Source organism: Quercus suber, unplaced genomic scaffold, assembly GCF_002906115.3.
Source record: "Quercus suber isolate HL8 unplaced genomic scaffold, Cork oak 2.0 scaffold_11, whole genome shotgun sequence".
Classification (NCBI taxonomy): Eukaryota; Viridiplantae; Streptophyta; class Magnoliopsida; order Fagales; family Fagaceae; genus Quercus; species Quercus suber.
In genome coordinates this window covers 2461522-2533134 of record NW_027069477.1, presented here as the reverse complement: position 1 = coordinate 2533134, position 71613 = coordinate 2461522, and the positions used below count along the sequence as shown (strand labels likewise).

Sequence of the window (71613 nt, the reverse complement as noted above, 5' to 3'; positions counted from 1 at the left end):
TCTTGCTTCTTTTTTGCTCAGTAAATTCTCTCTCCCTCAATAACGTAAACCTCTTCAATGAGTAGTTTCTATATAGATGACATGGTATGAAGATTGGCAAAAATACATAAAGAATGGAAGAAATTTGATATCTAAATTCCAGTCAAAATGAGATAAATTTGACGACACTAAGTTTCGAAATAAATGAGACTAAAGAAACGCAAGGAACTTTGAGGGAGGGGGGGGGGGGGGGTGAACCCATATTTTTCCACACAAAATAGGGGAGAAAAATTAAGACATATGTCTTCTTCTGTACGGGTTGTAAGTATGTAAAACTGACCAAAAGGCCTTGAGAAGTTTAAATTGTAACTGCACTCACAGCTTCAGCTCCTTGCTTCAGCAGAATGAGAGAGCTTTCTTTTACATCTGTCTTAATCTCCATAATAAAAACACCACAGCACCAAAATTCTGCACCAACAACTATCAGTTAGAAGAGGGGCAAAAAACCATAAAATAAAATCAGTTGCTTCTTTTGGTCTTTTTTAACATAATAAATAGAACATAACAAATCATAGGAAGCACTCAAAACACAATGAAACAATAAAATCCACTTGTGCCTCAATTGAGCGACCAAAGTAGTTCTAGTCATGTACAAAAGACATGGTATGGAAACTGAAAACAAAGTTATTTAAGTAATTTACAGAAGAAATGGTATGAAAATTGACAAAAATACGTAAAGCATGGAAGAAAAAGTTTGATATCTAACTTCCAGTCAAAATGAGACCAATTTGACAACACAAAGTTAATAGATGAGACCGAGGTAAACTCACTGCATATAAACACCATAAGGTTTCAAACACCAACTAAAAATGAATGAGAATATAATGAACAATTTAAGTGTCCAGATACAAACCAATTACAATTTCTTGCATTCCAAACAAGATGCACAAAAGTCAAAGCCAACATAAAAAACACATAAAGAAACTGAATATTTAGCATTCAAATGAGGAAAGTCAAAGACTTGAAATGAATGAGAGCCAGAACTTCCTTTGTTACACTGAAATGGGAGCAACCTAAACACATGGGATGTATACTAAAAGTAAAGCGCACAAAATTAACATCTTTTTTATTTTTGATAACATAGGGAACCTTTTTAAAGAAAAGCCCTATGAACTAGCCTCTTGCTAGTAAACCCAATGGGCAACCAACCCCACCGCCACAAAATTAACATCTAAAATGTAAAGAATCTAAAAATTCCAAAAAAATTACAAATAGGCAAGGAACAAACAGCTTCAATCTTCCTATGAATAACTCTCTTCCATTATAAGTAGTCCCTTTCTCTCTAGATATATCACATTAAACATAATGGATTCACCTTCCACACTTTGATACCATCTCATTTTACCAAATCATCTCTTCCAACACACCAATTAGTCAACCACCCCACTCGTCCTCAAACAAGCAAAACCACACAATTCCAATTCCAAACTACAAATAACACAGTGTAATAATAAACAATCCATCCAACTCCTCCCCCCGAGTATGCACATACACTACAAATCCTTTATCATCAAACCCCAATAACAATTACAACAAAGACTTAGTACCAAAATTTTCGCAATTCTATCCTATCCAAAATCATCCTCTCACTGTATCACAAGTGCTCATATGGGATTAACTCATTTTGGGTGATTTATTTGGATAAAAAAAAAAATTAAACTGGGTAAAAATACATCAGAAAAAGTAAAGCTTTAAAAACTTGTACATAAACTGAATAAGCAGGAAAAAAAAAATTAAAAATATCTAAACCCCACTTTCTCAAATATATATGCTAAAAACGATTATTTGCAATGGTGCTCTGACTGGAACAGTTAAAGCTCTCAACTTTCTTCACCGGTTTCAAAGCTAAAACGGTAACTCGGCGCAGATTGTGTTTTTTTATTTTGTTTTTTTTTTTGTTTTTCATGTAATTCAAAGACTATCAAATTTATTTCACAATCCAAAATGGGAAAAAAGCACAAATCAAACCTCTTGGCCACGACCACAGGAAAACGGCGGCTCCGGCGTCCTTTTCCTGACTCCGGCGGCTTCTCTTCTTGGCGAGTTGGAGAAGACACGGCGGTTTTTCAGTCGGGGTTTTTAATTTTAAGGTTTTTTTTAATTTTCTGAAAGATTGTAGAGGTATTAACGAGGAATTTGTCAAATGCTGACGTGGATTAAAATACATTTTTAGCCTTTAAATTTTGGTTGTTTTTATTTTGGCCAGTTATGTTTTACAATTTTCATTTTAATCCTTTATACTTTGTGTTTTCATAATTTTCCTAACTATTCGAGCAATTGCAACAATTCGGTCAATTTTTTTCGTCTATTTTACACTAAAAAACTATTTTTTTTATTTTACATAGCCATTTTTCCAAAGTACTCACATCAGTTCATCTATTTTACAATTCCCTCTATTTAAAAAATAATATTTTTTAATTTTTAATTTTTATTTTATATTTTTATTTTGTCCCTATCTTTTTATCTTTTCTTTTGTACTTATCTTTTTTCTCTTTGTCCTTATCTCTTCTCTCATAATAGTCTTTTGTCCCTCTTCTACTTATTCTTCTTCCTTCTACGGTAACTTCCTTCTTCCTTTCAAGGTCACAGTCAAATACCTCCCTCTACAAGCATCTTTTTCTTCTTTTTCCACTTATGGTCAAGTCACTTATCAACCACAAGCACCAATATCCACCACAAGAACCACAAGAATCAAAACCCACAAGAACCAAAAGAATCAAAATCCTCAAGCATGGACTCCATTGATCCACAAGCATCGATCTCACCTGCTAGCACCAATCCACAAGCATCAAAACTCATTCCCATCGACTCACAAGCACCGATCTTTGCCGCCAACACCAATCCACAAGCATCCAGACCCATTTCCGTTGATCCATGAACTCTAATCTAGCACCACCAGCACCGACCCACCGATCCACAAGCAACCAACACAAACACCGATTTGTCTCTTTATTGGTTTGTCCATGTGAGTGCGTTTGTGTATCTTTGTGTTGATTTGTCTGTAGATGTATTTGTATGTGGGTGTGTTTGTGTGTGTTTGAGGAAAAAGGAGATGAGAGGAGGAGAAATCTGAGACTGAGTTCATTTTGCACGGAGAAAAGAGTGAAAAAAAAGATGTGAAATGTGAAATTAATAAAATAATAATATACACAACTATAGTAACCGTATATATGTGCATAGTTACTATAGTAAATATGTGAATATGCACAATTTTAGAAGGACTGGCGTGAAAGATTTTTGAGGCAAAATGTGTAAAATTTGTTGCTTTTTTGTATTTTGCAAAGTTTTACATCCACTGATGCGAATGCTCTTGGGTGCATTTAATATCTATATATTAAGAATATTTAAAAAGTTAGTTATGAATTCAGAAAATGTCAAAAATACTCCTAATCTAATTAGATAATCATTTTTTAAAAATAAAAAAAAAAAAAGTAAAAAAATGGGGTTAATAACCGTATATATGTGCATAGTTACTATAGTAAATATGTGAATATGCACAATTTTAGAAGGACTGGCGTGAAAGATTTTTGAGGCAAAATGTGTAAAATTTGTTGCTTTTTTGTATTTTGCAAAGTTTTACATCCACTGATGCGAATGCTCTTGGGTGCATTTAATATCTATATATTAAGAATATTTAAAAAGTTAGTTATGAATTCAGAAAATGTCAAAAATACTCCTAATCTAATTAGATAATCATTTTATTTTTTAAAAATAAAAAAAAAAAAAGTAAAAAAATGGAATTAAAATCAAAATTCAAGAAAAAAAAAAAAACATATTAGAGAAACTTTTTTCCTAAAAATAATCACACTCTCTATTTAAATATATCTCACGCATGTTTAATGCATTTTCCCCCCCCTAAAAACTAGCATACACTAAACCTTACTCAATTACAAATCCTAAATTTTAATTTCTTAAAAATTCCTTCCCGTGTAACCTCAATAACAATAGTATATTTTATAAAAAATTTATTTGTTGTAAGTAGATACAGATAAGTTATATTATTGACAAAATGGACAATAGGACAAATATGAGTCCTTGTCATCCATTTTTGTAAGTCATATGACCTTTGTCAAGTGAAAAATTAATGTCCTTGAATGAAATATGGGAGGCCAAGCCGAAACTCAACATTGGGCTTTAAGATGATACTCAAAGGCTTTTCGGTGTAGTAATAAGCCTATCCAAGTAATAAATAAAGGCTGCACCTTAGCAAGAACAACACTAAGGCACAATAAAACACTTCATAATAGTTAATTAATAGATTAGAAGTCATGTTACAACAATGCAAGAAAATAAAATTCTCCAGCAGTAAGATAAATTAAATTGATGTTCCAACAGTCAATTATTGAACAAATTTAAGAAGGTGTCACTTCAAAAAGTTCTTGTGTGTCTTGGTCAAAAGGATCTAGGGTACTTTTTGCTACTACTACATTAATTTGAGGGAAAAATTCCATTATTACAAACACATTATATCCTTTCATGGAAAAACAAAAGGTAAAGACCAATGGCTCCATTGTGAGAAGAAAGGGGTTATTTGGCATGGTGTGAAGGGTTCCAGCTTAGTGCAACAGATATTGAACCAAGATTCTTGTGGAATATATATGTGGGGTATCAGTAGGGTAGTAAAGGCTATATTGAGTGAGTGTGTGTGTAAGCTTGTAATGAGACGGTGAAAATAATGCTAAAACTAAGCCGGTGAAAAGGGTTGTTCATGGCTAATTAGGGAGCATTTATGAACTTTGGATATGCAGAAAAGGAGAAAGGAATGCTTGAGGCTAGCTAGGTGTTGATTTGTATCGACTGAAATGGTTCATTTGCGGGTTGTTGGAGCTAAATTGCAAGTTAAAATATGGCAAAATAACAAGAATGGCAAAATTTTTCAGAGGGTTTTGGGGTGTTTTTTGTGGGTTGGTGTGATTACCCTTTTATAGTAGAGTTAAAGGGGGTGATTAGCAAGAATTAAAAAAATGCAGGGCTAATTAGCAAGAAGAGGGGCAGATTGCTAACCATAGCATTTGGTTATAAATGGTAGATTTTCTTTTGGGTTGCCTTACTTCTTTGGGCATCAAACATGGGTGAATATTTGGGTAATCTTGCATTAAATGTTGAGATTTCTGAGGTTGTGTTCAGCCAATGGAATTAAGGCAGGTATTAAGGTAGAATCTTGGTGCTACAATTGAGATTTTGACCTTAGGGAGTAGGATTCAGCACCTTAAGCCAAGTGTCAAATTTTGGGCCTACTTCAGAGGGTTCTGCTAGAAATCCCTTTATGCCCTCCAAATTACATTTTCCCAAATTTTCCCCTTTAGGATTCATGGGCTTGACATATGAACCAACTCTTGAACATTTTTGGCATTTATAGAATTGATTTGTTGAGATTTGAGCAACTTGATTATGGCTTCCTTTCGCTAGAGATAGGGCTTTGAGGAAGACGATGAAGTCCCATTACCCATTAGACTTTAGCTGCTAGTACAACATCTAGGCACTGTTCACATTAGGGAGATAGTGGCAGAAAGTTGATGGGATAACTCGTAGTTCATTCTTAGAGATTGGTTGTCCCTTAAGGAAATCTCCAGCTGAACCTTGGTCAAGAATGAACAAGAAGGAAACTGGCTGACTAGTTCAGTCCTCTGCCTTAGCTAGAACTTTGGATTGGGCTTGTTCACATGGGTTGGACCCTTTGGCTAGGCTATGCTTATGCCCCTTTTTCACTTGGGCTTGTTCTTCTTTTATCGCACATTTGGACCCACAAAATGGACATCAATACCACACATTGTCATGGGTTTTCATCCCTCATGGACTCTTATTGTTAGTGAATGGTCAATGTAGTTTGGATTTTGATAGATATCTGTAATGGATCTTTGGGTAATGAATGTAATATAATAGCATAAGCTTAGTTATTTCAAAATGCCTTGTAAATAATATTTACTATTTCAAAATGATGAATTTCATATCATAAGTAATGTTTATGGTTCCCAATAATCATGTCATAATTTAAATGACAAGCTTTGTAGGATGAATAATTTGAATAGTGATCATAAAATCAAATAATCATAATTTCCCATGAATTTGAAAACATATGAGCATTCAAACTTTTTAAAAACAATTGTGGTTTTGGGCATAGGTAATTTAATCATATGGTATTTCCCAAGTATTAACAATATTAGATTTTTCACTAAATAGTACCAATATGAATTGGGCTTTTTGATATTGTTAGTGAGAACTGAGCTTTTAATGTTACCAACGAGAATTGAGCTCTTTGATATTGTCAATGAGAATTGAGTTTTCTGATATTGCTAGTGAGAACTGGGCTTTTAATGTTGCCTGTGAGAATTAAGCTTTTTTAAATATTGTCAAGTATAAATATTCTAGGGCTTTATAAAGAATGAGATTTGAACTCGTTCAATAAAGTAATTTGGGGATGAGTCTAAATTATAGGCTTCACAAAAATATTGGGCCTTCTAATGTTTTATATTTGTAGCACAATTTTGTGGTGGCAAGAAGAATAGTTTTGGGCTAGCATAATAATAAGGCAAAAATATTTGGAGAAGCCCAATAATTTGTTAGTGATGTTTGAAAATAAATGGGTGGTATTTAATTAAAAATAGGTGAAAAAAATTGTACCCTAACAACCTTTAATTATATATTTAACAATTTTATGAAAAATACTAACTCTAAAATGCCTTAAGTATAAGAGTTTCATTATTGTAAGCTCTAATTAGCTTAACTCGTAAAGTCTCTAATGATTGAATAAGAAATCTGGAGTTCAATTTTTATTTATACAAAAAAGTGATTGGTGTTTTAATTTGATGATAAAAGAGTTATCATTAGAAACTGATACCATAAGTTGAAACTTAAAAAAAAAAAAAAAAAAAAAAAAAAAAAAAAAACTAACTAATGCAAATAGATAGTCAATCCACCAATGGACGAGAGATATGGACGGTCATATTACTAATTTCATTAACGATTTTTTGCCCAAGTCTATTGAAGTTTGATTTCTTCAAGAATGTGCATTAATTTTGTGAGACCATTTCTATCAATAATAATTTCCCAATAAATAATAAGAGAATGATGAATGTGGCTTTTAATCCTAGGACAAAATTGGCACATGCTCTTTTCGGGCAAAATAAGTAGTATTTTGCCTCATTTTCTAAACTAATTAGAGAAATATCCATTTTTTTGAAACTCGATTTTCTCAAAATCGAGTTTAAAAAAAATTCTGGAGCCCTATAGTGGCATTTTAAGGAGCCTATAATGACGTTTTAAGGACCTATAATGGTATTTTGGAACTCGAGCTCCATGAACTCGAGTTATAGGTAATTTTTTTTTTTTTTTTTTACTATAACTCGAGTTCATGGAGCTAGAGTTCCAAAACGCCACTATAGTATAGGTCCTTAAAACATCATTATAGGCTTCTTAAAACGTCATTGTAGGGCTTAACTCGATTTTGAGAAAATCGAGTTTCAAACCTATAATGGCGTTTTGGAACTCGAGCTCCATGAACTCGAGTTATAGGTAATTTTTTTTTACCTATAACTCGAGTTCATGGAGCTAGAGTTCCAAAATGCCACTATATGTCCAAAAACACCATTGGCTCCTTAAAAAGCCACTGTAGGGCTTAACTCGATTTTGAGAAAATCGAGTTTAAAAAAAGAGGCATTTTCCTAATTAGTTTGAGAAATGGGACAAAATGCTGCTTATTTTGCCCAAAAAGGGCTTTGCCAATTTTGTCCTTCAATCTTATAATAAAAAACATTTGATAGAATATAAATCTTTTAGCAATGTGCAGTCCTTTGAAAGTAGCCAATTGTCACACTATCCTCCCAACTATGTATATACAAATTTTGATGTGCTTGTGGGTTTTTTTTTTTTTTTTTTTGGGTTCAATATGAAGAAAAGGAGGAGCAAGATGCTTAAGTTTCGCATAATTGAATAAGGTTTTGTGTTAAGAATTTGTATTGTAAGGAACAATACATACCTTTGAATTGATTGTCGTGCATTGAATTGAAAGTTTATGGTGGATTTGCGATTGTTGAAAGATTGTTTAAGTTATGGAGACATCTTCTATTCAATACGAAAGAGAAAGCATAAGAAGAAGCAGCGAAAAGAAGATGTAGAGCCAAAACTAAATTTGATTTTTTTTTTTTTTTCATTTGAAGTAAGAAAATAGATAGAGGAGGTGAGACATATATTATTAGATTGTGAACAGATGTATAAAATTTTAGGGTTCTAATTTTTTTTTTTTTATTCCAATTAGTTGAAAAACTTTTAAGTGGGTAGGATTTTCTTAGGTATTTTAGGACATCCAAAAGTTTGATCCATGTCATAATATCCTCTTCTTATAATAGTATAAATTATTCTAAAAAAAATCATATAAGATAATTCAAAGAGAATCTATAGAATCTAGACAAATTTTATATGCAACCCAATTTGGAGGAATTCTCGTTATATGGCGCATTATAAAGTTGACATGTGCTTTGAAATAGCCAAATTAACTTAAACCACTTAACCACAATTAGAGACGTAACCTAAGTAAACAAAAGACCAACCTCTCTTTCTCTGCCCGTCTCTACTCTGCCTCACCCAACCCAAGACAACCACATCGATGGTGTTTGTGTGCTATCAAAACCCATTTTAGTCTTGTAAATCCCACATCACAAATCTTTTAAGCACACCAAATTTTCACCTTATTTATCTTATAACATCAATAGTACACGAAAGGCTACGAATCAAAACCTCACAAAGTCAATTACATATAAATAGGAAGTGAGATTAAAAAATAATAACAATAATAATAATAAACAAAAAAATTCACTTAGCACAATATCAAAGATTTGAACAATTAGAACAAGGCCCACTTAGGAATTTGGCTTTTATTATTATTATTTTAAATCCCAAGTTTTAATCTTAATCATCCAAATTACTATTTTAGTACATAAATAAAATTGCGTATCAACATTGTAAGGACCTGATTTGAACTCCTAACCCAAAAAGTGTGTGGATTTAGTCCCAAAAAACCCAAAACCATAAATTTGTAGAGAATGGGTTGGAAAACTGGACTTTAATAAATTGAGCAACAAATAAACAGTTCTTGATGACAAAGAAAGGAATATAACAAACTTTCACTAAGGAAAAACGTCATCAGCAGAGTCCGAGGAGATTGATTCTTATGTGATTTGCTTTTGAAACTTGATTACAAGTCTGGTTCTAGATTGCTACAATGTTTCTCTCTTGATTTTCCCTCTCTCTTCCTTCAAGGGTCTCTTACATTATATATCTCTCTCCTAATGATCTTGGCCTTTCATTTGTTGATCATCTAAGCCATTACTTGAGTGTTTATCCCATTAGGCACTCTCTTTGGCTTTCTGTAAGTTGTGGTAGCCAAGACAGCACTATTTAAGGGTCTTTTCCACATAAATGTAGCCAACAAGTTAGCTGCAGGGCATTCAATGCGATGGCAGCAGTTTTTCCCTAGGTATCTCCTAGCTTTTACTTTCTGGTACACTTGAGGACGTCCCTGCCATTGGAGCTTCTTAGAAGGTTGCCTTGATCATTAAAATCTACATCATATTTGTTTCTAGTCTATCTAAGAAGGTATTCCTCCTCGGACCGCCTTCCCATTAATATCATGCTTATGAAGCTATGAGCTTAAACCACTTGCTACTATTTAATTATCCTCGGATCACCCTTATTCTTAGCCAAGGCCCAAGACCCAACATATCATTTAGGCCCTTATCCCTACAAATAGGGGTGTCCATTAGAACCCGGAAATCGACCCATTCGCCCAAACTGCCTGGGCCGACCCAAAAACCGGTTGACTCGACGCTAGTGACGGTCAGAGACTGGTCTCCGTCACCAAAAACCGATTTAGGTAGGTCAAATGGCGGGTTTTCTTCTTCAAAACCCGATATACCCGATCCGACCGACGAAACAGAAGAAAGAACGCCGGTTTTACCCAAATCCGTTCAGATTCATCGATATTCCGGTGAGAAGTTTGGTAGTTTTTGGTTTGATTTTGCTCAAATCTTGGTTTTCTCTTTAGATCCGGTGAAGATCTTGGTTTCTTGCTTAGATCCAGTGATGAGTTGAAGATTTTGCTCGATTTTTACTTAGATCCGACTTGAAGCGGTGCTTTTGCTTTGATTTTGCTCAACTCTAGGCTTGATTTTTGCTTCGATTCTTGGTTGATGTGGTGCTTTTGCTCAAATCTGGGCTTGATATAATGCTTTTTGCTTTAATTTTTGCTTAGATCTTGTGATTTTCTCTGAAATCTAGGCTTGTGTGGTGGTTTTAAGCTTCAATCCGGCGGAGATTTGATGGTTTACCTCAGTGCCAAGGTTGACCGACCTAACCGTCGTTCACCGGAGACCGATTTGACTCAACCCGAGGATGTCAGCGGTGGGCGGCCGGTCGTCCAATTGTCCACCCGATGTAAGCGGGTCGGTTGCAGGTTGGGCATAAACTTGACCCGGACCGACTCGTGGACACCCCTACCTACAAACACCATAATTGAACATACTTTTTTATATATTTTTTTTTTCTTTTAGAAACATAACATACTTTGTATTGGTGGTTCAATTCAGGGTTATGGTGGTCCTGGGTTGGGTGAGGGAGATAGATTGACAAGGAGAAAGAGAGGAGGGGTAAGGGTTTTGTTTACTTGGGTTAAGTGATTAATTGTGGTTAAATGAGTTAATTTTTTTTTTTTTTTGGAGAAAAAAATGAGTTATATTTAATTGGTCAATCAAGACACATGTCAATTTCATAATATGTAATTTAATAAGAGTTAAATGATTAAATTGAAGTGTTAACAACATATTCTATACTATTATTTAAGGGGCTTTGCCGTTTGGATTCCTTTTTTTTTTAAATGCCCTTACATCTTTATGTTTAAGTAAAGACAAAATTAAAGGATAATCTGGTAAAAATACAACTTCAACTCTCACTAAAATATTGCCTAAATAATAAGGTTATTCTCTTGCAGATTTTTAAAATTTTTTATTCACTTATAAATTAAATTCTTAAAATAAAAATTATATATATAAAATAAAAACATATTTTTTTCTACAAAATAGGGTCATTAAAAAAAAAAAAAAAAAAAAAAAAAGCCTGTGGTGTAATGAGACTAGTTGAATTTAAGAAAAGTCAGAATATATTTTATAAGCCAGCATTTCAACAAAACAATACAAATCTTATCAAGAAAAAACAGTCCACATTGATTTGGACAACAATGAATTTTCATTTATGGATTTGGATTGTGAGACGTAACAATCTTAACCTTGTAGTATTTTATTACCAATCTTGACCTTTACACGTGAACCACCTAAACATGTCACATGTTAATTGCACGTTGCAACATCTCGAATCTTCTTTCAAAAAAAATCATATATAATAATAGAGAGATGCTGTGTTTATAATAATTTTAAAAATAATTTTAAAATATTTTTACAACAAATCACATGTGATTAGTTATTATTGATTAAATTTAAAACTATTACTAAAATTACTTTTTAACACTAATAATAACAACTAATAACAACATATTATTTAAAAAATATTGTAAAAATATCACTTGTCGTAATAATTTCCCAAACGAGGGAATATTCAAATGCTGACTCCTCCACAATTTCCGTTGGCATATTCTTGGCGCGTAATCTCACGCCCACTTAAAACCTCAAAAAAAAGAAAAACCCACTGACTGTGTTCCTCGTAAAATAGTGCCACTACACTACTTCTTAAAAAAGCAAAAAAAAAAAAAAAAAAAAAAAAATCGAAAGGGGATAAGACAGAGACAGCCCTCCGCGTCACCACCAAATCAAACCACACACGTGTCCTCCTACCCACAAGTGTCCACGATTCAGTGACTCACCTACAATGACCAAACCCCCCCAAAATCCCACCAATCACAGCCTCGTAATTAGATCTTCCTAATTCCTAACCTTAGGAACCGACATCCTCCACCCCATTTCCCAAACTACCCCTGATAAAGTCCAAAAATAAACCAACATTCCCACAGTCACAAAAAATCCATATCGGGGACAAAATCGTCATGTAAAACAAAAAGTGCCCAATCTAACAATTTTATGTGACTGAATTAGCAAAAACAAAAATTTTCATCTTCCTCTACTACGGTACTGCTCATTCATTTTTCTGAAGCTTTCTATTTTTCGCTCGTCCTTCATTTTCATCAATACCATTCAAAATCTCTGTGTTGGTGAGTTTTTACCATTTTGCCCCTGCTCCACAACCTACCCTCTTCACCACCAGATCCATCAGATACCAATTTAGGGTTTTGATTTTTTATATATATTTACCAAACTCCTTCTTGACCAAAAAATTTGCCTTTTTTTTCTCTCTCTGATCAAATTTTTTCACCAACCTCTCCTTTTCGCAAAACCCTAGATCCTCGATCGATCCCAGTTACTATCGAGTTCAATTTTCACAATTTTTGAGTACCGTTGACTCAATTTTCAAGGAGTTGGAGGAGGAGACAGATTTAAAAAGGAGTGGGTTTGTTTTTGGTTTGACTATCTCTGTCTGACGTGGCGGTTTCTGATTGGCTGTTGGACATGTTGGGTACCGGGTTGCAGTTCGGGCGGGCCCGCGGGGAGGACCGGTTTTACAATCCGGCGAAAGCGCGTAGGGCCCACCAGAACCTGAACCGGCAGAGCGAGCAGCTACGTAGAGCCCAGAGTGACGTCACGGCCAGCCATTCCCATTCCGTTCGCGAAAAGTCGTTGGCGAGCCGCGAACCGGAGAACCGGACCGGGTCTAACGAACCGTCCGAGCAGCCGCCGAGCAATCTGGAACGGTTCTTGAAGTCGATCACGCCCTCCGTTCCAGCTCAGTATCCCTCCAAGGTTCGTTGAATTTGATTGGACTCAGCTTTTTAATTTCAAATGCTGATTTTGCTGTTTGGTCCCTGAGAATTTTTTTTTTTGTTTTTTTGAAAAGCGTAGTAATTAACTCAATTAATCAGTGATTAGTTATATTTGGCTTAGTGGGAAATGAAAATAAATAGATAAAGAATTGTGTAAAGTCTGCAATTTTTGTTTTTGAATTTTGAAATGTGGATTTGGTGGCAGAATACGACAATGAGGAGAGGCTTTAGGAGTTGTGATGATGAAGAGTGTCAGCCGTATTTCGAGCTGGGTGATTTATGGGAGTCATTTAAGGAGTGGAGTGCATATGGCGTCGGAGTGCCGCTAATATTGAATGATAGTGACTTCGTTGTTCAATATTATGTCCCGTATTTGTCCGGTATACAGATATATGGGGAGCCCACGAAATCATCTACAAAGTTGAGGTATTGATATTACTGTGTTTTTTTAAAATTATTTTGTTTAATATTGTCAAATGTGGTGATAAATGTACTTAATTGGTGCATTTTGTGTATGATTATTAGTTTTTATTGTGATATCAATGCAATGTCGGTTCCTTTCAGTTGAAGTATGCTTTGATATCAATGCAATCTTTTGTTCATTGGAGAGCAATTCCATTCTTGAAGGAAAATTTGTTATTTGGAAACATTAGATGATAACTTCAGGGAAAAATAGTGATTTTAAAATTATGAAGAGAATTAACTGTTACTCACTAGGTTTATGCTATGATAATTATCGGACTGAGGACCGTATCTCCACTCTTGATATTTATACAGTCACAGGATAGGAGCTTCCACTGCCTCCAATTGTGAAATTAATGGACTGGAATTTTTCTGTACCAACATGGCAAGTTTTGGAGCAGATTGTTAGGGCCATAGGGACTGGGGATTAGCGGTTGTTTCCTTGGTTCTATATATATATGTACACAGACACAGACACACACACCCACCTGTTCATGGGCCATTTTCTATGAGATTTGTGGCCCTAGATCTATTTGTCACCTAGCAGTTCCTGATGCTTTGCAATGTCTTAAAAAGATTGATCGTCCTTATGGTGCTGCTCCCATTAGTGTATCTTGGAGGTTAGTAGTTAGTTGTTATTGAACATGTGAGGTGTTGTCTTTTATCGGGTGATAATGTGATATAGCTAAATGATTCCATAATATTGCCAAAAGTCATATTTAGGTGCTTGTAAAGTTTCAGTTGGGCTTTCTCACTGACATTAATTAAGAGGGCAGTACTATTTCTTTACATGAGAATGTTTTCTGTTGAAGTTGTCCACTGATTGCAAGATGCAGCTCTTTTTTGGTTCATATTGTTTGTCTTAAAAAAAAAAAAAAAAGATTGATGTTCTAATGCATTAGTGGTGATTGAGTCTCACTTAAATAATAAATGGAATAATATCTACTATTTTTTTAGTGCAAAATTGATGGATCCATTGTGCCATGTGGTAGGCGACGAGGTGAGGATAGTGATAACGAGTACAGGGATTCAAGTAGTGATGGTAGCAGTGACGGTGAACTTGAAAGAGGATTGAAATACACTAGGGAGCAACGGAATCATCATCATCTATCAAGTGAGATTCCTCTTAGGATTGATAGACTATCTTTCAGAGACCAGCATGTTGCACTTAATGAAGACTTTTCTAGTGATGAGGGTGAATCTGTGAATTCTCAAGGTCGCTTGCTTTTTGAGTATCTCGAGCGGGACTTGCCTTATAGCCGTGAACCCTTGGCTGACAAGGTTAGTTGCCCACCCCTTTCTTCCCCCTTGTCTTCTCTAAACTAAAATACAAATTATGAAGTAAGAAATCGACTCATCCATGTCTGTGTGCTCCCCATTTTTAAAGCCTTTTGATAATTTCCCATTGCAACAGATAGCAGATCTTGCCTGCCGATTCCCTGAGTTGAAGACTCTTAGAAGTTGTGACCTTCTATCTTCCAGCTGGATTTCTGTGGCATGGTATTGTCTTTTAATCATTGCTTTTGCTTCTGTAATTATATCATGCAGTTATTGTAGATATGACTAATTGGTCCTTATGATGTATCTGTGTAGGTATCCAATTTACAGAATACCCACAGGACCAACATTAAAGGATCTCGATGCTTGCTTTCTAACTTATCATTTTCTTTATACACCTGTGGGAGGTAAGAAACAATTTCAATCCTCAAATTTGTAATTGAGGGGTTTTTCTTTTTGGCCTACAAAATATGCTACTTATAAGCTGAAACAACTGCACACATGGCTATACCTAGAGGGCCAAGACATGAAATTATTTGCAAATTCCAGGTGTATCTCACCTTTATTACAGACACACCCACAAACACATTTGATAATGCTCTCTCTGATGCTTTATGGGGCTGAATAGAAGCAAGAGGCTGAATGTGTTCATATTGTTTGGCTGAGGGATGTGTACAGTGTATTGGTTATGTAATTATTGTGCCCATGAGCATTTTGATACAGCATTCCAAATCAAGCCAAGCTTTAGTTTAGTCACATTAATGTGACTCCTGATATGATTTCTTTCAGGTTCAAAAGGTGCACAGGCTCCAATGGTGAGATGTACCAGCGAGATAGATGGTGTCACTAAGATGTCGTTACCAGTTTTTGGTTTGGCCTCATACAAGTTCAAAGGGTCCCTGTGGACGCCTAATGGGGGATTTGAGCGCCAATTGGCAAATTCCCTTCTCCAGGAAGCTGACAACTGGTTAAGACGGGTTCAGGTCAATCATCCAGATTTCCTGTTTTTTAGCCGGCGGTAGTAGTAAGTCATGACTATAACTGTTACCCTCCCACTGTTCTAGAAGAAGACTAATATATTCTCAGTACATGCATGGGCCATCTCCCCTTTTTGTGGAAATCTAGATTGCAAGTTCAGTTAGTTATGCTTTGGTCTGGTTTCCTTTCATTTACTAAAAAAAAAAAAAAAGAGGCAAAAATATTATAGAGCATAAAATTAGTGACACTGCCAAATGTGAGGAGCACCTGTAATAATGCTCAACCAGAAGCTATGAAGTAAATATGGAGTTAGAGAAGTTGCAGAAGGGCTAGCTTAAATCAATTGATGATCGGTTTGCTATGAGTGTGAACAAGTCCCATCTTGCTTGTTCAGTTGTTCTTTTTTATGTTATTCCAGCTAAGGGTAAATTATGAGATTTCAGGCTTTTTTTTTCGTCCTGATGATTAGTACTAGGATTTAGATTTATTTATAAGGGAATTTTGATAGGTTGTGTAAGTGTCAAGCTCAAGCTGCCCCAGATGTGTACCAGTGTATGTGAATACTAACCACGATCAACTTTAACTGCATCTACTGAAGAACTGTGTTATAGCTTTGATATTAATGAACTGAATATGTTTGCAGAATTGCTGTTTCTGATTGTTAAATTTGGGAAACTTGAGTTGCTTTTGCCTAAGTGTCTACCTTTTGTTTTTAAGGAATGGAATGGAATGGATAAAATAGAAAGGAATGGAATGCAAATGAAGAAAATATTTTTATCTATGTTTGAAAGGATAAGAACGAAAGGGAGAGGAATGTAAATTTATTTATATATATATACACATATAATACCACCACTATTACACCAATATAAAAGTAGAGGTTAAAGGAGTCTAAATCTTCTGTACCACTTTTTGTATATCACTTTATGTTTCATCAATTACTATTTGTCATGTTTTCATTTTACTTTCCTTATAGAATAATTAACGTTTAAAATAGAAAGTAATCATACATATGGTAATTAGTAATTAGTGGAACATAGACTGGTACATAAAAAGTGGTACAAAAGATTTGCATCTCATGTGAAGGGGGCAAAAAAAGTATTGTGGTAATTTTATATAAAAAATTCTATAAAATATGTTTCATTCCCTTTTATTTTTCTCAATTTTATACTTATTAAAAAATGTGCCTTAACAGTGTTCTAATTTTTTCCTTAATAACCAAAAATATTTCTTTTAAAAATCATATTCTTTCTATTCCATTATACCATACCAAAGTACTATAGTTTCCACCTGTTCCGGAACAAGGGATCCCTTCTCCCTAACAAGGAGCTCTATTTTTGGGCGTTGCGTCGTTTGTTCCAGATAAAGTGTACAGTTTTGGGTGCGGGTGTTTGGGTATGTATAAGTACGTCTTTTTATGGTCTCTTTCTTTGGCTTCCAAATTTGTGTTTTCAATATGGGTCACTAACATAGATTTGTAGGGTAATTATTAATAAATTATAATAGAAAAATTTTGATATAATTTTCATGAAAAATATGAAAAGCTGTCAATAACATTTATTATTTTATCATTTTTTCAATAAAATGTTTCTAAAAATAGCTCTTAAACCAATGTCCGCCCTAAGAGTATTGGTTAAAATTTCCCTTTCAATATTTGGCAAATGCTTAGTTCAATTGGTTGGTTCATGTGTTTACAATGATGATATTAAGGTTTAAATCAAAATCCTAACAAAAAATTGACTTTATTGACATAAAGTTGTTTCTTAATGGGCACTTTGTATGTATATCTTGAATCCTATGAATTTACCTAGTCTCCTCAGCAGCCCAGCTCCACATAAAGTCAGTAAGGCTGTTTTTAGATTGGTTTGAATTAAGTGGAATTTAGTCCTCTATTTGTGTGAAACAGATTTCAATTCTATGTTGATGATACATTTGCTTTAATACTATTTAACATTCTTAACTTGTAATTTGTAAAGCATATTCCTCCGAATTGAGTACCTTCAATAACCGTGGTAATGGCTAACGAAACATCACCCCCCAAATTTTTTTATGATAAAATTAAACCTTAAAATAAATTTATTTAGCAGATGGATCATTTTACAAGCATATCCTTATTAAACCAAATCAAATTGAAGTTCAGTTATCTTCTTTCATTAGGTCTTGAAGCTTTTTCTCTAACTCCTCTGAACATTTTTGACCCATCATTTGGTACAATGACATTAAGTCAGATAACTGTTCTATTGACATCTTCTCCATTATGATCCTTGCTACTCTTTCCCTTTCTTCATTTTTCATCAGTCTCTCAAGGTACATCGATGAACTCCTCACTGTTGCACCCATCTGCTTTAGCCTATTCTCTTGCTGCAAACTCAATGCCATGTTCGCCTGTACACAAACAACATACGTAACTATTACAAATATATCAACTTATTAAGAATTGAAGCCAACATATCTAGTTAGTGAAATGTTATACAGATGGTAGTGTGGTTTTCTGGAATAGTTTACTAGATATAGTTCCTCTTGAAATCAAATATGGCATCAATGCTTGCTTTCTAACTTATCATTTTCTTTATACACCTGTGGGAGGTAAGAAACAATTTCAATCCTCAAATTTGTAATTGAGGGGTTTTTCTTTTTGGCCTACAAAATATGCTACTTATAAGCTGAAACAACTGCACACATGGCTATACCTAGAGGGCCAAGACATGAAATTATTTGCAAATTCCAGGTGTATCTCACCTTTATTACAGACACACCCACAAACACATTTGATAATGCTCTCTCTGATGCTTTATGGGGCTGAATAGAAGCAAGAGGCTGAATGTGTTCATATTGTTTGGCTGAGGGATGTGTACAGTGTATTGGTTATGTAATTATTGTGCCCATGAGCATTTTGATACAGCATTCCAAATCAAGCCAAGCTTTAGTTTAGTCACATTAATGTGACTCCTGATATGATTTCTTTCAGGTTCAAAAGGTGCACAGGCTCCAATGGTGAGATGTACCAGCGAGATAGATGGTGTCACTAAGATGTCGTTACCAGTTTTTGGTTTGGCCTCATACAAGTTCAAAGGGTCCCTGTGGACGCCTAATGGGGGATTTGAGCGCCAATTGGCAAATTCCCTTCTGCAGGAAGCTGACAACTGGTTAAGACGGGTTCAGGTCAATCATCCAGATTTCCTGTTTTTTAGCCAGCGGTAGTAGTAAGTCATGACTATAACTGTTACCCTCCCACTGTTCTAGAAGAAGACTAATATATTCTCAGTACATGCATGGGCCATCTCCCCTTTTTGTGGAAATCTAGATTGCAAGTTCAGTTAGTTATGCTTTGGTTTGGTTTCCTTTCATTTACTAAAAAAAAAAAAGAGGCAAAAATATTATAGAGAGCATAAAATCAGTGACACTGCCAAATGTGAGGAGCACCTGTAATAATGCTCAACCAGAAGCTATGAAGTAAATATGGAGTTAGAGAAGTTGCAGAAGGGCTAGCTTAAATCAATTGATGATCGGTTTGCTATGAGTGTGAACAAGTCCCATCTTGCTTGTTCAGTTGTTCTTTTTTATGTTATTCCAGCTAAGGGTAAATTATGAGATTTCAGGCTTTTTTTTTCGTCCTGATGATTAGTACTAGGATTTAGATTTATTTATAAGGGAATTTTGATAGGTTGTGTAAGTGTCAAGCTCAAGCTGCCCCAGATGTGTACCAGTGTATGTGAATACTAACCACGATCAACTTTAACTGCATCTACTGAAGAACTGTGTTATAGCTTTGATATTAATGAACTGAATATGTTTGCAGAATTGCTGTTTCTGATTGTTAAATTTGGGAAACTTGAGTTGCTTTTGCCTAAGTGTCTACCTTTTGTTTTTAAGGAATGGAATGGAATGGATAAAATAGAAAGGAATGGAATGCAAATGAAGAAAATATTTTTATCTATGTTTGAAAGGATAAGAACGAAAGGGAGAGGAATGTAAATTTATTTATATATATATATATATACATATAATACCACCACTATTACACCAGTATAAAAGTAGAGGTTCGGGCATGTAAAGGAGTTTAAATCTTCTGTACCACTTTTTGTATATCACTTTATGTTTCATCAATTACTATTTGTCATGTTTTCATTTTACTTTCCTTATAGAATAATTAACGTTTAAAATAAAAAGTAATCATACATATGGTAATTAGTAATTAGTGGAACATAGAGTGGTATATAAAAAGTGGTACAGAAGATTTGCATCTCCTGTGAAGGGGGCAAAAAAAGTATTATGGTAATTTTATATAAAAAATTCTATAAAATATGTTTCATTCCCTTTTATTTTTCTCAATTTTATACTTATTAAAAAATGTGCCTTAACAGTGTTCTAATTTTTTCCTTAATAACCAAAAATATTTCTTTTAAAAATCATATTCTTTCTATTCCATTATACCATACCAAAGTACTATAGTTTCCACTGGTTCCGGAACAAGGGATCCCTTCTCCCTAACAAGGAGCTCTATTTTTGGGCGTTGCGTCGTTTGTTCCAGATAAAGTGTATAGTTTTGGGTGCGAGTGTTTGGGTATGCATAAGTAGGTCTTTTTATGGTCTCTTTCTTTGGCTTCCAAATTTGTGTTTTCAATATGGGTCACTAACATAGATTTGTAGGGTAATTATTAATAAATTATAATAGAAAAATTTTGATATAATTTTTATGAAAAATATGAAAAGTTGTCAATAACATTTATTATTTTATCATTTTTTCAATAAAATGTTTCTAAAAATAGCTCTTAAACCAATGTCCGCCCTAAGGGTATTGGTTAAAATTTCCCTTTCAATATTTGGCAAATGCTTAGTTCAATTGGTTGGTACATGTGTTTACAATGATGATATTAAGGTTTAAATCAAAATTCTAACCAAAAATTGACTTTATTGACATAAAGTTGTTTCTTAATGGACACTTTGTATATATATCTTGAGTCCTATGAATTTACCTAGTCTCCTCAGCAGCCCAGCTCCACATAAAGTCGGTAAGGCTGTTTTTAGATTGGTTTGAATTAAGTGGAATTTAGTCCTCTATTTGTGTGAAACAGATTTCAATTCTATGTTGATGATACATTTGCTTTAATACTATTTAACATTCGGGTCCGTTTGATTTGTGTTTTTAAACAACATTTTTTAGTTTTTAAACAGCATTTCACGCATTTCAACACACTTTTTCACCCACACGTATTTCAAAAAACTACAAACAACAATTTCAAATTACTTTACCAAACACCCCCTTAACTTGTAATTTGTAAAGCATATTCCTCCGAATTGAGTACCTTCAACAACCGTGGTAATGGCTAAGGAAACATCACCCCCCAAATTTTTTTATGATAAAATTAAACCTTAAAATAAATTTATTTAGCAGATGGATCATTTTACAAGCATATCCTTATTAAACCAAATCAAATTGAAGTTCAGTTATCTTCTTTCATTAGGTCTTGAAGCTTTTTCTCTAACTCCTCTGAACATTTTTGACCCATCATTTGGTACAATGACATTAAGTCAGATAACTGTTCTATTGACATCTTCTCCATTATGATCCTTGCTACTCTTTCCCTTTCTTCATTCTTCATCAGTCTCTCAAGGTACATCGATGAACTCCTCACTGTTGCACCCATCTGCTTTAGCCTATTCTCTTGCTGCAAACTCAATGCCATGTTCGCCTGTACACAAACAACATACGTAACTATTACAAATATATCAACTTATTAAGAATTGAAGCCAACATATCTAGTTAGTGAAATGTTATACAGATGGTAGTGTGGTTTTCTGGAATAGTTTACTAGATATAGTTCCTCTTGAAATCAAATATGGCATCAAAAACATCTTTGGCTAACCTCGAGAAACTCAGCTCCAGCTATCAATTCGGATCCCTGGCTTGAAATCATTCCTTTCCCAGAAATGTACAGGTTTTTTGCAATTGAAAAACTTCTTAGAATTGTCTTTCTCTTCATCTCCAATTCCTGATTAAGCTTTGGAGCCTTTGGCACATATGCTGAGCAATTAAGCTTCTTCTCATGAGCAATTACTGCTTTCACAAATTCCTACATGACAAGCAGTGTTATAAATTCCTTTCTGATGTTTGATAGAAGGCAATAGAAACCATTGCAATACATAAAAGTAGTAAAATACAATGTAACATAAGAGTGACTGCATACCTGATATGCAGATGAGCATCCTGGATAATCAAAATTATCAGAATCTGGATGTCGCATTCGCTCTGGATGAAATTGAAGACCCATGATGAACTTGCCCTCTTTGGGATTATAAGCATCAGGGTCATAAAATCCTTCAACCAAGCCGTCTGGAGCAAAAGCCATGGGAACAAATCGCTGAGCTAATCTCTTAACACCTTGATGGTGATAACTATTCACCATGATTTCCATTTTTTCATCTTCTAAAGAATCCTCAAACCAGTGATGCAAAGGGGTATCCTCCACAACCCTCACCGCGTGGCGATGCCCATCATAATTTTCATAGTTCAAATGATTCACTCTTTCACTCCCATCAGTACATTTCTTTGATAGCTCTTTCTCTACATCTTGATAAAGGGTACCCCCGCATGCCACATTGAGGACTTGTGACCCCCTGCATATTCCCAAGTATGGTATATTTCTCTCGAGGCACAGCTTTGCGAGTCTTAGTTCAATGGAGTCTTTCTCTCTATCAATGGCGGTATCACTTGCGTGTAGTTTCCTAATTTCTTCAAGTTCTTCAGGGGAAAAACCAGTCAATTCTGCATCATAAAGGGATGGATCAATATCTTCTCCTTCACAGAGAAGAACTCCATGTATAGGTTCAAAGCTTTCAAGTAGCATGTGGACTCCACTGACTCTTGGGACAATCACAGGCACTGCACCATATCTTACAATGAGATCTAGATGGTATTCACCTGTTCATATATTGCAGAACAGTTATATATGTCAACAGGAAAAAAAGCATATGGAAGATTTAAAAAAAAAAAGTCACAAGTGGACTATTGAGTGATCCTAAGACATGGTACATTGTATGTAACAAACATGTGGAAGATTAAAAAAAAAAAAAAAAAAATATATATATATATATATATATATAAGATAGAAATTTTATTCTAGTTTAATTTAAATGTATATATGTGTGAAGCTCCCTCTTAGAGACTTGAATCCTGACCTTTACTCTCCACACTTAACAAACATATATATTTGTAGAGTGATTACCATAATAAGGGTGTGCGTTAGTAATGACCTTTTCTTTGGGAGAACATTTGTTTGTTAGTTTTAGATCTGTCAGCCAATAAGGCCAAAAACAAGAAGAAAGAAAGAAACAAATGGTGTGTTTAGTGAGAGAGAGAACGAACCCACAAAATCAACAAACTTTTTCTTGCGAACAGTTCGTCGAGACACAATGAGAACCCTTGGTAGAATCATCGATATGTCTGAAGTAGCCATAGATTATTGAAGTTGAATGAGAGCTGTCTGAAACTTTTAAAAGCTTCCAAAGAGAGGTGAAGACGATGAGAGTGATTACAATCTTCCAAAGATAATCCTTAAGTAATGCCAATTTCTCTCTCTATATATAGAAATAGAGCAATTCATGAGGATTACATATATATTAGTTTGTCTCACATTCATGGCATGGATTTTGTTTCCTTGTTAGAGTGATAATAGAGTGACAGTTTGTTCTTATAAAAAAAGAGTCTAGTCTAAAAGTTGTGTTAAAAAACACTAGGCGCCGCATATATTTTTCACACCAATTTGTTCGGAAACAGTATCTCTTCCCTTAAATTAGTTAACTCCCCTTGTTAGCGTCGCGTCACCTTCCCAAAAAAAGACAATGTTGGCGTTATCTTTAGGATTACGCCAATTGAAAGTCAGACTTTGTAGTTTGCAGCTTATGTGTACGTAACATGCATATTGAAGACCAAAGCTTAGGAACACAATTTTTGTGCCGCGAGTTTTGTCAAATCCTAAGGTGGTCTGCTTTGAATATTTATATGTACAGAAATTTGAGATAATTTAAAGACACAATTCTTATTAAAACTTATTCAAGTGGTTTATTGTGAGAAATGGATCTATGTGAAAGTAATTGCTCATCACTTACAGTCAATCATTTCAGTAAGTTATGGCAAAAGTTGTGTCTCTAGAAGAATTGTTGAAATTTTTACAATTTTTATTGTGGTCTGTTGTAACTGATGCATAATAAAACCGTTAATAGTAGATTCATGTAAAAATTATGAAAAAAGTTGTCCCTAAAATTGTTTAAAAGAGAGAAAATACATGGACACAACTTTTGGACTCTTGCCACAACTCTAATGTGATCGACTATGAGCGGCAAAGGAAAAGTGATATGTCTATTGGAATGTAAATTTCTTCAATTCACATGTCAGCCACATTAGAGTTGTGCCACAAAAGTTGTGATCATAGAAGAATTATTTTTTGTTAAAAAAAAAAATGGCCATCGTCTTATACGATACAACACATGTTTGTTTTTGTTGATTTTTCTTTTCATGACAAGGCTTAAGAATTAAATTCTTGAAGTTGTATAAACTAGAAATCTCATTCTAATAAAAGGTTGAAGGATTGATGACAAATGATTATTTTAATTGAATTGTAAAAAAAAATTGGACAAAATTACAAATTGTACCTTTACAGAGACTATATTGTTTAACACATCCTATGTGAGAGGGAAATTCGAACATTTAATGTCTTTGTTGTAAATGGAAGATTATGCAATACTTTGAGAGTACAATAATGTTGTACGCTCTTCTCCCACATAAAAATGAGCTCTATCATGAATTTAATTAGTGACACTAATTATTATGTAAGAGTAAAAAATACAATATTTTTATACTTGTTTTGAAATGTTTTATAATTACTTAGTTCCAAATTCTTGAAAGTGTCAATCGTGAAGGTTATTGGCCAAAAGGACATAGTTTTAGCTTTGCAATTTTTGTAACTTTCAAATAAAACAAATGAAAAACCCTAAGAAACTAACATATTTCATTCAATCCAAAATTTCATTTTCTCACAAGAAATCAAAATCCTTAGAATAAATCCCAACATCCTTTCTTTACAACCACTCCTTGCAACTCTTGGGCTCGAAAACTAGATAGAATAAAGCGACATTCCTGGCCGTGTTCAGGTGATCCATGCAATGGTCATGAGGGCCACGAGTAGAGATATCACTTAAGCCTGAGCTAGTTGATTGATTTGAATTTTGTTGGGGTGCCGGGGAGGGATTTATGGAGTTGATTTGGGAACAAAGTTTCTCTCCAAACTAGTTTGAAGAGAAACCCTACAAACTCATCATATATATATATATATATTTATATTGAGTGTGAATTTTGAAAATCTAACCGTTAGATTGCATGTTCTTATTACATCCTTAATGCTTACAAAATTTCAAAAAAATCAAAAATCAATTGCTATGTCACCAAATAAATGTTATATTTCAAGTTTTTGTAATCTAAAGTTGTATATAAAAAATAAGTTAATTGATCAAATAGTAAATAATATCCGATTTGAAGGAAATTTGATATGCATGTTAAGAGCATAAGGAACATGAAATTAAATGGTTAAATTTTTAAAATTTACACTCAAAAAAGAAATATATGAGAAGTTTGAAGAGTTTCTCTTCAAACTAGTTTGGTGAGAATCTTTATTTTTGATTTGAGATTTGGTTTAGGATATTGGTGTGGGGTACCAGTGTGTGTGTGTGTGTAGTAAGAGTGTTTTATTTTGTAGGCATTTTAAATGGAGTTGAGATATATTTTAATCGAGTTATCCCTAAGTTTTGTTCCGGTTAAACATAGGGTCTAGGAGTATTTCTAAACCACATAAAAATACAGTACGTAAGTTACTGTATCTAAGTTTTGCTCATATATATATATATATATATTTTTAATGAAAATCATGAGAGGAAAGAGGGAGATTTTCAAAGCCATGGGAGTTGTGGCCCCTTCCCTCTGCCAGTGCACATTGGTTTCTTTGGCCGGTTTTTAAGGAATTTGGGTTGAAGAAAGATATACAGCCGATGAAAAATGGGTTTTTCTTTGGGGCTTCTTTTTTGGGTTTGCATGTGGAGTGGTGCTAGTTTTTTGGGTTTGGTGTACTTACGTCTTGTTGGCTGATTCTATTTTTGTCTAGGAATTCAATGTATAACAAGGATAGTTATAATGCATCTAACATGAGGATGGGGCTACAGAAGCTTAAAAATCAAATTCCTTTGCTCCCCCTAATTAGAAACCTATAAATCCGCAAAACTATGTTCAATGTTCTCTAAAAGATCACCTCTCATGAAACGGCTCGATATCTCCTTTTTTTTATTACATATTGCTCCACTATTTATAGTGCTGTCAAATAAAACAAATTTACTCTCTTTATAGAGATGCTATTAACTCCAACTTTCATCTAGAGCTTTGTAACTAAACTAGCATTTCTCTTATTTCTTAAAAAAAAAAAAAAAAAAGCATTTCTCAGTATTTTTAACAAAAATATTTATGGTTCAAATCTTCTCTCCCTTAACTATCAAATTCTCACACAAAAAGTCAACACTTAATTGTGGAGTCTTCTAAAAATATTGGGTGCATTGAACCTCTTATATGTTTCACGTGAGTCATGAAGCACAACAAACATGCCTTATGTAAGTTGTTACAAATTAAGATCTTGCGGTGTATTTCCATATTCCATTGCCAAAGTAGCCACCCTCCTAATCCATATAGCCTGTTATGAGAATAAATTGAAGCTTAAATCTAGAACTCACACATCCTTCAATGTTGTTGTTCAACCAACACTAGTTTTGATTCACACATCATCAATTTCCATAATATTTGAAGAATTGAAATTACCCATTTCCTACTTTGTATGTAGTAAACGACTCTATTTTAGGAATAATACACTGGGAAGCATCCGAATCAACAACCCACGTAACATTACTATTAGTTATATGCTTAACACTTTTTTCTCTTCAACAGAGAGCTACAAGACTTTGCTCATCAGTCACAATAACTATATACTATTCTTTTGATTATCGTTTCTTTGATTTTTGCCTTCAATTTGTTCTCTGCTTTAATACCAACAATTCATTTTTTATATATCATTTTTTCCACAATGAAAGCATTTTATATGAATTTAACACTAGGATAAATTACAAAATTGGTCTCTGTCCTTTATATTATATCTCAATTTAGTCCTTAACTTCTCAATTGTGTCAATTTGGTCATTGACCTTTTTATCACTTTGTTAATTTAGTCATTGCCGCTAACTTTTGGATGGAAAAAGTTGATGTGTCAAACAGAACAATAAAAACTTATTTTCCATACCACATAATTCGCAGCCTATACTGCCACCTCAGTTTAAAAAGAAAAAAGAAAAAAAAGAAAGGTAGTCAATTCTCAATTACTAGAAGCATATGTTTGAAATCACGGCAGATTAATTCCAAATTGGTTATCAAAAAAAAAAAAAAAATCCAAATTATCTTCTTCAACAAGATTTAGGAAGGAATTAAGTAAATTGTTTCTTGCCTTAGAAACCTCTAATGAAGCTTTTAGTACTTGTTCATTGATGATACCGTCAAAAATCTTGATCAATTTACCAGAATAAATTGTCATCCTTCGTTGTGCACCTTGTGGGTCAATTAAACAAAGTACTAGGATTTTTTTTTTTTTTTTTTGAGAAAACATACTGGGAAATAGCTTTCAATATTAGGCTTCCCAGCTAATTCCATGATAACACGTACAAGCTCGTGGAAACCTTGAGCCGATAAATCTAAACTATAGGTGCCAAGTCAAAGGAAAATTTTGATTTTGATATGACACTAATTAAGTACTGTAATAAAGGAAGCTCAACCAATATCAACCACTTTCCCACTTTTGCTGCAACAATGGAGAGAGAGAGGAGTTAGGGACTTTAGGGATCTTGGTGGTCATGTGTTTCAGTTTTAATTTGGGTTTTTTTTAGCTGATGTGGCAGTATAGTTAGTAAATGACTTGACAAGAAAAATAATTTTTTATTATTCTATTTGATACATCAGCTTTTTCAAAATAATGACAGGGATTAAATTAACACGACACTAAAAAATTTAAAGGTCAAATTAACACAATTAGAATGTTAAGAACCAAATTAAAATTTTGTGTAAAGGATAGGAACTAATTTTATAATTTACTCTTAACACTGTCATTTTGCCCCTTACTTTACTTTACACGATCCACCGTGACTAGTTAGAGCATTAATGCATGATCTTGTGCTTTGTTTATAACCGTGCCTTTTTGTTCTAATTTGAAATTTCCTCAAAGTGGTTTGTTTGGAGAGAAATTTTGCCACTACTTAATAAATAATTAAATATTTCTTAATTTAGGCTAAATAATTATAATTAAATAATCACCATCCATGACACAACAGCTCTGGAAAATGATAAAACTTTGAACAGTCGAGTGATTTGTTTGCAGCAACCGGGTAACCTGCAATATCCTGTAAAGGTAACCGGGAGCTGGCTTTCCGACAAGCCAACCGCTGTCCAGCTAATTTGTTACAACTTTGTCAAGATTCATGGTCACTCAAACTAAAAGGGTCCCACCCACCACACTCACGCTATAAATAAAACCTTTCGTGCTTCACAGACCACCCAACATTCAATGCTACAACCAATAAAAACAATCCACGTAACCAAAAAACCGACCAGTGTTGTCCACAAATCTCTATGGACCGTCGGATCCTCGAGCGCACAAATCATCACCATCTTATTCGGTGACAGTGACACAAATTTGTATGATTAATGTTAAGACCACAACTTTTACTGTAATTTGCTCATATAAAAAGTTGTGAGTGGCGAAATCATGGAACAAATTATAACAAATTGTAGCATTATCAATTAGCATTTTCATAAAAATGCATGAGCAAATTGTAGCAAAAATTATAACCCTAACTCTTTAACATTTTCCCATTTGTTCACAGGAATCCAAAAAAGCAGCCCGAAAGTTAAAAATAAGCAATAATTGCTTATTATCATCAAAAGCCGAAAATTTGTCGCCCAAAAAAAGAAGAAAAAAGAATCAAAAGCAGAGAGAGAGAGAGAGATAAATACAAAGTAAAATAGAAGAGAGAGAGAAACACAAACAGTACCCAAAAAAAAAATTGATTGAGTGAGTGAGTGAGTTGAGAGAGAAGAAAGCATTTTAGCGGAAATGGCTGTCTCAGTGTCGATCTTAGCCATCATCATCTCTCTCCACCTCATCGCTTTCGTCTTTGCTGTCGGCGCTGAACGACGTCGTAGCACGGTAACTCTCTCTCTCTCTCTTTTATTGTGTAGTTGAAGCTACTAGCTAAGCTAACACTCACTTGAGTACTGTACTGTACTGTGTGAACAGGCTAAGGTTGTTCCTGATGAGTACGATGAGAGAACGTACTGTGTGTACGCCTCGGACGCGTCGACGGTGTACGGGTTGTCGGCGTTTGGGCTGTTACTGATAAGCCAAACGGTGCTTAACGGCGTCACAAGGTGTCTCTGCTTCGGTAAAGGCCTTGTCACTGGCCGCTCCACCACTTGTGCCATCTTCTTCTTCATCCTTTCCTGGTAATTATTTTCATTTTATTTATTTATTCATTCATTCTTTTTTTTTTTTCTCGTTTGACCGGACGGTCTAGATCAATTTGTACTTAAATCTCAAACAAAAGCAAATGACCAAGAAAGATTGAGTTTTTAAAATCTTGTGTGTTAAATTTTTAGAGTGAAAAATAAGATTTGATATTATAAAGAGTTGGGTTCTCTTCAAAATCCAGATTCTGTGCATAGGTGGTGCCCAAAACAGAAAAGCAAATTCTTTTCCAGAATTAGTCATTGTTGTATTTAGTTCCAACCCACAAAGAAATCCATACTCATGTAATCATGTGGCCTTGCTTTGCTCTACCTTTTTTGTTTTGTTTTGTTGCTAAACAGTGGCCTTGCTTTACCTTTCACTTTCACTTTCACTTTTGTATATAATTAAATCATATTAAAAGTCGAAGAGACGTTTGAATAGAGGTAGATTTCCAAATCATGAAAATATTCTAGAACTTTAAGTTGGTTTTGGATACTGATTTTCACTAGTTTAAATTCAAGTGGCTCTTAACATTGTTTGATTACAAATCAATGCACACAAGCTATTTTATTTCTGTTCTACTAAATGCAAAAAATGTGAACATTTAAATTAGGATTAACTTTTTGGGAGCGGAGGCGTGCTTGTTGGCCGGGTCAGCGAAGAATGCGTACCACACCAAGTATCGGGCGATCTTTAAAGTAGAGCATTTGTCGTGTGCCACCCTGCGCAAAGGCGTGTTCGCGGCTGGAGCAGCTCTAACATTGTTGTCGCTGCTGGCTTCAGTTCTTTACTACTGGTCTCACGCCAGAGCTGATACTGGTGGATGGGAGAAGCATCAGAATGAGGGCCTTGGCATGACAAATTCTAGTTTTGCACCGCATCATCAGCAGCAGCAGCAACAAACCGGTGAATTTCAGAAGGCCTAATTGTGTGCTGTGAGTTGTGTTGAAAGTCCACAGTTTTGGTGACTTTTGTTGACCTAGAAAATGGATAGACAAAGCCTCAAACTTTACCTTAATGAACCGGAGACGTATATATATGTATGTCAATTTAAATGTTAAAGAGTATAGTATTGTGTTTGTTGATATTTAGAATTGTGTTTTCGGACCAAAATTAAGTACTTTAAAATCGTACTTTGTCTTTATTTGATGGGGTTGGTTGCTTGTACCAACCAAACAAATGGCATTGGTTGCTTTCTGGCCCTTATTGGAAGCTTCAGCTGTAGGACAATGGCTTCAACAATGGAGGTGATTAAACACCAACAACCCCCAATTATCTTCCCCCAAAAACCCATACAAATACCCCACTCACATGCGTTTTCAATTTTGTTGAATCTCTTGATTTACATAATTCTAATTTGTGGCCCTACATATCTCAACCAAAACCTCTATGGCTTCGTCAAGCCAACATCCACATTTTTATGATTTTGACTCCAACCATGCCCAACACCACCTCCATCTAAATTAGTAAACCCGCAGACACCAAGACTAGCAGACCATGAAAGAGGAAGAAACTCTTTGCAAAGTGACTTCCATCCTCACAAGATTTTATCTCTTTGGACCAACATTGGTATCAGGCTTTTTGACACAGTATCTTCAATAATAATTTTGTCAACCATGGGCTTCTAATTAATGGATAAGCCTGTGAGTGTTAAGTGCCCATCATGGCATTGCAATCTTGCAACAAAGTATTTCAGGCTCTTGGTTGTGAATGAGTAGGCCAGTGAAAGGTGGGATGGTCAGCCAAACGATGGCTTGCTATGGAAATGGTTTTCTACACCGACGATGTGAATGCCCATAAAGACCAAGAACAAGGCAATAGCTGAAAAAGCAATGACGAAAAGAATGCAACTTTTTTTTTTGTTTTGGATAATCTGCAATTCATTACTAAAAGAAATGAATTGCACATTCATAGGTAACTGAAAAGTCATTCTTATATTGGAATACCAATTATACTGAGGTTGAAAATTGAAAATATCAAACATATGACAAATTTTAATTGATAGAGTATAAAGTAGAACGTAAAAAGTTATATAGAGAATTTGTATTCCTAATATTGATATACAAACTTTTGAAAGTTCATATTTTTTCACGTTATTATTTTTTGTTATATATTTTTCTAATTGAGTTTAAACTATTTTTTTTTAATTGAGTTAAAATTAATGATTCTTTATTATCTTGTGAATGCTTATTACATTGTAATTTCTTTAAAGAATAGAATAGATAGATACATATACAAACACTATATAAATACATAAAACAAATATTTTTAAACCCTTTTGGTAAGTAAGAGTAATTTTATTAAAGACAACTACCAAAAGGGGGGGGGTGTCGTATTTGGGGGGAACTATCCATCAACATTAGCAACAGCCTAGTGGGGGATAAAGCTGATGGGCTGGGGTCATCAATAGAATACAAAAAGAAGTTCAATGGGCTAAATTATGCGCAGCTGCACAAGGCCGAAGATTTTTTTCTTTTTTCTTTTTTGCTGAATGCACAAGGCCAAAGATATTTTATATTTTTTTTTGAGAAAAGATATTTTATATTTTGTTGAACTTTTTCATGCATTGTACAAGTCACTTATTAGTATAATTTAAAATAAAAATAATTTACTTTTTGTCAACTTCTTCTATCATTGTCACACAAGCTTTTGAAAACCCATAGTATTTCATGTCATTATTCTAATATATTTTAATGAATTTGAAATTCTAAAAAAAATTTCTATAAAACCTCTTACGCTTCATTAAAAATCTTGCCCCATCATACTTCCTTAGATGGTAGAATAGATATATAATTTTATAGATAAACACAACAATAATAAATGAATAGTAAAAACTAACATGCATATCAAATTGCATATTTATAATTTTTCCAAAAAAAAAAAAAAAAAAAAAAAACAAAGAAAGAGAGAAGATCATATTTTATTGACTTTCTCGACTGTACAAGTTATTGACTAATATTTATATAATGTCTAAAACTAAAAAGTAAATTTATTGTTCATATGCTCCTATTGAGCCACATAGCGTAGCATTTTAGTTCACTTTGGTCCCTTTAGTCTATTTTGGTCCATTTTAGTGCATTTACTTAGAAAAGGGAAAAGACATGTTTAAGTTAATATTATTTATTCTAAATTTGAATTTATTAAAAAAATATAGATCTCAAGCTCCTTTTTTTATAAAAGTATAAACCATTAAATCCTAGTTATTGTTTATTTCCAAACCATTGCCAAAAACTGCATGTTTGCAAAGAAGTTGCAAGAGAAAATGGTTATCAAACCAGGATTTCTAGAACAGTACTATCAACTGTGTAATGTGTCACACCTTACAAATAGAAAAAATCACCCATAAAAGAAAATCAACCTTAAAATGAAAACATAATGAATAATATCTTCCTATCGACCTTCATGTTTTAAATGTGGACATTTTCTTTTCACCTTTTAAAATGTATCAAACATCAATTATGAATATTATGTAAAATAGTAGATGTAAAATGATTGCAAGAGAATATTTTTCTGTTCGAAAACGCTAAAGACATAACAACTAAAACATTCTTTAGATCTGGCTTGGTCACCTAGCGTATGCATCAATATTAAGACCAGTAGAAGCAGCAAAGTGACCTTATATCAGGAAATTCCAATTCATGTCTCAACTACAAGGACAAGGGCAAATATAACAGTACTAGTGTAAGTTTCACTAATACACAATACGTAGAAAACTCCCTTAACAACGTGACATTGATACAAAGATAAAAAGCCATATCCCAATGATCATCACTCAAAATGGTTTCCTAACACTAACACTGCCACTTCTACTGTAATAAACACACCAACAGACCCACTTAATGCTGGATTTAGACACAAATTTTGACCAATAACAAGGATAATATAATATGTGAAGTAAGCCTAGCATTGGGGAAACGGGGTGCCACAAGTGCTGGCAACAGTCCTGGCATTCGGAGAGTTGACAAGTTTCTTGAGGTTTGGATCCTTCACATACTGGCAAAGGCAAGGCCTCTGTTCTTTTAATTTACTGCAACAAGCAGCTGATGGTGCACTAGCTGATGTGATTGCACTTGCACATGCACTGAGCTCCAATGGATTGCAAGTAATCCCTGTTGACATTGAGTCTCCCCAAGGAGCAGAACAAGCACAACACAAAATGCAACATATGACATTTTCATCTTCACCCACTCACAGTCACAACAGAGAGAGAGAGAGAGAGAGAGAGTGAAATGGAGATGGTGTAGTTGGGTGTGGCAAGCTTCATAATTTATAGCTGATCAGCATGAACTATAGAAGAGGGACATATTTTCGAAAATTCAGCTTATGATCATGATATCTTTCATGGATAATGTCAACATAGCATTAAAGTTAGTCCGCCTTATCATGAAAATTGTGAAAGTATATTATGGGTTCCGCATATATCACGCAACTTTGTTTCGTCCTCTTTGCTTTTGTTAATGGATTGTGCACTGTTTAGACTAGGGACCATGAGACAATCACTACCAAAAAAAAAAAAAAAAACACTTGACTTGTTTCGATCCAATTCTTTGTACTGAATACGACCAAAGTTTCTCTCTCTCCCTCTAAAGTATAAGACTGAACATGAAAGTGATACACTGTCATTTTTAGATATATGTCCCGTCTAATACACTTGAACACAGAACACAAACCAAGATTCTTGAAAAATAATATAAAATCAAATAGTACTTCGATCTGAGAAAGTTCATTAAACAAATGATTAACCAGGGTATAATTACCAATGTGAACTTATACGTGCTCAAGTTAAAACTCATAGAAGAGTTTAATTCCCATTGAAACATGCATGCCTTGCACGAAGGAGCATTGATCATCTCACGTTGGGCGACAACGAACAAATTTTATGTATTGTTGATATATTATATATATATATATGTATGTATTTACAGGGCCAAAGGCAAATTGTCATCATATATACCAATATAACACAAAGCACAAAGTCATGGTTTCATGAAGGATGTTTCTCTAAAAACTTTATTAATCAAAGTCTGAATGTCTAAGGATTACAACCACTAATTTATAATAAAAAAGTCCCATTCAGCCAAAAATAATAATAATAATAATAATAATAATAATAAAAGTCCTGGGTTGTTAGGAACTCCTATAAAACCCTAATTCGTAGTAAGAATGAAAATAGGTCTCAAAGAAATGAAATCACAAGATTAACAAGATAATCAATGCCCTACCATATAATGTCTCAATTTTTTTTTCCACATACGAGACATTTACTCCATGATGATTGTCTGTTATCATTAGGCTAAAATACTAATTGATTTTTGGTGTAAGTAAGATTCAAATCCCAATTTTTTTTTATTTGATGACAAAATGCTCTTTTTTTTTTTTTTTTTTTTTTTTTTTTTTTTTTTGAAATAAAAGCAAAGGATTACAAAAGGGGATAGGGTTTGTCACAATCTTTGTCTAATGCCTGAGCCACTAAGCTAGGAAGACCAAAGAGGGGAACCAGCCTTATCCAATTGAACAAAACTGCCCATTGAGCCAAAAGATGGGCAAGAGAATTACCTTCCCTATACACAAAAAAATAAAGAACAACTTTAAAAAATGTTAATAAGCTTCTTTGTATCTTTGTAATTAAGGCTCAAAACATTCCAAGCATCCCCTTCCACTATGACTTTCTTGTAGTCTTCCTAAGCTGCCCTCCTAATTGCAAAGTTGTCTTTGCTTCTCTAAAATAGGACTTCCTAGATCAAGTTGTTCTGCCCATGCCATTAATAAAACTCCTTTTTGTTCTCTGCACACCACTGCTATAGATGTTTTCTCATCTCTAATGGCTACATCAAAATTCAACTTCATCCATGACAAAAAACTTTATCTTTTGAGTTAATTGAAACCCACATATAATGATTGACTCAATTTTGATTGAGATACTTATAAAAACTCTCTACACAAGGAAATAAAGCCCTTCTCGAGAAAATTCTAAAAATCACTACAAAAACATGTCAAGAAGATTAATAAACAACACAATGTTATTATGTTCTACACCAGAACTTTCTACTTAGAAAAAAACTTGTCATCAAGTTAATATTTAGGGATTGGATCTTTTGTGCATGAGACTAAATACTTCAAATACCCTAAACCTTTTGTCTTTTTTTTTTTTTTTTTACTTGCAAACATCAAACTTGCTTTGTATTAGACAATATTACATCCTAGTATAAAAGGAAAAGTGTTTACTAATAAGCTACTTGTGAGCTATATCTTTGCAACAGTTATCTCTATTATTTCCACGTTTTTGGTTGCTATGATTCTAAATCACATCTAAATGTGGAGAAATTATACAGTCTTCTGGTGGACCACATCACTTGTCTACCATTCTACTAAAAGACTCTCACTTGTTTAAAATTACTAAGTTAGTAATCAGCATTTGTTTTAAAAAAAAAAATTCTAACTCAGCAATTTTAAACAAGTGATAGACTTTTAGTAGAATGGTGAACCACGTTACTTGTCTACCATGAGAACCTTATAATATCACCTAAATGTGCCATTGTAGTAATAATACATGTGAGTGTTAAAAGTAAGAAAATCTAACGGTGATGATAGAAATTAAAAAAAGAAAAAAAAGAGAAAAAGAAAAGAATCTATAATAAAATATGACAAGATATTACATAATGGTGGTTTAAAATCCTTTTACCTTATGTATTGGCAAGGTATTTGTTGTTACTGAGACATGCTAAAGCACAAATACAAGTTGGTTACAACTGTTCTTTCTTTTTCTAGTAGTTATAGACCATATTTAGTCCTCTTTCTCTTACTAATAATCCCTCTCCTAATTATGTGAATAGGATTCAATCAATCCCCAATTCCATATAATGAAGAGTTGATTTGCGATTGTTACATAATAGTCTGATGTGATGATCATTGGAAGAGAGTGACTACGTGCTATCTCCTAACATTTCTTTTAGCATAGCACCAACACAGATCTCTAGCCATTAATCCTTAATGCCTTTCGGCGTTCTGATGTGACACCCTATTTAGTATTTACCCTAGGTTCTGTAGTTTTTAATCTTGTTTCACAAACAACAAGATTCTCAGATCACGTATCTCCCAGTCAAAATTGATGATTACTTTCATGATTGCATTCATTATTTCTTGTGACAATCAAAGAATTGAGCAGTTTATACACAGTTACTGTTTTGGTTTCCTACCTAATCTCTATCCATTTTGTTAAAAATTAGTAATTCAATGTGTTTTAAGTCCATTTTAGCTGGTAGCTAGCTTAATTATTATGCTATTTTTGAAAAGACAAAATTTGAGTATAAAATTAATTGTAGCTTAAAACTAGAACTTTACTCCATATTTTCTTAAGGAACGTGAATTTTGATATATCTATCATTAGATTATATTTTTTTTTCTCTTTATATGTTTCATGTTTGCAAAACTTCTAAAATATCAAAGGTCAATAACTATGTTATTAATCAATTGCTTAAATTACAAGTTTTATTTTCTAAAATTATACATAAAAAAAGGTTTATGAATCATATAATAAATAACATCTTATCATTGGCATAAAACTTGACATGTATATTAAGAGTATAAAGAACATGCAATTTAACAATTAAATTTTTAAAACATATAACAATGTTAATTTTTTAAATTTAAGTTGTAGTCTTAAACTACAAACAATTTTGTAGTCAAATTTTGTTTTTTTTGAAATCTTTTTAATTTTTTTTTTAAATGCAAGCCATACTCAAATCCCTGATGATTATATATATTTTTTTTGAGAGACCTGATAATTAAGAAGCTTTAAAATTTGGTTATGGAATGGGATGATACGAACCTATTGATTTATATAATAAGAAGTTATATGAATTTGTTAGAGTTTGTGACTATAGAGCCATATATATGCAATTATGCAGTAAGTACGAAAATATTTTGTTTTACTAGAAAAACCAAAACGGTTACTAGAAATTAATTGATAAGTTTGATTTTACATAAACAATCTTATCATACTTTGTCCTGGCTTTTTATTATTATTATTGTTGTTATTATTCTTGAAGTGGGAGTTACGTAAATTTTTTTTTTCTTCATTTCTTTCTTATATATGAGTTTTGACCCTAATGACATCAATTTATAAAAAGCGAGAGTAAGACTTTCTTTTTCGCTTTTAGAAGGAAGAGTGTATTGCGACTGATTTACCAGCTATATAATAAAAACTATGTTGAACTGATTCTTAAAAAAGAAAAAAGAGTTTTATAAAATGTGATTTCCAACTATTTGTGTTATCTCTTGAATTATTTAATTATGTAATTAATTAAGATTATTACTCAATTCCACACTCATAAACAAAAATGATATATAAGGGATATATAGACATCTTAATTAGATTCTTAAAGTCACTATTGTTTTGACGAAATGAGTATGATGACTTTGAAATATGAAGACTTTCATGTGGAAAAAGAAAAGAGATCAAAATAAGGGTCTTCCTCACATAAAATAAAACTTTGGTCCAAATGTCTCAGTTTCTCACACATGCATAATCTATTTTGGACACATGTATCCGCATCCAGTGCATTCAAACAAGGGAGATGCCCACTCCAACCTAATAATGTTCCCTCTTTCTATGATTAAACATGCTCAAGCCTCTTGAAGATCACATCACACATGCTTTTCTATTCTACTCATATCGCTTTTTTCCTGCAAAGTGTGATTATTTTCTCTTCCACAGTAGGTTGCAATAATAAGCCCTAGACCAAAAATAAACATTTAAATCTCTTCATGGCCCCATAAGTCTCATTGGTCAATGGTCAAAGATTTGATATATATATGAAAGGAAACCAACTTTGAGACATAGATTTGTGTGTATATATATTAACTAGATCTCTAGATTGAATAAAACTAATGTTTAAAAAAAAGGACATTGGTTTTTACCCTCTATTAGTGCATTAGTCATGATTATTAATGCATGATTCACCCAACATATGATTATCAATCCGCATGCTTATCAGTGGCTAATGTGATTGACATCTTGATTATCAAGTTGGCATGCGGTTCAACTCAATTTGAACTAACCTTAATCTTCTACTAATTTCATCATGAGTTTTTTTTTTTTTTTTTGATACGGCAAATGTGGTTAGTAATTAGCATTCTCAAATAGCACTTTAAGTATACATATAACAATCTCCCGCTTGTACAAAAATTAATATTTGTTGCATATATCCATGTGCACAATTTTGGAAATGGTGTATTCAAAACATGATTTTAGTAATGGTTTTGAAATTGTAAAATTGTGTTTTGAATCCATAATTTCGGATGATGTAGTGCACACGCTATACACGCAGGTGTAAAATTCACAGCTCTCCTTGTTGGAATATCTAAATCTTTGTTGCTTGAGCCCACTTGGATACGTCTCCATGCAGGGTCAAACGCCCTTAGAATATCTTTCGAATATCCATGCAATACAAACGAATGGGCAATGGCATTTGGCTTTTATTGTCTCTCTCTTCCCCTTAATTAAACAATTTCTGGGAATGACAAAAATGTAAGTATGTAACAGTGTCACTATTTTGATCAAATCAAAATATATATTTCCTTCTCGCAAAAATGAGTAAGAAATTAAAGTTTCAATAGAAAAAGAGCAACTTTCTTATTAGAAAAGAGGAATTTATCCATCGTTCCATATTTTGAATAAGGTGATATCTTTCCCTTTGTTTTTCTTTTTATTAGAAAAGAGGAATTTATCCATCGTTCCATATTTAGCAAATTTCTTTTTATTAAAAGTGAATGGCACATTTTAAACCACTGGATTCTAGAATAAGAAAGGCACAACATTGAACATGTTATAAAGGAGATGATACTGAATCCTTTTTTTTTCCCCACACAAAAAGGACTATATTTTGTTATTTAACCAAGTGATCCTGATCGATCATGCAAATACCGACACTTAAATAACTTCGACAGTAGGTTGTTCCATTTTGCGTGATGCTGAGAATTCATAGATAAATATTAAAACTGCTTGGTGGATTCGTTGCATGAAAATGGAGATGAAGTACTGCATGGATGAATTGACTAAATTGTCAAAGTCGGCATGTGAATAAACCCTCTAGGCCAAGTCGAAGTCATTCCTTTCTTGTAACAAGTTTCTTGGCCACAAAGCTTAGAACCTCCATATTATCCCTTTTATATAGCCTTGTTAGAGCATCAGAGGCAACAGTGTCGAGAAAGTATTGAATCGTTTTAAGCTAGAAAAAAAAAATTAAGAGTCATGCCAACTAACTATCAATCTGATTCAGACGAACAAGCTTTTTCATTGGGAAGATTGTTTGGTCGTGAAAAGCCTTTGCATCAGGTCTTCGGAGGAGGAAAAGGTAATCTTCACCTTTTAACTTGATGCATTTGATGATTTTTTTTAAATAATTTTTTTTTTTGAGAAACAAAAATTTGAGGAAAATAATAATTAACAGATGCAACATATTAATACCTTCTTTATTCAATAAAAAATTTGTCACAAATATTGTCCTCAATATTGCCTTCAGAATTTCGAAAAAGCTCCAAAGTGTAATGGAATGACTACATGCATGCCTTACATTTTCTTCACCTGCGCGGATTGCCTAGTTCCACACATCATGAACATAATATTCTTTAATTCAATTTGCACAGCCATTTCTGTTATTTTTCTCGGTGAATTCTATTTTCCAAAATCATGGAAATTAATTTCAATTTACTACTTTCTATAAAATGGGACTTGCACCATGATAGCGGGCCATTGCTATTCATTGCACATGTCATAGAAAAAATTTATATAGTGCCTTTAAAAGTTTATTCATCATTGGCCATTTGGCACGCAGGAGATATATATAATTTTTTTTCTTTACAACTTCTTAAAAGGTGTCAAATCGTTACAATATTACTTTTACATGGATTTATCATCAACTTTACATCAATTATAATTGTGGAACGGGGGCTAGAAATAAAATAATGAAATTCATAATAATTAATACACTATAAGAAAGAGTTATGCTTCATATTATGTTGGGTTTATTTTTGCAGTTGCTGATATACTATTATGGAAGGACAAGAAACTATCAGCTACAATCCTGATTGGATTCACGATTATATGGTTTCTTTTTGAAGTTGTGGAGTACCATTTTGTTACACTTCTTTGTCACAGCCTCATCCTCGCAATGCTCATTAATTTCATCTGGACTAACCTGTCAAGACTAATCGACTGGTAATCACTAATAAATTCTTAAAGTTTGTGTATTCATCATCACCTAGCATCCATGACTAGTAATCACTCAAGCTTTCTAATACATTTTTGTGCTATATGTCAGGACTCCACCCCATATCCCTGATATTAGACTTTCGACAGAATCGACATTTAGATACTTCTTAGCAAAACTTGATTGGTTCTCGTACAAATTCTACGAAATTTCAAGTGGGAAAGATTTCATATACTTGATTGTGGTATGTAAAGCTATGTTCCCTCCACAACTCCATTTGACTACTACTCTATGAAGATTTGACATATATAATATACTTGAGTGTTTGATTTATATACAGGCAATCTCTAGCCTTTGGATCTTGTCTGTTATTGGGACTTATATGAGCTCTTTGAGTCTTCTATATATTGGTAACATCCTAGACCTTTCTTTAACAAATATGTTGTAACTCGTAACTTTGTTTGAGGCTAATTGCTAATGTGTGTTTATCTTTGCTGTTTTGAAGTCTTTCTCTGCGCGCACACACTGCCTGTTTTTTACGAAAGATATGAAAAGGAGGTGGATTATTTTGCCAACAGAAGCAACCGAGACTTGAAGAAATTGTACAGGAAATTTGATTCGAAAGTTCTTAACAAGATTCCAAGGGGACCAGTGAAAGATAGGAAATACAAATAAGTACTAAATAGTTGTGAATTTGAAGATAATTTGTAAAATGAGTGTGAAAATTATGGAGGAAACATCTGTAAACAACTTTATGTGATGCTTAGTATGAAAAAATATTAAATAAATATAAAATGCATATGTTTTACTAAAGATTTGCTTTTGCACAAGAATTAATTATCTCCGGCATTTATTTATTTATTTTTATAATAATTTTCTCTTGCATTTAAGACGCAAATCCATGATAAGCATCAGAGCTTCATACATTTTTTTTTTTTTTTTTTTTTTCTGGAGAGCCTCATATATAGTTTGAGTTGGCTAAATTAAGAATTATACCTTATATCATGAAAATGTGCTTCTTCTTTTTTGAGGAAAATTTAAGCGAGTTCATTGCATATCTCATTTAATAGAAAACTAGAAGTGGTCCTGGTCTTCTTCTTCTACTTCTTTTCCTACGGTTTATGGAGTCACTTTTATTACATCAATTTGTATCACAAATTTCCCAAAGAAAAAAAAAGTTAAGATTTAGCTTTGTTTAAGATTGAGAGTTTAAGGAGAATTAATTAAGGTTGCGTTTGGGAACTTGGATTTGGATTTGAAATCAAAGGATTTCAAATCCATTGTTTTTATGAGTTATTTCAAATCCAAGCATTTTAAAGGTTTGAAATGCATGGTGGATTTCTCAAATCCAAATCCTTGATCTTTTTTAAAATTTCCAAAAAAGTTATTTGGATTTTAATTACTCAAATTCAAATCCAAATCCAAATCCAAATGCCTGAATTATGTCATCCAAACACACCAATGAAAATCCGAGTTAAGCAGACATTTTGTTCGACCCTTGCTTGAGCGAGATTGTGGGAAAAATTATGAATTTGCTGCACCGACTGGTTTGATTTAATATTATTCTATATATAACCGCATCCCTTGTGACTCAGTTTTCATTGGGAAAAATAGTTGGTTTAAACCTATTGAAAGATCTTAGATTCGTTGAGAGTCTTGAGACCAAACGTCAAAAAACCTTTTCCGGGTGTTTGTCTTTGAGAATTCCTATGTATGAGCCTTAAAAATGGGACAAAATTGGCACATGCCCTTTTCAAGTTATATAAAAAATAAAAAATAAAAAAAATTCTAGAGCCCTATAGTAGCGTTTTAAGGAGTCTATAGTGACGTTTTAAGGACCTATAGTGGCGTTTTAGAACTCGAGTTTATGGAGCTCGAGTTCCAAAACGCCACTATAGGTCCTTAAAACATTACTATAGGCTCCTTAAAACGCCACTATAGGACTTAACTTGATTTTGAGAAAATTGAGTTTCAAAAAAGGGGTATTTCCCTAATTAGTTTAGGAAATGGGACAAAATGCTACTTATTTTGCCCAAAAAGGACATTTGCCAATTTTGTCCCTTAAAAATGAGATTGTTCTTGAGTTTAACACACAATGGGTGTTGTTAATCCAAACCATAGAAAAACCTACCTCTAGAGTTATTTTGAGTTCCATTCAGGATTTGTTGCAAACGAGTTCGTTCATAGAGGAAGTTTTATGTGAGGATTTCAAAATTCTAGGGCCATTATAATGAAAGTCTTTTGTTAAGGTCGCATAAGATTCTAGGAATACAAAGGTTTTGTAAGTATAGATTGTTGTGATCATTTCTTCTATAATAATTTTTTATACAGAGTTTAGTAATGTCGGACATGGCTTTTCCTTTGAGAAGATTCTTAAATTTTTTCACTTGTCACCAAAATCTTATTGTGGTATATTAATTGATTGTGTTTATTGCTTTTAGATTATGGTAATTATTATGGTATATTAATTATTTGTGTTTATTTATTTTGTTAACTGTGAGCATAATTCATAATTAATCCATTACTTAGAACTTGAGTAATACTATAGGTATAAACTATTTTACAATATTTTTATAAAATATTGATGTGGCCAACCTCTGTTGAGGTCTAAAAAGTTACAATGCTGCACCAAGGCCCAAAATGGCACAATAAGTTGAACTCCATAGAAAAAATAAAAAGCTTGAGCTCACAATAAGGAAAAAAGGATTTAAAGCCCAAGACCCACGAATGGATAGGCCTTAGGGCCCGTGAAACGAAGGGAAGAAAGAAGAAAGCTCAGCCCGCCAAGATCAAAAAATCAATAGGGAATTCAATGATAAGAACTGGGCTAGGATACCCAAGGATTGCCAAGAGCTCGAGGTCCTCGGACGTGCAGCATAGATGGGATGAGATTAAGACAGCTCAAAAGGAGTGCCAAGAAACACAAGAAACGAAGGGCAAATACGTCCTTATCAGCCACCCAATGATGCAGAAAGGAATCTGAAAGCTTGAAGACTAACAATTCATGAACAAAGGGCTAGTACTTCGGGAAATCCAGAAAGAAGAACCATGAAGGGAAGTAGCTGGGAGAACTTTCAACCTGGCAGGGATGGAATCAGCTCACTCTGGAAAAATAACAAAAGGAAAGGCAACCAAAAAGCTGAGTCTGAAAAGGTGAGAAAACCTTGAAGGAAGAGAGATTAGAGGTTAGCTCTCTAGGGACGCCCTAGAACGGAAAGTCAGCAAGAGACTTTTTGGGGAGAAAGCACCAAAAGAAGAAAATTATGAAAAACAAGGAAGTGGCCAGCCACCAAAGTTACTAGCACAACATTGGCTCTAGTACCCAGAGGAGCAATGGAGGGGAATCAGTGGTACATCAAAACCCTAAGATGACACTATAAAAGGGGAAGCATCCAAGCATTCAGTAACAGTAAATCAGAATAGAATCATTGAAAAAATTCTGTAAAAAACTCAAAGAAAGGAAAATATTGCTCGGTATCCTCAAACAGCCACTATAGAACATACTTGGATTCAAAGGGATTCAAACTTTGCAAGTCTTAAAGGCTTAGAGAGTCATTTAAGTCTGTAATTTTTGAGCTTATTTGAACCTTGTAACACATCTTAGTGAACACATTGTAATACACAACTTAGAAAAGTAATGAAATATCTCACATTGTTTTAAGGATCCTTAACAATTATTCTGTGCCTTTTGTTTACACATTGTTCATTTACCGTTTCTTGTTGTTCCATGCATATATTTCTTGCTTGTTAGTATGTATACATTGTAGGATTCTTGTTCTGTGCACCACTTGGTTTGTAATCAATCCATTTAGCTGCGGTGAACCAAGTCCAGTCCCTTAAAACAACAACTAAAAGGCCAGGGTCCTTGCTTCCACTTGGGCTTGGACCTTTTCCAAAAAAGGACCCTCACAACCTCTTATTGGTTTTTATCTAAACCTACCGTTAATATCATTTTTTTCATTTATCAATAATTACTCACACATTAGCAATTTGTAAATTTTCTTTTTGTAAAATAATTTGTATTTCCAGCATTATTCTTAGAACTTTGGAATCCAAATTAAAATTTTCATTTTGGTTAAAGCAATGCTATATACACAGAATTTCACAATATTTTTTACAACATTGTTTTTTTTTTTGGAAGAGAGTTTCAACTTATGGCGTTCGTTCTTAATGATAACTCTTTATCACTAGACGAAAACACCAATCGGTTTTTGATGTATGCGAGAATTAAACCCTAGATCTCTTATTCAACTATCAGAGACTTTACTAGTTGGACGAATATTGGAACTCACTTTAACAACAATTGAGTTGGCACAATTTTACTAATTCTTATTTGAGTCTACTATTGACATTATCTGCTTATCTACCGCTAACGATCTGCGACATCATCAAGTGTGAAATTTATTGTCTATAGACTTTCTCCCTTGTATTCAAGTTACAAATTTATTCCTTATTTATTTTCAGAAGGGAAAAGCTCTTTCGTACCACATCATTATCTATCTCTCTTACACCATTTTGTATCCTACTTCACCTTCCATTTTCATTGGGGAAACATAATGGTAGCAACTACCAAACGACTCATTGGCATGAATTCCAGACTCAACCATCCCATTAAAACAGGTTCTACCTGCCAAAATATTACTTTACAGGTTGAGAGAATGGAAACTCATATGGCCGCTGTCGAGAATTTCTTCCATTACCCTGCAAACATCAAACACAGTCACCCATTGTTATGTAAACTTTGAACTAAATTTAGATTAAATTAAATTTATAGATGAAAATATAAAAGAGTCATGCCAGAGCATAGAAGCTTAAAGTGACTGCTTCACTAACTTTTAACAGTTGTGGCCAGCATCATGTTTGGAGGAGGTAGCCGTCTCACTCATTGATGGCATTACTGCATGACTCGCTTGCAAGGTCAATGATGATCCACGAGCATTATATTTCTACAAGGATTTAAAGATACATGTTGGAATTATGGTTAAGTGATTAAATTCATTATTTCTAAATTACTTAAACTTTGGGAACAATTGATAATTTAACATGGTATCAAAGTAGGAGATCTTGCTCATGAGTTTGATATTTGTCTCCACTCTACCTTCCCTTTAAAATGTTAAAACTTAAAAATCCCTCGTGTTGGGCTCCACTTATTAAGGAAGATTTTAGACCTATACTTTAGGGAGTGTAAGAATTATAGTTAAGTGATTAAATTTACTATTTCTTAATAACTTAGACTTTTGGAACAATCGATCATTTAACAATGCACAATATATAGTTGATATATAGCATCAGAAGTTGTCATTACAGACTTCTGGTGAACTTTTAACTAAAAGTATGACATTGATAAAAGCTAGAAAATTTAAAGGTCGAAATGAACCTGGCGTAAAATTGGCAATTGTTGAGGTTCAGTAGCTATTCTTGGTACATTTTGGGAGGTACAATTTACTTCTGCATTAAATTGTGGAGGCACAGTGGATGTAGCAGTGTTTGCAGGCGGTGCTTGTGAGGCAATGAGAGGCACTTGCATTTGAGGGACTGGAAGAACTCCTAATCCAGGAATCAAATGCATTCCTGCTGTTGCTAAGGATAATGGATAAACAGGTGCAGGAACTGGCATCATGTTAAGGCTTGTTGAGTATGACATGCTCATCATTCCCATGCCAAATCCCGGCATGGGTTGCATTTGCATAACTGGTAGAAATTGGGGAATTTGTGTGCTTTGGATTCCAGTTAATTGATATATGGTACTTGGCACAGAGCTCCTCCCCCAGTAGACGTCGTTTAATTTTCATGAAACAAACAAAAGCAGCACATCCAAAAGAAATGTCTATCACCATGTATATATATATATATATATATAGAGAGAGAGAGAGAGAGAGAGAGAGAGAGAGAGAGAGAGAAATGATAAAGTTAAGAGCAACTGAAAGAGAGATACTTGACAATGATGCATTAAGGCTTTAAGATATTCAATGGTATCGTCCAGCGTTGAAGCTCTGCTGGACTGAAATCAGATAAGCACTCTTGGTTAAGTGATTACATAGATAGAGGGGAAAACAAAAGAGCAAATATTCACAGAACAATCTCAATGACATGTTAAGTATCTCTTATCTGCAAATTATTTTATAAGACACGTATCAGTGACACTTATTCCAACATTCCTTTTGATGAATAGCAGTCACTAAATACTTGTTTAGTCCTCTTATGCGAATAAAATAGTGCACTAAAAAAGGTAAAAGCTTGTAGCAAGTATATTACCATTTCATTAGAACTACTAGTCCATCAATAAGGAAAGTCCGGTCTATGTCCTTTGAACTAATTTATAAAAAATAATTCAGCAGGAAAGTAACTTTTCTTGTCTACCCAATAGACTATGATATTTTCCCTTAGAGTGAGTGTTTCTTTAGTATAATAACACATCTTATGAAGTTTGATAATGATTTTATTAAAACTTTTCAACAAGCTAATTAAGCACTACCCCATGGTGAAGTACATTAGTTTGAGCATCCAATTCCCAGCTATCTTCATTTTCTGAATTCTTCATCACTGCAATTTTCCAAATAGTGTTACCAAGATTGAGATCACATTCACTTTCACCTATTCTATACCAAAATTTTTGTACCAAAACAGTAACTAAACATCATTAAGCAAGGAAAAGCAATTGTGAGTCGTGATCTTGTTACAGTTAGGAATCAGTTCCTGCAAAGCTCTCATCTTCCACTCGATCCGGTCCCTACGCCTTTGTTCAAAACAAATGTAATCTAGTTGATCATAAGAAGTAAGAGAAGGGTGGTGAGGTATAAGATAACCCTTCCAAGGAAATTTAAGATCAAAATTGATCTGAAATATCACCCTCTCAGAAAGAATGTGTATTTCAGCAGAATGAGTTCTTTTTGGCCGTTTATCTTCATTTGTCTTCAATCTTCATATCTACAGAGACCATAACAATCTCCTAAAACAAGAATTAACATGACAAAACAAAACACACCGATGTTAGTGTTGGGGGAAAAATCCTAGTCCCGTCTATGTCTATGTGTGAATCAAAATATATATAACTACCAAGCAATAGCAATATTATGAAAAAGCAAGAGGATGCATCACCAGCTGCCATACTAGTGCAGCACAGCATACCACCCAGTGCACCATCACCAGCTGCCACACCAATGCAGCACAGCATGCCACCTAGTGCAGCAGCCAGTGCACCAGGTGATGCAGACTCAGCTGCCACAATCAGTGCAGCATAGATTGGTACTCAATGCATTAGAACTGCTCAAACAGGCACTGGAACAACTAAGACAAGAAATTCAAGATCAAATTCAAGTAGAAGTCCAAATTGTTTCTCAGAGTTGAAGAAATTGAAGACTTGTAATTATTCCTCTAAACGACAGTGTGGTTTGCTTGATGAGTATACATAAACGGCTTGTAGTTTTCCTTGATTAGTTAGTTTAGTTAGCACGTGAGTGAGTTTGTTATGATTGTTACATTGTGTTCACACGTGCTTGTAGTGGTGAAGTTAGTATATATATACAATTGTACAGTTACAGAATCATTCAATGGAAAATAATTTTTCATCAAAATTTCATATGGTATCAGAGCGATTTCTTAAGCACTTCTAATTTTCTTAGGGTTCCTCAGACCAATTTTAGGAACTCTTTGTTTTTCTCATTCACCACTATCATCTCCTTCGAGATTTTCTTTTGCTCTCTGTTTTTACTCATCCACCATTGTTATCTCCTTCGAGCTTTTCTTATTCACCATTGTTGTGTTCCACTACAGGAGCTTCATCTTCTTCACAAGATTTGTATAATCTTAGCAATCCTCTGTTCTTGCATCCTGGAGAAAATCCAGGTGCACTTCTCACTTCTCAACCATTGATTGGAGGAGAAAATTATCATGCTTGGGCGAGATCAGTGAGAAAATCTCTGATTGGGAAGAACAAGCTAGGATTTATCGATGGATCCTTAACCATCTCTTCACCATTGGTGAATTCTCTAGAGGCTGCTCAAGCATGGATTCGTGCCGATAATGTAGTGGGCACCTGGCTTATCAACTCCGTATCACCAAAGCTCCAAGGAAGCATTATCTACAGAGATACTGCTTTAGAGATTTGGACCGATCTTCGAGACACCTTCAGTCAAGGAAATGGAACCAAGATCTTCAATATCCAGAAACAAATTGCTGAGATTCATCAAGGAGAGCAATCACTCACTGATTACTTCATTCAGCTCAAGATTTTGTGGGATCAATTACAGAATTTGAGTCCATTTCCCTAGTGTACTTCTGGTCAGTGCATGTGTGGAATCAATCAAAGGTTGAAGAATCTTCAATCCAAGGAATCCACCATGAAATTTCTTATGGGAGTGAATGATGCCTTCTCTCAAGTAAGAACTCAGATCTTATTAATGGATCCCTTGCCTTCTGCCAATAAGGCTCACTCTTTGTTCATCCAAAAAGAAATGCAAAGGTCTGTGCATAATGTTGTTAGAGTTGAATCCACCGCCTTAGCAACCAAGAACTCAGGAATTAACTTCAAAGGCAAAGACAGGTCTTTATGCACTCACTGTGGAAAGCTAGGCCATACTATGGACAAATGCTATAAGTTGCACGACTTCCCACCAGGATTCAAGTTCAAGAACAGTAAAAATGCCACTGCTCATCAAGTTTCAACAAATCTTGAACTAATTCAAGGCAACACCTCTACTGGAGTCACTGATTTTGTTCCATCCATGTCTGTGTCTCAAGCTCCAACCTTCACTCATGACCAATATCAGCAACTTCTGACCTTAATTGGTTCCTGCTCTACTCAACAGTTTCCTAAAGGTCAAGAACTTCATGTTGCCAATTCTGTGACCTATCTATCAAATGTTGTTGTAGGTAATTCTATTAACTTCAAGCATTCTATTTTCTCTGCTAAAATTGTTAATAGAAGAGATTATAATCTTCATACATGGGTCATTGATACTGGTGCAAGTGATCACATAGTATGTTCCATTCAATTGATGACTTCTTATACTGAAATTTCACATACTATGGTTGAATTACCTAATGGGGAAGCAGCTCTTGTTACACACATTGGTACTATTCAACTCTCCTCCCATATAACCCTTAGTAATGTTCTTTGTGTACCATCCTTTATCTTTAACCTTCTGTCAGTCAGTGCCTTAACAAAATCCCAACCTATATGCTTGGTTTTTTTGTCTCAATTTTGTTTTCTACAGGACCTTACATGTTGGAGCACGATTGGAATGGGTAAAATGCATGATGGTTTGTACTTGTTACAAGATTCAAGCCTCTCTCAAGCTACTACATCTCTTTCTGATTTCCTTTCCAAGCAAAATTTCAAGTCCTTCTCTGCTATTTGCTCTTCTTCCCTCTCTACAAATGTGTTTTCACGTTGGCATTCAAGACTTGGGCACCCTTTTGATATCAAGGTTCATTCTTTAAGTAGCACTTTACCTTTTCTTAAGAATTGTTGTAATAAGCCTTGTACTGTTTGTCCTTTGGCAAAATAGAAAAGAATTCCTTTTCCCTTCAATAATAACAAGTGTGCTTGCCCTTTTGATCTTGTTCATATGGATGTATAGGGTCCCTTTTCTGTTTTAACTTCTAATGGTCATAAGTAATTTCTAACCATTGTTGATGATGCTTCTAGAGCAACTTAGGTTTTCTTGCTCAAAGCAAAATCTGAAGTTAGACCTCTTATTGTATCCTTCTATAACATGATTCTCACTTAATTTGGAACCAAGATTAAATCCATTAGATCTGATAATGCCTTAAAATTTAGTTTTAATGACTTTTACAACTCCAAAGGGATTTTTCATCAATTGAGTTGTGCTTACACTCCACAACAAAATTCAGTTGTGGAGAGAAAGCATCAACACATCCTTGCTACTGCCAGGGCATTACAAATTCAATCCAATGTTCCTCTCTCTTTTTGGGGTGACTATGTCCTCACTGCAGTCTACCTTATAAATAGGCTTCCATCCCCTTTTCCTAAATCATAAAACCCCTTTTGAACTTTTATTTCACAAACCTCCTCCTTATTCACATCTTAGAGTCTTTGGCTGCTTGTGTTATGCTACCAATCTCACTCCTCATAAACACAAATTCACACCTAGAGCTAGAAAGTGTGTTTTTCTAGGATATCCTTTCAATGTCAAAGGCTATAAACTATTTGATCTTGATTCTCACACTACCTTTCTATCTAGAGATGTTGTGTTTTATGAGTCAAGCTTTCCTTTTGCTTCAGATGCCTCTTCTCAACTTGTCACTCTTATTCCTTTACCTATTTTCCCTTCAACTTCTTCCTCTAAATCTCTTGCTGTTCCTCTCTCTACTCCTTCTCCTTCCTTTACCATTTCTAATGACACCATTGTCCAAATTCATCAAGATTTTGATGAAGAGGTTCATGACTTTCCTGATGCAACTGATGTTCCCGATGCATCTGAATTTCTTGATGCAAATGATGTTCCTAATGCATCTGCTTTGCCTGCTGTTCTTAGAAGGTCTGCCAGACCTTCTAAACCACCCTCTTACCTTAAAGCTTATCACTGTAATCAAGTCAAATCAGCAGCCATTCCAAGCTCCTCCAATCATGTTTCAGGTACTTCTCATCCCATTCAATCTTATCTATCTTACACTAACCTGTCCTCTTCTTACAAATCCTTTTGCTATGCCATTTCTTCCATCATTGAACCTAATTTTTACTACCAAGTTGTTGGTAACCCCAAGTGACAGGCAACCATGAATGCTGAGATTTTAGCTTTAGAAGCTAATCAAACATGGACTGTTACTTCCTTGCCACCTGGTAAGAAACACATTGGTTGTAAGTGGGTATATCGAGTGAAGTACAAATCAGATGGTTCAGTTGAGAGATATAAGGCCAGGTTGGTTGCCAAAGTTTTCACCCAAAAGGAGGGGTTGGATTACATTGACACTTTCTCACCAGTTGCCAAAATGGTGTTTGTCAAAGCTGTGCTTGCTGTGGCTGCTGTTAAAGGTTGGTTTCTCAGCAAACTTGATGTAAACAATGCATTTCTCCATGGAGATTTGCATGAGGAAGTCTTTATGTCACTTCCACCAGGCATTCACAGCAAGGGGGAGCAGTTTCAGCAGTTTCACAACAAGGGGGAGCAGCCTAGCAGTCTCTAGAATGTGGTTTTCTAAGTTTTCAACTGCCTTAATTGATCTTGGTTTTGTTCAATCCAAGGCTGATTACTTATTGTTCACTAGGCAGCAAGGAGATTCATTTATTGTATTGCTGGTTTATGTTGATGATGTTCTAATTGCAAGCAATGATAAAAAGGGAGTTGAGGAGTTTAAAGTTCTGTTAGACCAGAAGTTTAAGTTGAAGGATTTAGGGGACTTGAAGTATTTTCTTGGTTTGGAGGTAGCAAGGACAGCCAAGGGCATTTCCTTATGTCAAAGGAAATATGCGCTAGAGATTTTGGAAGATGTTGAACTACTAGGGTGCAAACCAACCAAGGTTCCTATGGATCCTACTCTGAAACTTAGTAAACATAAAGGTGATGTGTTACATGATCCTAGTCAGTACAGGAGGTTGGTAGGGAGGCTGCTATACTTAACTATTACTAGGCCTGACATTACTTTTGCTGTTCACAAGCTTAGTCAGTTCATGGCAAAGCCTAGAAAGCCTCATTATGCCACTGCACTTAAGATACTTCATTACCTAAAGAATGAACCAGGGAGAGGAGTATTCTTTTCTGCAAAGTCAGAACTTCATGTGAAAGGTTTCAGTGATGCAAATTGGGCATCATGTCCAGATACAAGAAGATCTGTTACAGGTTACTGCATTTTCCTTGGAGACTTATTGATTTCTTGGAAATCAAAGAAACAAGCTACTGTCTCAAGATCTTTAGCTAAGGCAGAGTACCGGGCTATGGCTGTGGCAACTTGTGAGATTGTGTGGATACTTTATTTGTTAAGGGATTTGCAGATTAGGCATGATAAAGAGGCAATGTTGTTTTGTGACAGCCAATCAACCTTGCACATAGGGTCTAATCCAGTTTTCCATGAAAGGACCAAGCATATAGAGATTGATTGTCACATTGTAAGGGACAAGGTGTTGGCTAAGGTGATTAGGTTGAATCATGTGAGAACACATTGTCAAGTGGTAGATTTATTGATTAAAGCATTAGGCCATAAACAATTCTCTGAGTTAACATCCAAGATGGGACTGCTTAACATCTATTCTTCCTCGGTCCATCTTGAGGGGGAGTATGAAAAGCAAGAGGATGCATCACTAGTTGCCACACTAGTGCAGCACAGCATGCCACCCAGTGCACTAGGTGATGCGGACTCAGCTGCCACAATCAGTGCAGCACAGATTGGTACTTAGTGCATTAGAACTGCTCAAACAGGCACTGGAACAACTAAGACAAGAAATTCAAGATCAAATTCAAGTAGAAGTCCAGATTGTTTCTCAGAGTTGAAGAAATTAAAGACTTGTAATTATTCCTCTAAACGACAGGGTGGTTTGCTTGATGAGTATACATAAACGGCTTGTAGTTTTTCTTGATTAGTTAGTTTAGTTAGCACGTGAGTGAGTTTATTATGATTGTTACATTGTGTTCACACGTGCTTGTAGCGGTGAAGTTAGTATATATATACAATTGTACAGTTACAGAATCAATCAATGGAAAATAATTTTTCATCAAAATTTCATAACACAATCACAAAAGAACACTAAATTTTACGTGGAAAAACCTCCGGTATAGAGAGAAAAACCACAGGGCAACTCCGAAAAATATCCACTATGAAATAGAGATTACAACTATCAAGTTTATGCTAAACTTGTGTCCACAATAAATTGGATATACAACAAATAAATCTCAAGGAGTAAATACAATTTCACCATAAAGCTAGTAGCAAAATCTTTTTCTGAATTCTCCAACTCTCCATGGTTGTAACACTCAAAAACTCCATGAAAACTCCACCAATTTATCTTTCTTATATGTAACTTAAGCAAAAAAAAATGTCTCATTTTTCTTTTTCACTCTCTCACACTCACACTCTCACTGTGTCTCTCTATCTCTTCACTCGGACTGCACCTCTCAAGTGGCTGAATATCTTTTCGTGTTTTTGCTCACTCTAGAACCCACACAAATGGCCGAATGTGGCTCTCTGTTTCAGCTCCTCACGCAAGGCTGAATGGCCTTTGCTTCTTTCTTTTCTTTTTCTTCAGACAGTCCAACACGCTTTGCAGCACTTCTCAATAAGAGAAGTCAGACCATACTTTTAGCTTCACCCAATTTTCTTTCTTCCTTACATGTTTGAGTCAAGTCTCATTAAGAGACATGGCTTCCTTGAAGACTTTTGGAGGTAAACTCTTAAATGAGCTTTGACAAGGCATGTGGGCTGGACTCACACGGTGCTTTGCACCCAACAGTTAGAAAATGACAAATATAGATCCATGTTATTATGTTAGTTCAAACGTGGCATTTATTAGTTCAAATTACTTCGCTTTTACTTCCTCCATAAGTCAAGTCATCAGCTTTCCTTTTTCCCCTACTTGATCTTCCTTCATCCAAAATCACCCTCTCTATTAAACAACTTGATGCTATTGTTGAATGAAGCTAAAGATCAGGTAGAATCTCAAAAATATCTTGAAAATCCTGCTTCTGTGGCACCAATGCTCAAAGAACAAGAAGAAGCATTAAGCAAAGTAGGATTGGTCTCAAAGACACCAGGTTGACCAGAATCCACAGAAAAATCTCCATCATTTAGAAAAGACTCGTGAAGAACATCCACCTCGTTGGAAGTGGTGAACTCCCACCCTGGGACTTGTTGCCTCATGTCAAATTGTCAATCTAAGTGGGTACTCTCACACAATTAAAATTCACACACAATGGGACTTGGAAGTTGGAACTAGCTAACTAGTAAGCGGTGCAATTTGTAGGTGGTGGCGTTTGTGGTTATATTTATATAATCCAAGACCACCCCAGTACTAGATCTATACTTTAAATCCAATTGAACTAGCGAGAACCAACGGAATAACGACCATTGGAAATGAAGAAAACAACCACTTTGTATGGAAACACTGGAAGATTTCGGCGGGTTACCCTTTTGTGCATGTGTACTATCTCAGTTATTTTGTATTTGTTTCATGTTTTTGTGACTTTGTGCTATACTTTGTCATCTTAATCAGTGAGAACCTGTCCACTTGTACCTGTGTTTTTATGTAGTGCATGTAGAGCAATTGTTAAGCCACCTGGACATATGTGACTCCGTGTCTACCTCGTTTACCTCTTCGAATTTTGGAAGTATAGAAAAGCCTCAAGCTTGCTGCCTCAATGTCCAACAGCCATGACCAAATCTTGATTATGCTGCAGCTAAAAAAAATGAAAAAAAAAATGTCTTGATCATGCAATCATGCGTTTGCAGTGTAAAGCAGTGTGCTACATAAAAGAAGGGGAAAGGCAAGTATGCAGTGTACTGCATATTGGAATATGTGACAGCAAAAAGAATGGAATATGTATTCAAGAATTGTTCACTTATCTTTTTTTGTTTTGTTGCTACATAACTTGTAAGTAGCAAAACCTTTTCCTAAAAGAAGGGTCAATGCTAGCATACATTGCAGAGTATAATGGTCAAATGAGTAAGAATGTGATTGCTTAAAAACCATGATCTGCTTGCCATTTTTTCAAAAAAAGAACCATGATCAAGTGCACGTTTTCTTTCTTTTTGGCTGAAAAATGAAATATAATCAAATACATATTGTTATTGGCAGAATCAGAAATTTTTGTAGGTCAAGTTAAATGTATAAAACAAAATTTTAACAGAAAGAATATAACCTATTATATATCAATACTACATAGATTTTGTTTAAACTCTCTCCTCACCATTAACTCTTCTTTTTACTTTATAATTTCTTACTCTAACCTTATCCTTCTTGCAACTATTTCTCTTTCATCTTATTTTCTACATAAATTTCTTGCTACTCTCTTTGCCCCCCCTCCCCTCAGTCCATTCCACGTTTTGCCCATAACAAACAAATGAGGAAAAAAAAGTTGTCAATACTCGCTCTATTTCTTCTATTTTGTTTCTCATTTGCTGGGTTTTTTTTCATTGTTTCTACTATTTTTCACACTAATGTTTCTTTTTAATAATATTTATTTAATTGCTGCATCAAATTTGCATATTACAATATAGTATTACCAATTTTTTATCCAATAAATTTTTAAACTATGAACTATCCTTTCAATCATAATGATCATGATTAAAAAATTTTAAACATTTCATATCAATATTTTTTTTTGTTAAATAAATTAGAAATTGTAGGGGACGTTTTGCAACAAAGGTCGAGATTGTAGAAATAAGCCCAAAACTCTCCTTCGGTTCGTTAAATTTGTTAGTTATTTGGAGAGCCAAGCCCAAAATTCGCAATGTGATATACACAAAGGCTAATGGTGCTTTACGGAAAGAGAAACCAACACAAAAATGAAAACACAAGAAAGTGCAGAAATTATATATTCATAAGTCAAAAATTTCAACCCGTAGTCACACAGAGGAAGAAATTGAATGAGGTCCTGAGCAAGAGAGGGAGAGTTCCCCTATATCAATATTTTCACCCTCAAGCCTTTAAATCGTCCATACACTAAGGTAGCTGACTGGGCTCTTGTGTCAAAGTTTTGAGTTTTTTTGTAGAGAAAAACGTTCCTTTTCTTATGGGCTGGTGATGCATATTTATATCAAGCTCTAGGGGATGCTTGTGACTAGTTTTTAGGTGGGAGGAAGGCCTTGGACCTTTCAAATGCTATTTCTATGAATTGGTATATTATGTTTTATGCTTAGGGAAATGTTTGATTGCTTTTTGCATGATTTTGGAAAAAAAGTTGTTTCCTCTTTATAATTACTGTCTCTGGTCTTTGTAGGCCTTGGAAGACTATATTTGGGTGGTTGAGTGGGCTAGGCTGCTCAGTCTTTTTCTTAGAGTCAGCTGCCTTGGTGTGGGAAAATGGAGCTGGGCTGAAAATTAGGGGCACAGTCACACAGAGCATGGAGTCAAATTTGGCACGGAAATTTCTGACATTGGACCTCTTTCATGGGCCCTAGATGCCCCCAGCATCCCTAGCCCACTTCATGGCACATGCAGGCTAGGCTTATGTAAAAGGTACAATAGGAACTAACCCACACCCACCAAAACCATTCCTACTCAATTCCCCAACCATTCGCATGGGCTTGAGCCATGCTTAAAAGAATAAAATAAAATATAATACATGAATTGAGCTCACAATGAAGTCGGGCTTGGTTGAATCGGGTTTGTAGAAAATGTGTCACGAAAATAAATATCAACATTAGCCCCCCGAGCACATGTGGCGCCTGCGACATGCGGTGTGAGTAGTTGATGTTTCTCACTGCTTGTAAATGTTACGGGTTTGGGAATTACCATACCCAAACGCTCCATTTTTTTGTTGAGAAAAATATGGGTCAAAGAAGCTCATTTGAAGAAATGTCGTGGATTGTGAAGCCCACTTGTAGAAGAATTTTGGATTGAAGGAGCCCATATTTGTCAAATCGTCGCGATCATGAAGTTGAAGAAAGTTGAGTTGTAAACTGTAACTAAGTGATAGGTTAAACCCGGAATGCTCCTTCTCTTTTGTGTCTGCATATAGTTATATATATATATATATTTTTTTTTTTTATTATTATTTTTTTTTTTGATGAATTTCATGACCATCATGGTGATTGTAGCGTTGCTTCCTTGGTAGCTTTCATGCTATTTTGATGATTTCATCGATTCCTTATTTATCATTTCAATAAGGCACCTGACGTGAAGCTTCTCTTCTCTGTGATGTATATGTGGCCTTTGACTTTTCAAACTTTCTTTCCTTCACGCACCTACATGTAGCATTAGCTTTGCTCCATCCCACTTGCTTAGCTTTTAGGCCAAAACTTTCACTTTCCTCTTCAGATGTACGCCAAAACGCCACCTCTATTTTCTTTGCTTCAGCAAAAGCACTATCCGGATTCCTTTGTCACACCACTTTTCTGTAAGAACATCATATTTAGGAATAAAATTCCTAATATCAATTGTGATGGCCAGTTCCATCATCTTTGCTATCATCATGAGCAGATTTGCGTGGTGTAAGGCTAAAGCTGTAGCTCCCAGCGTGGTGTTTTGGCGGCCTTTAGATGCTAGCGAAGACATTCTATTGAGCACCTTCAATCTTCCACACGTATAGCCAAAATGGAAGAGATCTTTGTTGGTGAAGTGAGAGGATCCTTCGCGGATGAGAAGCATAATTTTTTGTTGCAGGAGAATGACGTCAAATGCAGCAATAAGGTGTTGAAACCATTCCTTGCACAATCTTGATAAATTGGATGTGACACCCCCTTGGCGTTTTTTTTTTTTTTTTTTTTTTTCCTTTTTTTGCTACTCTCTTGGATATATTTGGCAATATGTTGAATACATCGTGTCATTGGTTATTGCTTGTGTAGGATAGATCTTCTTTGGGAAATCACAAACCCACCGCCGGAGAAAGACCTATGAGGTTGAGTTCTTGCAGTAGTTAAAGTTGAATTTCATATCAAAGTTGACTCTCCATTGATTCTGATAGTTGCAAAACATGAAAGTCAATTTGTAGTGTGATTGTGCTTGATCTTGATTAATTTCGATGAAGTTGTTGCCATGAGCAATACTATTAGCTGTCTTGGGACAGCTTTTTGAGATAGAATGGAGTGGAGACACCACTTGGTGATGTAGTATAGGGGTGTGACATAGCTACTACATTGGTTGGCAGCCCCTATATCATATTCTTGCGATGAATGCAAGTGAGAGTGATAGTCACCAAGTGATAGTCGCTTTTCGATTTAGCAAGCTTAAAATGAAAGTGTAGGAATGAAACTTGAATTTCTAGTGCAGGGGCGCATAGCGATTAAGTAAGCCTTTAGCCCCTAGCAATTCCATTGAAAGTAAGCCATGTGTTGCATAGCTTGATTATTAGCATGAATTGGTGGGGCCGAAGTTGGTGATTCCATGTTGCAGCCACTGTTCCTTCAATGTAATTGTCGACAACCTCGACACTTTGCACAGACAGTAGTTCCGTTTTGAAAATGAAGCCGAAATTTTTCTAGCAAGTTAAAATTTGTTGTGGCAAGTCAAAATTTGCTGCCAACCCCTTTTCATTCCAATAAGGATTGTTGAGTGCGCTGCATTGCCATCTTGCATAGAATAAGTGTACTCTGGAAAATACGCCATTATCAAGCGGAAACTTTGGAACTTACTTGGTAAGTCACACATCTTTTTCATTTTTTTATTGCATATAATAGTATATTGAGTAAGTTGTACTATGAATTCTTGTAGAAGGATTTTGGCTTAGACAATTGTGATGTCATCGTTGGGATTTTCATTCCCGAGGTCACTCCCATTGCCAATGCATCATTTTTTGAAGTTGAAGCCACTGCGAACAACAACATGGAGCTGCAATAGATGGTACCATGGCTGCCGCTAGTAACTTTGAATCCTATTAGTCCATCTCCCTCTTGCGGCTTTAAAGTAAAGAAGAGAGTGATTGCAAGCCAATGCCCCGAAGATGGTGATGTTGGAAGGAGACTATGACATTACTTCAAATTTTCCTTTACCTCCTTTCTTGCCCTTTTTTTTAATCTGATTATCTTGTATTGAGCTCCAAGCTTTGAAAGTTTGAACTAATTATAGTGGGAAAAAATTGGCCTTTACCCTTTTTAAAAAAACAATCCACCATTTTGTCATCTTTCTCAAACTAATTAGGGAAATGCCCTTCTTTTGAAAATCGATTTTCTCAAAATCGAGTTAAGCCCTATAGCGGCGTTTTTAAGGAGCCTATAGTGACATTTTAAGGAGCTATAGTGACGTTTTGTAACTTGATATCCATGAAGTCGAGTTATAGTTAAAAAAAAAGAAAAAAAAAATTTGCATGTAACTCGACTTTATGGAAATTGAGTTACAAAACATCACCTTAGGTCCTTAAAACATCACTGTAGGCTCCTTACCGCTATAGGGTTTTAAATTTTTTTTTTAATAACTCGATTTTAAGAAAATCGAGTTTCAAAAGATGGGCATTTCCCTAATTAGTTTGAGAAAGGGGGCAAAATGCTGGATTTTTTTTTTTTTTTTTTGAAAGGGGCATTTGCCTATTTTCTCCAATTATAGTGTGTAATAGGGCCTGCTGTCTTGGAGGCACTTTCTCTTGTATTTTGCCTTCGTGGATAGCCCATTTATGTATAGAGTAGCTCCTATTTAGTTGTATTTGTGCTATTTTGAGTTTGTACTATCATGGTTAGTTGACATAATTTGCATTTATACACAAAACGAACATATATGATATTTGAATGTATATTTTGTATTTTGGAATGAAAATTTAATTTGTACCTCAAGGATGTATATGCTTGTAATTTATACCTTGAGAATGACTTTATACCTTTCGTTAAAGGCTATGAACACATTTTTGTTATGAAAATAGCCCATGTATGGCTCTAAGCATTTGAGTATGTTGAGGAGAGCTTGCTTGGAAATGTCATGTGCACCTTGTGATTGAGTAGCATAATTTTGCTAGATTATATGCGCTAGTTTCTTGAGAATGACTTGTGCTTGAATTCAGTAGCTTGCGAATATGGCTTTGCCTTTGCTTGGGCAAGTTAGTAGACATGTTGCTTGGTTCTCATGCCTTTGCGGACAGGTTTTCGCTAAGTGCACATCTTGCAGTTTGTGCCTTTTTTTTTTTTAGTGATCTTTTGATGAGCAAATTTGCTTTCACGGACAACAGCTCATATATATTGAAACTTGACTCACCACTTGGTAACCAACTTAAACTCGACATATGTTAGGTCACTGCTTCATTATTTTCAAGGGGGCCCCATATATAGGCTGCGTTTTTGTGCATTGCGGCTTATGGTGCATTTGTTTGTCACCATTTCATAGGGTGATTGCGTTCTCACATACATAGGCTTGCTAATTTCTTGAGGAAGGATTTTATCCTCGCGTATAACAAATTACCATGTGGCAATGAGATAGTGATTTGTTGTGTTGATTTTCCCATAATGTTTTAGGGATGATTATGTCCACCATGTAATGGACCGCTATGCCTGAATTATAAGATGTTGTGTTGGCTTCAATACCGCTTCGTAAGGCCTGCCTCTATGAAAATGTTGGCTTTCCCTACTTTGTTGAGGCATTGCACCTTCGCAAGTAGGGTCCTTGCCACATATGAATGATATGACATCTCCCGGCTTCCTAATTATTCGAAGGAATTCCTTTGAGGAGATTGGCTTCCTCCTTGTTGAGGGCTAGTCTGCCCTCACAAGTAGGGGTATTGCCATAATAAAACTCTCATTGGCTTCCTAGCCATTTGATAGGGCTTCCTCCTACCTTATTAGAGTATTTTTTTTACCCTCATTAAGGCTTTGCCGTAAGAGTAATTTGTTGGTTTTCTTGCCGTTTCGCAAGGTTTCTCATTAGAAGAAAGCGTTGGCTTTCCCTACCTTATTGAAGGCATTGCACCTTCACATGTAGGGATCTCACCATGCTTGGATAACATAATAGTTCGTCGGCTTCCTAGAATTTCATAGGGCTTGCCTTCAAAAATTGATATAAGCGAGGCGTATTATTGTCGCTTATGAATGAAACGTCAAAGCAACAAACGATATGCTTCTTGATGAGTTTGGCTACAACCACTCCCATCGCTTTTCTTGAGTCAAATTTCTTCCGCCCACTTAGTGAACTATTTAGTGGTGGCAAAGACCTGAATATACTCATTTAAGGGCGAATGGATAGGTCCAATGAGTTCAAGCCTCCGAGTATAAAAGGCTATGGAGCGCTCATGTCTTGAAGGCTTATATGGTGTGTGCGTATAAGCTTGGAATGCACTTGGAAGTATGGCGACTTTAGCGAATTTGGTTATGCTAAACCAATGGTATCCCATCACCAAGAGTTATTGGCAGGATTTATTCCTCCCTTAGTACTCACCATATTTCTTTAATATGAATTCCAAAAATGAGGTTCCTCATTTGCTATATAGAGGGTAGAATATAATTCCTCTTTGTCAAAGATTTGTTGTGCCACAAACAGTGTCTCCATACTCAGCTAAGTTGGCTTCTAATTTTGGGACAATGATAGGCTAAGTGTCGGTGATGTCGGTATAGGGTTGTTTCATTCCCAGCACCACAGTTTTTCTCCCACACTTCAGTTAGCCTTTTTGTCGAAGATACATGGTATAGCAAACAGCGACTCTATACTTTGCTTGCTTGGCCTCTAACTTTCAAACAATGATGGGCTAAGTATTAGAGACGTCGGTATAGGGTTGTTGCATCCATAGTACAACAATTTTTCTCTTTGGCCTCTATGCGCTTATGTTGAGCTTTCACATCGATACTAAGATTCCACTTGAAAATTTTTGGAATGGATTTCCAACAACTAGCTTGTGATTTTTGAGTTGTTTGACATCATTGTTTAGAGTGAGCTCTAGTGAAGCATTCTTCAAAGGTGTGTGCAAACTTTCCTTATTAGTTGACTTGGCGGTGGATTTTAATTGCAAGAATTAGTGACAAGAACAATTTTCTTGATGATGGCAATGTTTGAACTTCCCTCTTCATGTATAATCTCAAATTCAAGAAGGATTAAGGCATTGTCATGGCTTAGAATGCATGCACTTGTCATGACTTGAGATATATGAACATGCCATGGCTTGGCGTGCGCAGATCAACCAAGATTTTGGATGCTTGAGCTCGTCATAGCTCAGCTTTCATGAGCGTGTCACAACTTCGGTGAGAGGGAATTGAGTTTGGATTTTCTTTGTTGTTGGGTGCTCTGAGAAGGTTTCCATTTCACCCTTAGTGCAAATGTGATTTATATTAGTAAGCGATAGTCATGGCCAAGCAAAGTAGCATAAACGACTTATAAAAAATATTTTGATTAAAAATTTGAAAAATTAAATGGTTTAAATGATATGTATAAAAAAACGAATTAGCAAAGAGAGTGCTCGAGAGTCTTAGCTTAAGCGTGCTTTAAACGATAGTATGTTGCTCGTATGACTTCAAAACTTGGCTTATGAAATGTCGCTTCTTAAAGACTTGATGTATGGTGTGTCGCAACCTCAAGGCTTGGTATATGAAATATCTAGCGCCTTGCGGTGGGCCATTTAACTATGGCGTTTAGCTATTTGGTGAAGACTTCATTCAGCGGTGATGCCAAAAATATTTAGCTACAAAGGGTCGCACACAGAAGCGATTGTTGTTTTGCCAAAATAATTTAATTACTTGCGGCAGCCCCCATATGCTTGGCGCTAACTCAACAACAATAAAACTTGATGTATGGTATGTCACTACCTCAAGGCTTGGTATATGGAATATCTAGCACCTTGCGGTGGGCCATTTAGCTATGGCCTTTAACTATTTGGTGAAGACTTCGTTCAGCGGTAACACAAAAAATATTTAGCTGCGAAAGGTCGCACACAGTAGCGATTGTTGTTGTGCCAAAATAATTTAATCATTTGTGGCAGCCCCCATATGCTTGGCACTAACTTAGCAACAATACAACTTGATGTATGGTATGTTGCTACCTCAAGGCTTGGTATATGGAATATCTAGTGCCTTACGGTGGGCCATTTAGCTATGGCCTTTAGCTATTTGGTGAAGACTTCGTTTAGCGGTGACACCAAAAATATTTAGCTGTAAAGGGTCGCACACAGCAGCGATTATTGTTGTGCCAAAATAAGTCAATCACCCGCGACTTCATATGCTCAGTGTGTAAGGGGTTCTTGGTTTTGAAATTGATGTTTAGAGCTTTGCATTGTTGATTGTTGGTTGGAACCATCATTCCCTTCGCGTTTGGATTTGTGGCTCGTCATTTTTGCATTTTCAAGTTTTTGGGTGGTTTCTGGAGTTTGGAGTGATTTCGTCACATGATTTGGAGCATCTTCAGCAGCTCAATGAGCTAAGGATAGAACTTATTTCAGCTCAACTTCACCATACTCTTCTTGCGCAACAAAGTATCATATGATTTCTCCTAGAACGACAAGTTGGTGTGAGGAAAATCATCTTTTTGCTGGTTTCACATCTTCGGATACATGACTTCTCTTATTTCAGCTGCTTGATTCCCCAATGGAGTTGCCAAAATGTCGGGGACATTTCGCACAAGGGCCAAAAATGTGAAAACGGCCCAAATCTCCCCTTGGGTTATTTAGAAGTGTTTGTTTATGGAGAATCAAGCCCAAATTTCACAATGTATAAAAAAACAAAGGCTAATGGTGCTTTGACAAGAGAGAATCAAAATGCTAACAACAAAAGTGCAGAAAAAGCATAAAAACATAACAGGTCTGAAACTTCGACCCATAGTCACACAGAAGAGGAAATTGAGGGAGGTTGTGAGGAAAAGAGGGAAGGTTCTCCTGTACCTATATTTCCACCCCCAAGCTTTGGAATTGTGAGATTGTTGACTAGCTAAATGGGGTTTGGCTCTAAAGTTTCAAGTATATGAATAGAACATGGCTGCCCCCTTTTGAATCTGATTGGGATCTTTTGTATTGAACTTGGGTGCTCTAAGTAATTGGTTTTTGAGTAGTGGAAGAGGCTTTTATCCCCTATGATACTATTTTGGTGTTTTGGTTTAGGTTGCTTTTGTTTAGGGAAATGTTTGGTATGCTTTTAGCATGATTTTGGAAATAAAGTGGGTTTTCTTTAATTGGTTGCCTTTGGTCAGAAATTTCAGACTATTGGGAAAGTCACCTAAGTGAGGGCTAGCAAATGGAGTTGGCAAATGGGAGCCAACTATGTTTAAAGGAAAAAAATCGTTTAGGCAGAAACTTTGGGCTATAGTCACACAGAGTATAAAATCTGTTTTAGGGTGGAACGGTCCCTTACCCACTTGGTAGCATACATGGGCTGGACTCATGCAAAAGGTCCTAAAGGAACCGACTCATACCCTCCAAACCACACTTTCTCAATTTTCCTAATAAGTCGCATGGGTTTAGGCCATGCTTTAAAAGAATAAAATATAATATAATACATGAATTGAGCCCACAAGGAAGTCGGGCTTGGTTGAATCGAGCTTGTAGAAAATGTGTCATGAAAGTGGGTATTAACACCAAGTAAGGCCATGTCAGACTCGTCAGAAGTTCCATTATACCCTTCAGCTTACTTGGCGCGCTCTGTCAGCTACTTATCCCCGTCTACATATTCAAGTCGTCACCTTTGGGTGTTTGTTAATCGAACGGTACAATTGTCAACTTTAAGATGGGACCGTCGACCTTATCATGTCGTCGCTTGGGCTATGGTCACATTGGTGAGGTTGACGACTTCATCAAGGTCGTCGCCTTTGTCCAATATGGGTGAGTTTATCAATGCTACAAAACTTCCCTTATCAATGTGTTTGATTAATGATCGGGTGAATACCTACAATTAATATTAAGGCTAGCTTCAATCTCCACCCCAAAGTTAATTAGATGGAGATCTAACTTGTCGCATCCAAACTCATCTTTGAATTGGAGCCAAAAGGAAAGCTGTATGTACCGTGTGTTGAGACACATGTATGAGTAATTATTGCATATTTGTCCAGTTTTGGTGTGTGAATAAGATTCTCTTATTTCTTGATAGGGTCAAATTCTGTATGTATTGGCATAGTCAAGCCAAAACGTACTTTTGAAAGATTTTTCATTTAGTGTACGGGTGGTACCAATTGAAGCCAAAATAAGAACAGGCTCAAAAACTGCTCAAAATGTTTCAACTACTATCTTGGCATAAGTCTTGATAGCAGTTATTATATTGAGGTTTCTTAAACCTCAACAGCAAGCTCGAGCTGCCGATCAATCAAGTTTGGTTTATAAAGAATTACAAATTCTATTTTAGATGACATGGGTGACCTTGAGATTTGTGCACTAGGGTCCAAGACAACTTAAATTCTATTTTTAATAGCTTTAAAATTCTAAGAATGTTGAGGGAGCAGAATGGGCATTATTTCGGCTATAGCCAGAATGTGGATAGATATATAAGTTTGATTAGTACCTCATCCTATCTTATTAATGGAAAATTATTAGGTATTTTTGGAGTAAGGATAAATGGTACTCTCTCCTCTCGCATTCATAATGGACTCTACCACGATTTTAATGAGTAAACCCTACTATAAATGTAAGAAAAACAAACATCATTCTCGGTGCTCCAAAAGTACTTAAGAATTACTCCCTTTAATTTATTGAATAAGTATTTACCTTATCCTATCAAATTGTGTAAACATTTGGTCAATTAAATAGGTAAGATTTCTATGAATAATAATAATAATAAATAAATAAATAAAGATTCTGTGAACCCATACTCACTTTGACTAATCTTTCTCAAAAACAAAAATAATGAAAACTTGTAATACCACATCGAAAACTTGTAGGTTTAAGAAAGAAATGTCATATGGGGCCCATGATCAATATAAAGAATTTTTTTTTTTTTAATATAAAAAAAGCCCTTAAACCCAGCAAAACGTGTAAGTCTTGTGATAGTAGGACCAGGCCCAGCTCTATTTTCTAGTTACATTCATTGTGTTTTGGGTTTGGGTTTTGGTTTCGTTTGGTTTTGGGGGTTTTTTTTTTTATTTTTTTATTTATCAAAACAGAAAACTATACTTTTGAAATTTTATTCATGAACATGTGTTAAGCATAATAAATGATTGCATGCCTATCAAAATAAATGAATAAATGATTGGATGATGTTTAATAAGTGTTTATCATTTTGGAATTTATATTTTGCAATATATATATATATATATGCTTGGAACTTGTTTTTAAATGGAGAAAATTTTTTTCTCGGAAAAAAAAAAAAAAAAAAGGAGAAAATTTTGGTTATATATGTATTTGCGCGTGTATTTTTAAATGTTTCTATTAATCATATTATTCAACTTTATGTGGTTGTAGATTTCAAAGAATCCTCCTAAAAAACTTCCGACTTTATTTTCCTTTTTTCCTCAGCGTCGCACATCTGCCTTTCACTCTTTAATCTCTCTTTTTAGAAACCACACACACACAATGCCTTTTATAAAGCCCCCTGCCGCCTAGCCTCAAAGTCCTAATTCAAATCATATCAATTAGGAGTCTTAGACTCGTAGGCCACTTCTCTTATTTCTAGTAGGAATATGAGTACCAATAACAGTGGGCAAAAACTTCCTATTCCAACTTGAAGTAAAATTCGATGTAGGCTGGACTTCTAGGTGCCATGCACCTCAACAAGGTAGAGATGGACATAGTTTTAACTTTTAACCCATTCTTCAAGGGGTTAGTTATGAAAATCCTTTTGTGCGTAATTAATTGGTTTAAGAGAAAAGTAAGATTCCAAAAGAAGGAAAAATTTTCTCCTCTCTGTAGGAGTCCTCCCTCTCGTCTACACGAACCCTACCTCCTTTGGATAATTCGAGGGCTTGAATTTTTCCTTCTTTTCTTGCTTAGCTCACTACTATGGCGGATGATGTGATTGATGGTCTAGAGAATATGAAGTTAACTGCTGAGGAGGAAGAAGTAATAAAGATTTCGGATGAGGGTAGATTGCCTGCCATTGAAAGCTGTAATTTGAGTTTGATTGGGAAGTTTCTGAACTGTAAAGCCTTTAATAAGAGAGCAGCGTTGAATACAATACGTGCAGCGTGGGGAATGCAGTCAGGAATACAGACTTTAGAGGTTGGCTCAAACCTTTTTCAGTTCAAGTTTCAATCTGAATTTGATCTGAACCGAATTTTGAAAGGGGGACCGTGGAGTTTTGATAATCAACTGCTTATGCTCACAAAGTGGAGGAAAGGAATGATAGCGAGTAATGTGAAGTTGGACCGTGCCTCCTTGTGGATACAAATTTGGGGAGCACCTTTTGATATGGTATCTCCCCAAGTGGCAACTGAGGTTGGGAGCAGATTGGGTGTTGTGGAGGATGTGGAGAGACGTAGAAGACAAGATGCTCCAAGTTATTTTATGAGGGTTCGGGTGGCATTGCCCATATCAAAACCTTTGAGACGTGGTGGCTTCATTGCAGATTCGGATGGAGGTAGAACGTGGGTGCATTTTAAGTACGAAAGACTGCCCATGTTCTGTCACTTTTGTGGAATCCTGGGGCACGATCTTAACCATTGTGTGAGACACTTTGCTGCAGGAAAAAGTGATGGGGAGATTGATTATCAGTATGGAGATTGGCTGAGAGCATCCAGTGGACGTCAAAGATCTCCTCCTTGTGACAGAATTGGTTTCGGTCTTTGTGATCGGGTGGCTTTGGTTGGTTTATCGGTTTTTTTACACCCCTAATACAAAAGAGTATTCAAATTTCCCACTTGAAGATTTTATTCATGAGCACGTATTAAGCATAATAAATGATTGAATGCTATTTATCATTTTGAAAATTATATTTTACAAGGGCAAAATTTAGGTATAGTGCTTAAGTGCTATTTCTCAGGTTTTTCTTTTAAAAGTCAACTATGTCGTTACTTAACTAAAAATACATTTCCATCACATGAGAAAAGAGCCATATGGTTAAATTTTAAAAATTAACTAAGTTTTGCTAAAACCTTGTCACAATTTTTAAAAATTTTCTTAATGAATGATGTTATATGCTACAATTAAAACTCTTCATCAAATACTTTCAACTATACACAATGAAAATTTTGTCATTCATACTTTCTTTTTTATCAGTTTACATGAGTCTAGGTGCAATCTTTAGCTCAATTAGTTTTTATGAACACTCATTGTAAAAATAAAAATAAATAAATAAATAAATAAAAATAAGGGGCATATGTCATCAAATTTTTCATTAGTTAAATTATAAGTTTTGAAGATTTAAATCTAGAAAATCAATATTCTCTATGTAACAAATAAAACACCTTATATTACCATTCAAACTTTCTAAGCATTACTATCATCTAAAACTCAAAATACGTGAAGAAAATGTTTGGGATATTAAAATTTAGTGAGAGTAATTTAGCCACTACATATTGGAATATTTTAAGAATCATAAGTTTTCATTATGGTTTAATTGCGAGAATAACAATATGATATATTTGCTCATTTCCAAAATATTAAGGGAGAAATTGCTTGATTTTTTAGTTTAAGGAGGAATTGTGAACTACTCCAAACATAAATGATGAAAAGTATTTTAATCCTAAGTTTTTGTTTTTGTTTGTTTTTTTTTTTTTTTTTGGGTAAAACTATATGTCTTTACTTAAAATTGTGCATAAAAAAAAAATACAAAATTCAACCCAAGAAAACTGTACGTGAAATAGTGAATACTGGCTCAACAAAATTGACTAGTAAATTTTTTTTTTCTACAAACACAAAGAATGACACAACATTTTTATAATACCTTAACAACTTTGTTATATTTTACTTTGACTTGTAAAGAATTGACACCTAAGCAATTTTGAAAATATTGTGACGATAACAAGATGTGTTAATATTTTCACAAGAAAAATGCTATGTTCACAATATTTTCATTACAAATCATAAGTAGTAGATTGTTACGGATTGTTATTGGTAAGCAAAAAAGTAATTTCATTAGTAACTTTAAATTAAAATAACAATTTATTACTTAAGATTTGTTATGAAAATGCTGCGAATGTAGCATTTTTATTCTTCATAATACTTTTATTTTTAGTTGTGGTTGGCTCCAATATGACATTTTATTATTTTATAGGAATTAACATCTTAACAACTGCGAAAATATTGTGGCAATTTGTTGCATTAATATTTTATTATTATTATTACATAAGCAAGTTCAATGGAGGCAACCATAACAAACCAAAGTACTGTGTAGCAAGTACCATTAAAAAAAAAAAAAAAATTTGAACAAACCAATGCACTGTAGCAATAGAACTGTAGCACTAAATCATTGGCTCTTTTTATATATAGATTTTTCTTCGGTATTACCTAACATTTAATTTTTAAAGGGTTGCAAAAATAAACAATAGCAAAGGAACCATAGCTATAAGCATAGAACTCGTACAGTCATACTTGATTTATATATATATATATATATAAGACTCATACGAGTATTATGCCCATGTGATGCACGGCTTAATAAAAAATATTTTGATAATATAATTAAATTTAATAACAAATAAAATAAAATAAAGAATTTATTCAAATTTAAGATTAAAAAATAAATTGTACTTGTACACTTAAAAGAAATTTAATTTTTCTTTCTTATTTTGATATTTAAATCATTTGTTTTAGTGTTGATTTCATTCAAATGGTTATAAGTTATATCAATCCAAAACCTACATATGTATGCATATGTAACATTCTAAATTAATAATAAATAAAAATATGATACTCTAACTTAATGTACATTCTAACTTACTAATAATTAAATATAACACCCTAAATTAAAGTAATGTTTGTAATTGAATTGTGTTTTAGCCTTTAAGAACACACACACACACATATATATATATATATATATTTTTATCATAAAAAAAAAAAAACAAAGATATTAATATTACACAAGAAAAAATAATGAATTCAATAATTGAAACAGTTGAAAACAAAATTAAGCCAAAATCTCAATTCATTAATGAAAAAATATCCAATTTTTTGAATTTAAAAAAAAAAAAAACGGAGTTAAGTAAAGATAGACTTACATAGAAATTTGGACAGATGGATTCTGTTATATCCAATTTCATGTTTGACAACAAATTTTGCTTATAATTAAAGAATATAGATTACATAGAACAAAGCACCAAACAAAAGCCATAACAAATTAAATCCATTATAAAATATTGATGTCAACAACAAATAATCATTTAATAAGAAATTAAAATAATACAAATATATTGCTAGCTATATTGACTTCTAAAAAAAACACTAAAAGATGTGATCAAACATAGAATTTTAGCCTATCTATAAAACTTGTTGATAAAAATCATATTGTATATAATAAAAAGGAAACAAATACACAAAATCTATTCAATTTGATGAAAGGAGAAATGAAGAATATAACAAATAATTGTAAAGTACGTAGTAGAAATAATGAAACATCAAAAAACTGTGTGTATATATAGTGGGAATTTTAGGTTGTGAAGAAAATGATATGAATAAAAAGAAGTAGTTTATGTAAAACTCAAATACCTCTTTTTTTTTTTCTTTTTTTTTTTTACTGACATAAGATGCAAATTTATCCACCCAAAAAAAAAAAAAAAAAGAAACGTAGGAAAAAAAATGCAAGTTCTATCTTTTTTTCCTTTTATGTTTTTTAAAGAAACATAGGAAAAAAATGCAAATTCGATCTTTTTTTCTTTTACGTTTTTTATCTCTCTTTGTATTTAAATTCTATCCTTAGGTAATTTTATTCTATTGATTCTAGGCTTTGTTGTTAACATTTTTTTTTTTTTTGGATGCATGTTGATAACATTTTAGATAGACACAACTGTTATAGTTATAAATCAAATACTACTTTTTTTCATTACTTGATTTGTCATATTTATCCAAAAAATATGTATATATCTATTCTTAAAATCTAAAAATTTATTAAAATTTTTGCAATTTGGTGAAGCCACTTGGTGCAACCATGGCGTCTAAGCCCAACTTTTATTATATATAATATGATATATATATATATATATATTTAATTATTTATATGGGGCTGAGTTCAAGTTACACCTAATGTAACTTTAAGTAATGTTACACCTAGAGCTGTAAATGAACCAAGCCGATCATGAACAACTCGAGCTTGGCTTGATAAAAAGCTTGTCTATGTTTGTTTGTTTATATATAAGCCAAGCTTGAGCCTTAGTTTTAGGCTCGTTCAATAAACAAGCCGAGCCCAAGCAAAAAAATTTGTTCACGAACAAGCTCGTGAGCTATTAGGCTTGATACACAACAATTCAAGCATACACTCATTTATAAGTTTATATGTGTTAGCTAAATATACTCATTACACATATTTTAATAATGACATGTCCAACATGAGACCACTACCTATATTACCTTAATTTTTTCTACCAACATGACATGTCTCAAGAATCACTTTAGACTAAAGTTACATTTAAAAATAAATAAATAATTAAGTACACCACATATGATCTTTTACTATCAATCATCTAAAGTAAAGTTATGAAACATTTTAGTATTTTCTTATTCATAATAGTTACAAACAGGTATTTTTCTAGTCCTTTACCATCTAATGTGAATGTAAAAATTGTATTTTAAAAAATTGCTGAAACTGTAGACAATGAATGATGAATG

At 34.4% G+C, this 71613-nt stretch overlaps 6 protein-coding genes and 1 long non-coding RNA gene across 7 annotated transcripts; 6 read left to right on the top strand and 1 right to left on the bottom strand.

The window, feature by feature from the left end:
- Positions 1 to 12150: 12150 nt before the first annotated feature.
- LOC112001842 (uncharacterized) lies at positions 12151 to 16279 on the top strand. The gene is made up of 6 exons (XM_024034010.2): positions 12151 to 12896; positions 13122 to 13342; positions 14371 to 14659; positions 14793 to 14878; positions 14972 to 15063; positions 15446 to 16279. The coding sequence occupies exons 1-6, from the start codon at positions 12606 to 12608 to the stop codon at positions 15676 to 15678; spliced, it is 1212 nt and encodes a 403-aa protein (XP_023889778.2). The 5' UTR covers positions 12151 to 12605; the 3' UTR covers positions 15679 to 16279.
- Positions 16280 to 18172: 1893 nt separating this feature from the next.
- Positions 18173 to 19435, top strand: LOC136069877 (uncharacterized). The gene is made up of 2 exons (XR_010631078.1): positions 18173 to 18220; positions 18603 to 19435. It is a non-coding gene; the product is annotated as an uncharacterized LOC136069877 (long non-coding RNA).
- Positions 19436 to 21044: 1609 nt separating this feature from the next.
- On the bottom strand, positions 21045 to 22607 carry LOC112001809 (putative glutamine amidotransferase GAT1_2.1). Its single transcript, XM_065779100.1, has 3 exons — positions 21823 to 22607; positions 21502 to 21708; positions 21045 to 21327 (listed from the first exon to the last, which is right to left on the bottom strand). Exons 1-3 carry the CDS (start codon positions 22480 to 22482, stop codon positions 21079 to 21081), a joined length of 1116 nt encoding a protein of 371 aa, XP_065635172.1. The 5' UTR covers positions 22483 to 22607; the 3' UTR covers positions 21045 to 21078.
- A 6071-nt stretch (positions 22608 to 28678) lies between these two features.
- Positions 28679 to 30303, top strand: LOC112001840 (uncharacterized). The gene is made up of 3 exons (XM_024034009.2): positions 28679 to 28916; positions 29007 to 29212; positions 29830 to 30303. Exons 1-3 carry the CDS (start codon positions 28824 to 28826, stop codon positions 30140 to 30142), a joined length of 612 nt encoding a protein of 203 aa, XP_023889777.1. The 5' UTR covers positions 28679 to 28823; the 3' UTR covers positions 30143 to 30303.
- A 9088-nt stretch (positions 30304 to 39391) lies between these two features.
- Positions 39392 to 41239, top strand: LOC112001780 (reticulon-like protein B14). Its single transcript, XM_024033962.2, has 5 exons — positions 39392 to 39571; positions 40254 to 40434; positions 40538 to 40670; positions 40767 to 40836; positions 40932 to 41239. Exons 1-5 carry the CDS (start codon positions 39469 to 39471, stop codon positions 41099 to 41101), a joined length of 657 nt encoding a protein of 218 aa, XP_023889730.2. The 5' UTR covers positions 39392 to 39468; the 3' UTR covers positions 41102 to 41239.
- Positions 41240 to 51575: 10336 nt separating this feature from the next.
- On the top strand, positions 51576 to 52781 carry LOC112021187 (uncharacterized mitochondrial protein AtMg00810-like). Its single transcript, XM_024053755.2, has one exon. It carries the CDS (start codon positions 51576 to 51578, stop codon positions 52779 to 52781), a length of 1206 nt encoding a protein of 401 aa, XP_023909523.2.
- Positions 52782 to 66852: 14071 nt separating this feature from the next.
- On the top strand, positions 66853 to 67683 carry LOC112034750 (uncharacterized). Its single transcript, XM_024067564.2, has one exon. It carries the CDS (start codon positions 66853 to 66855, stop codon positions 67681 to 67683), a length of 831 nt encoding a protein of 276 aa, XP_023923332.2.
- Positions 67684 to 71613: the final 3930 nt, after the last annotated feature.

Excerpts from the sequence above, each read along its gene's own strand:
- LOC112001842 (XM_024034010.2), top strand. The coding sequence starts at position 12,606 with ATGTTGGGTACCGGGTTGCAGTTCGGGCGGGCCCGCGGGGAGGACCGG. Across the intron at positions 14,660-14,792 it reads GTGAACCCTTGGCTGACAAG|ATAGCAGATCTTGCCTGCCG; the intron begins GTTAGTTGCCCA and ends CCATTGCAACAG. Across the intron at positions 15,064-15,445 it reads TCTTTATACACCTGTGGGAG|GTTCAAAAGGTGCACAGGCT; the intron begins GTAAGAAACAAT and ends GATTTCTTTCAG.
- LOC112034750 (XM_024067564.2), top strand. The coding sequence starts at position 66,853 with ATGGCGGATGATGTGATTGATGGTCTAGAGAATATGAAGTTAACTGCT.
- LOC112001809 (XM_065779100.1), bottom strand. The coding sequence starts at position 22,482 with ATGCTACTTGAAAGCTTTGAACCTATACATGGAGTTCTTCTCTGTGAA. Across the intron at positions 21,709-21,822 it reads GATGCTCATCTGCATATCAG|GAATTTGTGAAAGCAGTAAT; the intron begins GTATGCAGTCAC and ends CTTGTCATGTAG. Across the intron at positions 21,328-21,501 it reads CTGGAGCTGAGTTTCTCGAG|GCGAACATGGCATTGAGTTT; the intron begins GTTAGCCAAAGA and ends GTTTGTGTACAG.
- LOC112001780 (XM_024033962.2), top strand. The coding sequence starts at position 39,469 with ATGCCAACTAACTATCAATCTGATTCAGACGAACAAGCTTTTTCATTG. Across the intron at positions 40,671-40,766 it reads ATTTCATATACTTGATTGTG|GCAATCTCTAGCCTTTGGAT; the intron begins GTATGTAAAGCT and ends ATTTATATACAG. Across the intron at positions 40,837-40,931 it reads TTTGAGTCTTCTATATATTG|TCTTTCTCTGCGCGCACACA; the intron begins GTAACATCCTAG and ends GCTGTTTTGAAG.
- LOC112001840 (XM_024034009.2), top strand. The coding sequence starts at position 28,824 with ATGGCTGTCTCAGTGTCGATCTTAGCCATCATCATCTCTCTCCACCTC. Across the intron at positions 28,917-29,006 it reads CTGAACGACGTCGTAGCACG|GCTAAGGTTGTTCCTGATGA; the intron begins GTAACTCTCTCT and ends CTGTGTGAACAG. Across the intron at positions 29,213-29,829 it reads TTCTTCTTCATCCTTTCCTG|GATTAACTTTTTGGGAGCGG; the intron begins GTAATTATTTTC and ends CATTTAAATTAG.
- LOC112021187 (XM_024053755.2), top strand. The coding sequence starts at position 51,576 with ATGTGGTTTTCTAAGTTTTCAACTGCCTTAATTGATCTTGGTTTTGTT.